General features: G+C 52.2%; 1 protein-coding gene across 3 annotated transcripts; it reads left to right on the forward strand.

Moving 5' to 3' along the window:
• Window positions 1–24734: 24734 nt before the first annotated feature.
• LOC142072625 (integrin alpha-X-like) lies at window positions 24735–58288 on the forward strand. 3 transcript variants are annotated; one of them, XM_075130068.1, is made up of 31 exons: window positions 24735–24813; window positions 30874–31010; window positions 36091–36205; window positions 36350–36453; window positions 36667–36731; window positions 37349–37463; window positions 37908–38038; window positions 38296–38441; window positions 38899–39052; window positions 40627–40777; window positions 41150–41223; window positions 41515–41644; window positions 41800–41948; window positions 43397–43537; window positions 43850–44056; window positions 44654–44784; window positions 49147–49304; window positions 49474–49628; window positions 49793–49924; window positions 50510–50583; window positions 51797–51938; window positions 52223–52336; window positions 53782–53861; window positions 54018–54101; window positions 54253–54331; window positions 54574–54681; window positions 54916–54999; window positions 55173–55286; window positions 55498–55590; window positions 55761–55871; window positions 56064–58288. In XM_075130068.1, exons 2-31 carry the CDS (start codon window positions 30974–30976, stop codon window positions 56184–56186), a joined length of 3501 nt encoding a protein of 1166 aa, XP_074986169.1. In that variant the 5' UTR covers window positions 24735–24813; window positions 30874–30973; the 3' UTR covers window positions 56187–58288. The 3 variants fall into 3 exon arrangements, with proteins under 3 accessions (XP_074986169.1, XP_074986170.1, XP_074986171.1); XM_075130069.1 differs by lacking the exons at window positions 24735–24813; window positions 30874–31010; window positions 36091–36205; window positions 36350–36453; window positions 36667–36731 and adding an exon at window positions 37125–37184; XM_075130070.1 differs by lacking the exons at window positions 24735–24813; window positions 30874–31010; window positions 36091–36205; window positions 36350–36453; window positions 36667–36731 and having other exon boundaries at window positions 37347–37463; window positions 37951–38038.
• Window positions 58289–60948: the final 2660 nt, after the last annotated feature.

Here is a 60948-nt window from a genome sequence, read left to right on the forward strand (position 1 = left end):
TGGGGGTCCCCCCGCTCCTGCCAGAATTAACTATTCCCCCAAGACCATCTTCCTCTGCCTTCCCCTCTGCATTCATTCCCTCCAGAAGTTCCAAGAACCTTTAAAGGCATGCTCAATAGAACAGAGGTTGACCAACCCCTAGTCCCTACTACTCTTAAAGCGGACAGACCTCCCTGTATCTATTCCAAGGCCACTGTGATCATCTCATCTGACCTCCTGCATAACACAGGCCAGAGAATGTCCCCAAAATAATTCCAAGAGCTGAACTTTTGGAAAAACTTCCAATCTTGGTTTAAAAATTGCAAGTGAACAAGACTCCACGATGGCCCTGGATGAGTTGTTCCGACAATTAATTCCCCTCCCTGTTAAAAAATGTGCACCTTATTTCCAGTCCAAATTTGTCTGTCAAGTGATTAAAAAAATTAAAAATTAATTGCACCATTAAAGAATAACAGAATACCATTTATTTACATATTTTGGATGTTTTTCTACATTTTCAAATATACTGATTTCAAATACAACACAGAATACAAAGTGTACACTGCTCACTTTATATTTAGTTTTGATTACAAATATTTGCACTGTAAAAAATAAAAGAAATAGTATTTTTCAATTAACCTCTAGTGCAATCTCTTTATCATGAAAGTTGAACTTATAAATGTAGAATTATGTACAAAAAATAACTGCATTCAAAAATAAAAAATGTAAAATTTTAGCGCCTACAAACCCACTGAGTCCTGCTTCTTGTTCATCCAGTCTCTCAGACAAGCAAGTTTGTTTACATTTACAGGAGATAATGCTGCCCACTTCTTGTTTACAATGTCACCTGAAAGTGAGAACAGACATTCCCATTGCACTGTTGTAACCGGCGTTGCAGGATATTTACGCACCAGATGCGCTAAAGATTCATATGTCCCTTCAAGCTTCAACCACCATTCCAGAGGAAATGCGTCCATGCTGATGATGGGTTCTGCTTGATAATGATCCAAAGCAGTACAGACTAACGCATGTTCATTTTCATCATCCGAGTCAGATACCACCAGCAGAAGGTTGATTTTCTTTTTTCGTAGTTCGGGTTCCGTAGTTTCCGCATCGGAGTGTCGCTCTTTTAAGACTTCTGAAAGCAAGCTCCACACCTTGCCCCTCTCAGATTTTGGAAGGCACTTCAGATTCTTAAATCTTGGGTCGAGTGCTGTAGTTTTCTTTAAAAATCTCACATTGGTACCTTCTTTGTGTTTTGTCAAACCTGCAGTGAAAGTGTTCTTAAAATGAACAACACGCTGGGTCATCATCCGAGAATGCTATAACATGAAACATATGGCAGAATGCGGGTAAAGCAGAGCAGGAGACATACAATTCTCCTCCAAGTTTCAGAGTGGTAGCTGTGTTAGTCTGTATCAGCAAAAACAATGAGGAGTCCTTGTGGCATCTTAGAGACTAAAACATTTATTTGGGCATAAGCTTTCGTGGGCTAAAACCCACTTATCACATGCATGGAATGGAAAATACAGTAGGCAGGTATAAATACACAGCACGTGAAAAGACGGGAGTTGCCTTACCAAGTGGGGGGGTCAGTGCTAACGAACCAATTTAATTAAGGTGGAAGTGGCCTATTCTCAACAGTTGACAAGAAGGGGTGAATACCAAGGGAGGGAAAATCACTTTTGTAGTGCTAATGACACCAATGCAATCAAGGTAGCTCATTTCAAACAGTTGACAAGAAAGTGTGAGTATCAGCAGAAGGAAATTACTTTTTGTAGTGACGCATCCACTCCCAGTCTTTATTCAGGCTTACTTTGATGGTGTCCAGTTTTCAAATTAATTCAAGTTCTGCCGTTTCTTGTTGGAGTCTGTTTTTGAAGTTTTTTATTGAAGAATTGCCACTTTTAAGTCTGTTATTGAGTGTCCAGGGAGACTGAAGTGTTCTCCTACTGGTTTTTGAATGTTACTGTATAATTCTTGATGGCTGATTTGTGTCCATTTATTCTTTTGTGTAGAGACTGTCCGGTTTGGCCAATGTACATGGCAGAGGGGCATTGCTGGCACATGATGGCATAAATCACATTGGTAGATGTGCAGGTGAATGAGCCCCTGATGGCGAGGCTGATGTGGTTAGGTCCTATGATGGTGTCCCTTGAATAGGTATGTGGACAGAGTTGGCAACAGGGTTTGTTGCAGGGATTGTCTCCTGGGTTAGTGTTTTTGTTGTGTGGTGTGTAGTTGCTGGTGAGTATTTGCTTCAGGTTGGGGGGTTCTCTGTAAGCGAGGACTGACCTATCTTCCAAGGTCTGAGAGAGTGAGGGATTGTCCTTCAGGATAGGTTGTAGATCCTTGATGATGCACTGGAGAGGTTTTAGTTGGGTGGTGTAGGTGACAGCTAGTGGCATTCTGTTACTTTCTTTGTTGAGTCTGTCCTGTAGTAGGTGACTTCTGGGTACCCTTCTGTCTCTGTCAATCTGTTTCTTCACTTCACCAAGTGGGTATTTTAGTTTTAAGAACGCTTGATAGAGATCCTATAGGTGTTTGTCTCAGACTGAGGGATTGGAGCAAATGCAGTTGTATCTTAGAGCTTGGCTGTAGACAATGGATCACGTGATATGGTCTGGATGGAAGCTGGAGGCATATAGGTAAGTATAGTGGTCAGCAGGTTTCTGGTATAGGGTGGTGTTTATGTGACCATCGCTTATTAGCACCGTAGTGTCCAGGAAGTGGATCTCTTGTGTGGACTGGTCCAGGCTGAGCTTGATGGTGGGAAGGAGTTCAGTCACAAATTTAATTAACACTTTTTTTTTAAATGAGTGTCATCAGCACAGAAGCATGTCCTCTGGAATGGTGGCCAAAGCATGAAGGGGCATACAAATGTTTAGCATATCTGACACATAAATACTTTGCAATGCCGTCTACAAAAGTGTCATGCAAACATCTGTTCTCACTTTCAGGTGACATTGTAAATAAGAAGTGGGCAGCATTATCTCCCGTAAATGTAAAGAAACTTGTTTCTCTTAGCAATTGGCTGAACAAGAAGTAGGACTGAGTGGCCTTGTAGGCTCTAAAGTTTTTACATTGTTTTGGTTTTGAGTGCAGTTATGTAACAAAATCTACCTTTGTAAGCTTTCACGAGAAAGAGATTGTATGACAGTACATGTATTAGGTGAATTGAAAAATACTATTTCTTTTCTTTATCATTTTTACAGTAAAAATATTTGTAATAAATATAAAATGAGCAGTGTACACTTTGTATTCTGTGTTGTATTTGAAATCAATATATTTGAAAATGTAGAAAAACATCCAAAATATTTAATAAATTTCAGTTGGTATTCTATTGTTTAACAGTGTGATTAAAACTGCGATTAATCACGATTAATTTTTTTAATCGTGATTAATTTTTTGAGTTAATCGCGTGAGTTAACTGTGATTAATCGACAGCCCTAGTTAAAAATAAGCATTGATATTATCCATCAAAATTATTAAAAACAAAAAAAACAAATTCTGAAAAGCTTAGTTTTCGGCTAACTAAGTGAAGCTCTTTCAGTCTCCTCTCATAAACAAGGTACTCCATTCCTCTTGTGGTTAGACATTTGGCTGCGTGTGTGTGTTCTCCCTGTGTGCTGCCCCACCTCTGCACAGACAACCGGCACAGCAGACCTTGAGTGAACCGCCCAATGACCACAAGATCCATTAAGGTATGAAGGCACCAGGCCAGGTTTATTGTTGACAAAGCACGGTAATAGCACCTGGCAGACTTTACAAGGAAGCCAAGACACGTATGCCCGTGACAATGGATGCAGCTCTAATACAAGGGCTTATATCTCAGGCTCTCTTTCTACTACACCTCTGATCATCCTAGCTGCCTTCTCTACACCTGTTCCAGTTTGAATTAATCTTTCTGGACCATGTGACCAGAATTGGGCACAGTATTCCAGATGAGGTTTTACTAGTGCCTTGGTTTCCCTCCAAAATCATTAATCCCTTTTGAAAATCTTGACCACTGTATCTTTGAGAGAAGCCAGCCAGTCCAATTTGGATTGGAGAGTCCACTCCATCCTTTCAGGGAATTGTTCTGATATGGTGTCTGTGACGTTCTGTACCTTGTGGGAACACCCTACACCCACATGTTCATCCTTATAAAATGATTGTGTGGTATCCAATGCAAAGTTTGTCATGTCGGGTGTCTTCGGAAGGATCATGATGTACTGAGCATTATTGTTATGGTAATGTTGTAGTAACTGCTGTTATAGTAATGTGTGACAAAGCTCTGTCCTTGCCTCCGTGGGTCCCGCGTTTCCTGGTGGATTTCGCTAGCCTCACAGGCTCACTGGGACCCTCCATGTAAGCCTTCTTTCTCTAGAGACAAGGGTCACAGTCTACTGAGCCATTTTCATCATAAGGCAGCGAGGGAGGTGAGGAAAAGTTATCCTTCCTTGCACAGTCTCTGTTGTCTCCCAGTCTCAGTGACTAATCAGGGGGCAAAGGTGGGAGGAGCCTGGGCCCACCCTCTACTCCAGGTTCCAGCCCAAGGACCCTAATAGTATCAGCTATGGTAGCTGACCTTTTAGAAACATGACATGTACAATTCCCTGGGCTACTTCCCCCACAGTAGCCCTCACTTCCTCAAGCTCCACTTCACCCTTACCTCAGGGCCTCCTTCCTTGTGCCTGATATAGTGTGTACTACTCAGCCTCTCCAACAGTGCAACTTCCTCCCACAGCTCCTCACATGCACACCCACATGACTGACTGGGAGGCTTTTAACTAGTTTCAGCCAGCCCCTGATTGGCTTCAGGTGTCCCAATCAACCTAGTATTCTCCCTGCCTTCTGGAAAGTTCTTAATTGGCCCCAGGTGTCTCAGGTATGTTAGCAACAAGAAGAAAGTCAAGGAAAGTGTGGGCCCCTTACTGAATGAGGGAGGCAACCTAGTGAGAGAGGATGTGGAAAAAGCTAATGTACTCAATGCTTTTTTTGCCTCTGTCTTCACGAATAAGGTCAGCTCCCAGACTACTGCTCTGGGCAGCACAGCATGGGGAGGAGGTGACCATCCCTCTGTGGAGAAAGAAGTGGTTCGGGACAATTTAGAAAAGCTGGACGTTCACAAGTCCATGGGGCCAGATGCACTGCATCCGAGAGTGCTAAAGGAGTTGGTGGATGTGATTGCAGAGCCATTGGCCATTATCTTTGAAAACTCATGGCGATCGGGGGAAGTCCCGGACGACTGGAAAAAAGCTAATGTAGTGCCCATCTTTAAAAAAGGGAAGAAGGAGGATCCTGGGAACTACAGGCCAGTCAGCCTCACCTCAGTCCCTGGAAAAATCATGGAGCAGGTCCTCAAGGAATCAATTCTGAAGCACTTAGATGAGAGGAAAGTGATCAGGAACAGTCAGCATGGTTCACCAAGGGCAAGTCATGCCTGTCTAATCTAATTGCCTTCTATGATGAGATAACTGGCTGTGTGGATGAGGGGAAAGTGGTGGACGTGTTGTTCCTTGACTTTAGCAAAGCTTTTGACACGGTCTCCCACAGTATTCTTGCCAGCAAGTTAAAGAAGGATGGGCTGGATGAATGGACTATAAGGTGGATAGAAAGCTGGCTAGATTGTCGGGCTCAACAGGTAGTGATCAATGGCTCCATGTCTAGTTGGCAGCCGGTATCAAGTGGAGTGCCCCAAGGGTCGGTCCTGGGGCTGGTTTTGTTCAATATCTTCATAAATGATCTGGAGGATGGTGTGGATTGCACCCTCAGCAAGTTTGCGGATGACACTAAACTGGGAGGAGAGGTAGATACGCTGGAGGGTAGGGATAGGATACAGAGGGACCTAGACAAATTGGAGGATTGGGCCAAAAGAAATCTGATAAGGTTCAACAAGGACAAGTGCAGAGTCCTGCACTTAGGATGGAAGAATCCAATGCACCGCTACAGACTAGGGACCGAATGGCTCAGCAGCAGTTCTGCAGAAAAGGACCTAGGGGTTACAGTGGATGAGAAGCTGGATATGAGTCAACAGTGTGCCCTTGTTGCCAGGAAGGCCAATGGCATTTTGGGATGTATAAGTAGGGGCATTGTCAGCAGATCGAGGGACGTGATCATTCCCCTCTATTCGACATTGGTGAGGCCTCATCTGGAGTACTCTGTCCAGTTTTGGGCCCCACATTACAAGAAGGATGTGGAAAAATTGGAAAGAGTCCAGCGGAGGGCAACAAAAATGATTAGGGGACTGGAACACATGACTTATGAGGAGAGGCTGAGGGAACTGGGATTGTTTAGTCTGCGGAAGAGAAGAATGAGGGGGGATTTGATAGCTGCTTTCAACTACCTGAAAGGGGGTTCCAAAGAGGATGGATCTAGACTGTTCTCAGTGGTAGCTGATGACAGAACAAGGAGTAATGGTCTCAAGTTGCAGTGGGGGAGGTTTAGGTTGGATATTAGGAAAAACTTTTTCACTAGGAGGGTGGTGAAGCCCTGGAATGCGTTACCTAGGGAGGTGGTGGAATCTCCTTCCTTAGATATTTTTAAGGTCAGGCTTGACAAAGCCCTGGCTGGGATGATTTAGTTGGGAATTGGTCCTGCTTCGAGCAGGGGGTTGGACTAGATGACCTCCTGAGGTCCCTTCCAACCCTGATATTCTATGATTCTAATTGACCTGGAGCAGCTTCCATTTCACTTAACCTTGTACCAGGGATTTGTTTAGCCTGGAGCTAATATATCTATCTCCCATTACTTTTCTATAGCCATCTGGCCTTGCCCCGTCACAAATGTTATAGGTTGTAATTTCATGTATATAGTTATGAGGCTGAAAATGTGTCATCATAGCTTAAAGCAAGCCCAGGCAAAAACTCCCCAAGAGCAGAGGGGCAGTTCATGCCTCATCAGGGCATAGATGGGACAAACCCAGCCCAGCCTCACAGGAACAATGGACACTGGCCTAGGCAACAACAAAGGATCTGTTGGAGTCTTGAGGGAGTCACCCCTCTTCCTTTGGTCAGTTTGGGACTGCGATGAGGTAATGCTCACCTGACTCTGAAGGGGGAGGGGGCAAAACCAACAGGGAAGAAAGAACATGATAAAAGGGAGAGACGTTTGAGATGCTCTTCCTCTCTCTTCCACCTCCATCTACAGACATCACCACCAAGCGACTGAAGTGCTGATCTAAGGGGAGAGCCTGGCTGCAGGGCAACCAGCCAGCCTGTGATAAGAAGCATCTAAGTTTGTAAGGCACTGAAAGTGTGAAGATCAGCTTAGGATGCGTTTTGCTTTTATTTCATTTGACCAAATCCTACTTGTTATGCTTTGACTTATAATCTCTTAAAATCTATCTTTACAGTTAACAAATCTGTTTGTTTATTCTACCTGAAGCAGTGCGTTTGGTTTGAAGCATGTCAGCGATGCCCTTGGAATAACAATTTCTTTGTTACATTGACAAACTCATATAAGCTTGCAGCATCCAGCGGGCATAACTGGACACTGCCAGGCGGAAGTTCCTCGCATTGTGTCTGGGACCGGAGATATTGGCTAGTGTCATTAGGTTGCACAATCCAAGGAGCAGCTTACATGCCAGTGGCTGTGCATGAACAGCCCAGGAGTGCGGGTTCTGACAGCAGAGCAGGGTAAGGCTGGCTCCCAGAGTTGAGGATTGGAGTGACCTAGCAGATCACTGGTCCAGATAACACCAGGCAAACGTCACAGTGTCATTTTACCGATCGGCAATAGAGAACCAGGGATCACAGATTTAAGGAGAGGCAAAAGGAGAGAAATCTAGTTATGATCCAGGGTCATGTGAAACTTCATGACCAGGGAGCTGAGAATTTCCATTGTTCTTGAAGCAAGAGCAGCAAAGGGCCCCAGACTGGGATTCAAACCCTTGGATCCCAGCATCACCCTCTTTTTTATATCCCCCACTCAGCCCCTGCTAAGCTGGATCCTTTCATCTCCCCTTGTAAACTGGTCCCTGCAGCCTCTGATCATGTCTGTTGCTCTGCCCTAGGCTCCCTGCAATCTGTCTGTATCTCTCCAGGATTGAGGGACCCAGAGATGAGCCCAGAAGGGGTCTCCCAGGATTATATAGACAGGAACTATCCCCTTTGTTCTCAGGTCCAGGAATGGGACGTGCAGCCTTTCTCCTCTAGGGGCTTCGAGCAGCCTCAGAGCAGGGGAGTGGGTGGCTCAGAGGGTGAGGGGGTTGAGGGGAATGGGATACGGGACCTTCCCCTCTAGGGGGCACTGGCTCTGATCCAGCCCCAGGGCAGGGGACTGGCTGGCTCAGGGGGGCAGGGAATGGGATACAGGCCAGGACCTTAGTGTGTGAATCTCGTTTGCTGTGTTCATTAGGCCTAGTGTGAAATGAGTTGGGTCTCAGCCCAGATAGGAATACAAAGGTGTGTGCTTGACCACAGTCCCCACAAAATGGTGGGCTCAGTGACAGCAGGGGCCTTGAATCCCTGAGACATTTCTGCCTCCTCAGCTCCCCCCAGGGTTTGTGACTGAGGTATTTACCTCACGCCTGTGACCCTCTGTCCACCTCAGGCCCCAGAGACACCAAACCACAACATGCCCAACTGCCATGGAACCTCCAGAGACCAACATTCCACCCAACTGCCACAGAACCTCCAGATCCCAACACTCCCCCCCTCCCCCGACTGCCACAGAACCTCCAGACCCCAGCACCCCCCACCCCACTGCCACAGAACCTGCAGATCCCAATATCCCCCTCCCCCAACTGCCACAGAACCTCCAGACCCCAGCACCCCTGTTAAGGAAAAGTTAGCACATGTGACTCCATTTTGGTTTGGGGCCCACCATTGTTTAAATGCCAGCACATCATACACCAGGAGGAGTAATCCTTAGATACTGAATCCCTGTGAAAATCCTCCTCCTTGTCTCCAGCCTGGCTTGACTCCCAGTATCTGGTTTTTGTCAGTCTCTTGGCCTTGATGTGAGGTCTCCCATCCTGATAATAAAAGTTACTGATGCATGGCTTTAGGACCGTGCTGTGTAATTAACATACTAGTATAGCATGAGGAATGCACCAGGCAGGGATAGGTGGTAGATAAGACAAGGGTTTGTTTATTGGCTAAGGTTTCCGATGCACGAGGGCAACATGCTTTGCTAAAAGGTATATAACCTTTGTATAATCTGCATTCAGGGTCCCCTCCTGGCTAGCAGGGGGGCACCACGCTCGAGCGTAATAAACTTAGTGTCTTTTGGGAACTCTGCAGTTGTGGACTTTATTTCTGTGCCTCAGCCTAGATTTGAACTGTGCGTGTCCTATCAGGTGTAATTCGTAGCACTTGTGTGCATGTCCTACAAGGTGTAATTCGTAACACCCCCCACCCCACTGCCACAGAACCTCCAGATCCCAATATCCCCCTCCCCCGACTGCCACAGAACCTCCAGGCCCCAACATTCAACCCAACTAACACGAAATTCACAGACCCCAACATTCTGCCCAATTGCCATGGTACCTGCAGATCTTAACTGACATGGAATCTTCAGATCCCAGCATTCCAGCCAACTGCCATGGAACCCTCAGACCCCAACAGTCCATCGTAAATGGGCTGTGTAGCAAGGTACCTGGACCTTTAAATCCTGTTCCAGTCCAGGTGCACCGTCCTTTGGTGTAATGAGAAGGGTGGGGCTGGGCTAGGAGCTATAAAAATGAGAGCCCAAAAGCAAGCAACAATCCAGAGAGGGCGGTAGAGTCATGAATGCAGAGCTCAGGAGCAGAGCACGGCTAGGCTGGGAGCCTCAGGAAGGGGGTGTCTGGAAGGAGGGAGAGGTGAGAGGTCCCTGGTGAGCAGGGGAGCCAAATCAGGCTGGAGAAAGCAGAGGGCCTTCAGGGGAGTCACCTACAAACTCCCCCAGGCCAGAGATCTGTGGCCAGAGAGGGCTGAAGGCTGAGAGCAGCAGCAGGAGGCTCAGGACAGTTGAAGCCAGAGGGGCAGAGAGGGCTGAACTCTGGGGAAGGATGGAGGGTTGAGCCCACTGATATCTCCAGCTGGAACCAGACCTGGGAATGAAACAAGGTGGAGAAGCACCCGAGCTAGAAGGGTGCTGGAGCCGTACTGCAGAGCCGTGGTTTTGTTCATAAATCCCTCGATTCCAAGGCCAGAAGAGATCACTGTGATCATCCAGCCTGACCTCCTGTGTAACACAGGCCTTAGAACTTCCTTGAAATAATTCCTAGAGCAAAGCTTTTAGAAAAGCGTCCAATTCTGATTTTAAAACGGTCAGTGATAAAGAATCCAGTATGACCCTTGTTAAGTTGGTCTACCGGGAAATGACTCACATCTTCTTGTTAAAAATGTATGTCTTATTTCCAGTCTGAATTTGTCTAGATTCAGCTTCCAGCCATTGGATCATGTTAAACCTTTGTCTGCTAGATTGAGGAGCCCATTATAGCAGATCAAGTCACCCCTCAACCTTCTCTTTGTTAAACTGAATAGATTGAGCTCCTTGAGTATCATTTCAATCATTCTTGTGGCTTTTTTCTGTCCGCTCTGCAATTGATCAAATCCTTCTTGAATTTTGGCGACCAGAATTAGACACAGGATTCCAGCAGAGGTCGCAGCAGTGCCAAATATAGGGGTAAAATAACCGCTCTACTCCTACTTGAGGTTTTCCTGTTTATACAGTGATGAATTGATATAGGTTCCACCCCAGAGCCATCCCACATGGTCTGATAAGAGTCCAGATGCTATGTGTGATGAGCAGGAACCCTCCAGATGTTCAGCCCATGCAACGCTTCCCAGCCGCTCCAGATGTTCTGCAGGTGGACATTATTCCTCAGCCCTCTCCAGATGTTCTGAACTTGTAATAATATCTCTTCCTCTCCCCCAGACCCTTCAGATGTTCAGGACATGTGGCATTACCCCGAGCCACCCTCTCTTCCCCCTTCTCTGACCATTTTTGGGAATCTTTTTGTTTGCTTTTAACAAAAGTCTGATGTTGAATGATTTTCGGAAGGCTCTGTACAGAGAACACTCCCTGATTTTAGCCCCTGGCCCCGTTCTCTGCTGGGGGCAAGATGGGGAAATGTTCCTGGAGACCCTTTGGGGGCATATGGGCTGCAGACCCTGCAGGGTGGGGGTGAGGGGTATCAGGAGGCAGCGGCCTGGATACCTCACAGAACAATATGAAGCCACTTGTCCATTTTTAACCCTGCAAAAGGGGACAAGTTCTGGAGCTGTCTAGCTCAACCCTCCACCTCCTCTTGTATCAGAAGAGCTCCGTCTAGCCAGGATGGCTGCTGAGGGTCCCCCGTAAACCTTCTCTTCTGAAATACTGTCCCAGTATTGCCTGCAAGATGGGAATCGGCAGAAACAGAAGCCCACAACCTCCTTGATCGTTTACATTCCTCTAATCTCCCAGCAGAGGGCGCCCTGCCCCAAGATTGAAACAATAAAGGACCAATAGTCCTGCTGCAACCACCAGGGAAAATCAACTGCAGGGACTTCCCTGTGCTGCCTGGGAGCTGTCTGGGGAGGGGAGGAGAGGAGAGGGCAGGGGAGAGAAGAACCCTGCTGGGCTCAGTTGCACAGACCCCCTCCTTCGCCCTGTGGTGCAGCAGAGTTAGGAGAGATCAGATCAGATGTATCCAACATAGGCTCCCCCACCAGTGGGATGTGGGCCAGGAGTGGGGTGGTGGAATATAGTCCCTCCTTGGGGACATGGTATTATGTTCTCTAGGTCTTGTCATTTAAAGGCAGGTCTCTCGGAGGCAGCATCCCTTGAGACACACTTCTCCAGCTGGGAGGTGGAAGACACTTATTGCTAGGGCCCTACGAAATTCATGGTCCATTTTCATCAATTTCATGGTCCAAGGGTTTTAAATTTGGTCATTTTCATGTTTTCAGATGTTTACATCTGACATTTCACAGTGCTGTGACCCTGGCAGTCCCAACCCAAAAGGTACCCAGAGATGGGTGTGATCTCCCTCCCTGCCCAAGCAGCCATGCAGGTGAAGAGGAAGTCCTGTCCCTTCCCAGCCCAGCTGGGACTCACAGCTCAGAGCTCCCGGCTGGGGCACTCCCAGAAGTATGGGGAAGATCTCATGGAAGGAGGGTCTCAGCCATGCTGGCGGAGGGCTTTGGGGGCAGCAGTACCTTGTTAGCCAAGAGGGGATCTTGTTAGTGCGCTGAAGCTCTGGACCAGGTTAGGATTTTAGGGCACCTGTCACCCATTGTGTCCTGTAGTCCTGTTTGCTGCCTGTGACTCTCTGCCCTTCGTTACACTAAGAGCAGCTGCCTCTAGAAATGACTCTAGGTGCTGTGTGTCGTGTGGAGCTGTGCACAGGGTGTAACCGGTGCGCTGGGGTGTACTGTTGCTGTGGGAACAGCAGGCTTTGTCAGGGGTGATGGAAGCTCCCTAAAAGTTTGGGGGGGCACCGCTGCTTGAACCGTTAGCCCACTCCCCATGCAGCCTGTTCCCCTGAGGCCCTGCCCCTGCACCGCTCTTTCCCCCAAGCCCCCACCTTTGTGCCACTCCTTCCCCCGAAGCTACCCTCCTCCCCAAGCCCCTGCCCTCGCACCACCCATTCCCCCTCAGACCCCGCCTCTGGACTGCCTCTTTCCCTGAGGCCCCGCTCCTCTGCCACCTCTTCTCACAAAGACCCCGCCCCCGCTCACTCCTCTCCGCCCCCCCACCACTTGCCTTTATGGCTGGTAAAAAGTGATGGGGCCAAGGCCCTCTAGTCCCCCCTCTTCCAGGACCCCTGGACCTGGTAATGCTGTTAGTGTCCAGGGGACCAGGTCTGGGCACTGCCAGGGGGTGCTCAGAGGACTGTTCCTCTCTAAGCTGCAGAGAGACAGCAGAGCCTGCGTGGGCGGAGAGGGGAGGTCGTGTGGTGCCTGTAGATGGGAGTCGGGGAGCTGGCCCCCAGCTGGCAGAGCCACGGCTGCTTCACGCTAATGTAAGCGGGGGAACAGTCCCACTGTTGTGGGGAACTTTCCTGGCTTCTGCACTGCCCTGGTGAAGTGGGCTAGCGAAAGGATCTGAGTCCTCGCTCCCACTTCCTTTACCCAGTGGCCTCCCTGCCCTTGAGGACTCCCCTTCCACTCTCCTGTCTGGCAGAGTCCTCGTAACCCCAACAAGGCTGGGCCCAGGATTCCTGGGGGGCTCGACCCCCAACCCTGCTGCGGTCACCTAGGACAGGGGTGTGGGCGTCCCCACTCTGGGGTACTCTCTCTGCACTGGGCACTTCTCTGACCCACTGACCACTACATACAAGTTAAAGCAAATGCAAGTTATTTAATCAACAATTAATTTTAAAAAGAATGAGGAAAAATGGGAAAGGTTAAAGGAAACACATCACCCCGCTCTGTGGCAGGGAACATCACAAACAGTGTCTCTGGAACGTCAGGGCAGTTCACAGTCTGCTCCTTGTAAGTCCTAGGCCTTCTTCTCAGGCCCTGGCTTTGCTGCAGGGATGCTGTGGGTTGGACACTCGCTCTGGTGGTGGCCACGCGCTCTCAGGCTCTAAGTGGTAGGACGCTTCTTCCAAGTGTCGCTCCACCCTGTTGGGGTTACGATCCAAGCCTGGCCTGTGGAGCCTCTTGGCTGAGGCATCTCCCTGTGCTGGGCCCGCTGCCCAGGGTCCCCCTCGCTCTCCCCAGCTGCTCACCGCACCCAGCTCCAGACTGCTCCAGCCCCAGCTGCACCACTCGGTCTCTGCACTGCTGCTGCTGCTCTGCCTCCAGCTCCCTGGGCTGCTTCTTTGGGCCCTCTGCCTCTGGTTGCTACAGCTCTGCTCCCAGGACAGGTCTGCTCTATCTGGGCTGTGCCTCTGGCTTTGGGGCTGCAGCTCTGCTCCCAGGACAGGTCTGCTCTGCAGGCTGCTTCTGTGACTCTGCTCCCAGCACTGACCTGCTTCCTGGGCTGCTTTTCTGGCCCCTCTGGCTCTGGTTGCTGCAGCTCTGCTCCCAGGGCAAGTCTGCTCTTTCTTTGCTGTGCCTCCGGCTTTGGGGCTGCAGCTCTGCTCCCAGGACAGGGTCTGCTCTCTCTGGGCTGCTTTTCTGGCCCCTCTGGATCTGGCATAGCTCTGCTCCCCAGCTTAGCTTAGGCCCCTGCTTTCTCCTTAGCTCGGACCCACTCTGTCTGACCCAGGCAAATCCAGCTCACATGGAGGACGGGACCTCCCTGGCCTCCTGACTCTCTGATTAGCCTGTCTGCCCTGTCATTCAGGCTGACCTGGAGCATTGGCCTCTCCCCATTGTTCCTGGGGGCTGTCAGTCTCATGGTCCTGATTCCCCATCAACCCTGCCCCCTTTTTAGTACTGGGAGCTAGCCAACCAAAACACCCCCGCTGAATGTTAGTAAGGGGGCAACAGTCCGCTTACATTCCCCCTTGCTAAAATTCTGCTACAGCCACAATATTCACACCAGTACATCCGGGCCCCATAGTAACAACATATACCCACATAGCATCATATCAAAACTCATTAACAATTATCAAAAAAACATTTAACATATTTAACATTTCACATCTACTTCTTCATACTATACATAACAGTATTCATTAAAACACTTCATAGAACCAATAACCTAATCATCTCTAAGTCTAAGAGGAAGTACACCCTTATTAGCCCTCTGGGACCTTCTTAAAACTGGTGGTTCGTTACTCATATTTTCTATTTCCCGTTCTCGGGTAAAACTGGGTGAGTTTGAGGGATCTGGCCATTCCCGTTAGGGTTTGGGTTTACCCCATTTGGTTTTAGTCTCCACTGGAAATGCTGCTCTATGCCTCCTACGAGCCCTAGTAAGACTAAAAGTCCAATGCTTTAGCTGGTCCCTATGTACTACTCTCTCAGGACCTCCTTGTTCAGGCTGGATAGCGTACACTGGCAGTTCTGGATTGTTGTGGGTGACCACAGTGTGGGGATTTGGCTCCCATTTGTCCTGTATTTTATTACGTCTCTGGCATCTGTGGCTGCGAACTGGTACACAGTCACCAGGTCTGATGAGAGCCCCTCTGGACTTGCAATCATAAGTCCTTTTCCTACTTTGGGCTGTGTCTTTAGTTGCACTGAGAGTAACTTCACTGGCTGTCTTTGGCCTGTCATGGACACCTTTGACCCAGTCGTCCAAACTGGTCACCTCATCCTTTGAAAAGGCTTCTTGATGCTTCTCTGGCAACACCCTTAAGTTAGCCACCTGTGCAGGAATCAGCCCTTGGCATGCCGCTTGAACTGGAACTGGCAGTCTCCCACCACATCTTTCCTGAGGAAAGGTAACTTGTTCTCCCCTCTCCCCAAATGTTACCTTCACCTGAGGGATCAGCTCCTCAGGCTGTAACTCCATAGCCTTCACGCTTGAGTTTAGAAGACTCACTGGTACTCTTCCTTTGACAGCACTAGTCAGTACATTGGCTGACTGAAGTCCATTAGGTAGGTTTACCCCAGATGTAGGCTCTACAAGAGCTCGATATCTATTGGTATTTTCTGATACACAGCAGTGTTCGTCAAGGAACTTCCCTCTCCGAGGAGAAGAATAACAGTCTTCTGTTTTCTGCCCACTTTAACATTTCCAGTCTGCCCCGCAGGGTCCAATGAAGGGTTTTGTCTCTGTGCTCGAGCCAGTACTCGACTCAGCACAGCATTCTTCTTAGCGTGCCCATGACGGTTCATCCTCCTGGTTCCTTCTTCTGGCAACGCTAGCTCCTTCAGCTCACTAATGATGTTCATCCCTAGAATCCCTGGGACTCCTTTTCCTATATGGCTCCCTTCAGAGTCTTTGTCTTTCAAAGACTGCATTTCCCTGGCAGTGTCTGGCCCCTGTAGTCTATGTCTGCTTCGAGGCATCCCACCACTGGGATTGCCAGTCCATTAACTGCTGTTAGACGTACAAACTGTGTGCTGTGCATGGTCAGCTCCTTGTCTTTCAAATATTTTTGAAAATGTGACTCAGTAATGGTGGAGACTTCTGAGCCAGTATCTAACAAACATCTGGTCTTCACCCCTCCTATACATACTTCAGCAGTTAGACATTCTCCAAATGCTCGCTTACAGAAGTCACTAGATATGCTGGCATTGCCCACATTCCTTTCAACACTGTATGCAGAGTGATTTTCCACCAAGGAGATGCCTAGGAATCCTTCTGCCACAGCTTGCCCTATTACTGTAGATGGACCACTTGCTCCTGGTGCCCCATGGGTTTTCAGTGCCTGGGATTCTGTTCTCCTTCTCAGTGGACATTCCCAGCTAATATGCCCTGACTTTTCACAAGTGTAACAGATGTACCTTCCCATCTCATCCTTTAGTGGGGCTCTTCGGGATCCCGGTGCCCTTGGATACTTTGATATACTAATGGGTTTTTTTTCTTTCATTAACTCAGTCACCACTTTTATTATCTCCTCCTGTTGGACCGCCAGTTTTTGGACAGCCTCACTTAAACTTTCCAGTGTTAACTGTGTTTGGGGCAGGGCCTTTTCCCCAGCAGCTGAAGTGGGAGCCTAGTGAATGTGTGTATGGCGGATAGGCTTGGCTTCGTGTACAGGGGACAGAAACTTCCTCTTCTTCTGACCACATATTGGCAGCCTGCATGAGTTCATGAAACTTCTTACTGGGCTCTTCCTTAAACCTCCTTTTCATTTCGCAGTGCAGGGAATCATTCTGGACCCCAGCACTAACTGCTCTTTCAGAACCGTATTTGGGTCTGGAACTCGTTGAGGGTCTCGCCGCGCCACTTTGCTCATTCTCTCCTGGAGGTCATACGCATATGCCCGGATAGTTTCACCGGGCTCCTGCTTTCGCTCAAAGAACTCCTTTGGGGTTCCAATAGGTACCTTATCTCCATACACTTCCAGGAGGAGTTCAAACACCTTTTCCACATCTTGTTTGTCTGCCACTGCCATGAACTTTACTGTGGCCTTGGCCTGGCCCTTGAGGTGCTCCTCTACGAAGTCCACATGATCTTCTTCGGTTACTCTTAGCACATGCAGAGCCACCTTCACAGACTTGACCCACTCCTCTACCGTAATGTCTCCTGATCTTGCCGGAAGCCACCAAACTCTGTGACCTTCTGTTCCCGTGGGACATAAATAGTAGGGGGGTTCTTAGCTTCTGCTGCCTGTTGGTCTATTACCGCCTTAGCCCGTGATAAGGCTTCTCTCTGTTCTGTTCTAGCTTGTTGTAATGCCTCAGCTCGGCCTGACAATCTACGCTGAAGTTCAGCAAACTGGGCCCGTACTTCTTCAATTCCAGCCATGGCAGGGTTCTGGACGAGGCCCAGACAGTGTTACCAGAACTCAACCAGTAAACCAATGGGGTGGACCCTGTGGATAGGATCCTGTTCATAATGCCAGTTATGTAAGCGGGGGGAATAGTCACGCTATTGTGCGGAACTTTCCTGGCTTCTGCACTACCCTGGTGAAGTGGGCTAGCGAAATGATCTGAGTCCTCGCTCCCACTTCCTTTACACAGTGGCCTCCCTGCCTGCCCTTGAGGACTCCCCTTCCCCTCTCCTGTCTGGCAGAGTCCTCATAACCCCAACAAGGCTGGGGAGCTTGACCCCCAACCCTGCTGTGGTCACCTAGGACAGGGGCAGGGGCGTCCCCACTCCGGGGTACTCTCTCTGCACTGGGCACTTCTCTGACCCACTGACCATTACATACAAGTTAAAGCAAATGCAAGTTATTTAATCAATAATTAATTTTAAAAAGAATGAGGAAAAATGGGAAGGTTAAAGGAAACACATCACCCCGCTCTGTGGCAGGGAACATCACAAATAGAGCCTCTGGAATGTCAGGGCAGTTCACAGTCTGCTCCTTGTAAGTCCCAGGCCGCCTTCTCAGGCCCTGGCTGTGCTGCAGGGATGCTGTGGGTTGGACACTTGCTCTGGTGGTGGCCACACGCTCTCAGGCTCTAAGTGGTAGGACCCTTCTTCCCAGTGTCGCCCCACCCTGTTGGGGTTACGATCCAAGCCTGGTCTGCAGAGCCTCTTGGCTGAGGCGTCTCCCTGTGCTGGGCCCGCTGCCCAGGGTCCCCCTCGCTCTCCCCAGCTGCTCACCGCACCCAGCTCCGGACAGCTCCAGCCCCAGCTCCACCACTCGGTCTCTGCACTGCTGCTGCTCTGCCTCCAGCTCCCTGGGCTGCTTTTCTGGCCCCTCTGGCTCTGGTTGCTGCAGTTCTGCTCCCAGGGCAAGTCTGCTCTATCTGGGCTGTGCCTCTGGCTTTGGGGCTGCAGCTCTGCTCCCAGGACAGGGTCTGCTCTCTCTGGGCTGCTTTTCTGGTTCCTCTGGATCTGGCACAGCTCTGCTCCCCAGCTTAGCTTAGGCCCCTGCTTTCTCCTTAGCTCGGCCCCACTCTGTCTGACCCAGGCAAATCCAGCTCACATGGAGGATGGGACCTCCCTGGCCTCCTGACTCTCTGATTCGCCTGCCCACCCCGTCATTCAGGCTAACCTGGAGCATTGGCCTCTCCCCATTGTTCCTGGGGGCTGTCAGTCTCATGGTCCTGATTCCCCATCGACCCTTCCCCCTTTTTAGTACTGGGAGCTAGCCAACCAAAACACCCCCGGTGAATGTTAGTAAGGGGGCAACAGTCCCCTTACACTAAGGGCAGGTGCCTCACAACCCTGGATCTTCCCAGGGAGTGTCCCACATGGGGAGTGGGACACTGACTTTGCAGGCAGAGGTGGATTGAGATCTATTCAACTGTGTGTGTCATAGACCCTCTACAGCGCTTACAATAAGGATTCCCCTTCAACTTGTGAGCCTGGGGCTGGGGCTTTGGCATGAGGAAGGGATGGGATCTCCTCCTGCTGTTGAGAGCCACAGCAGCCCTTCCTTTCCGCCAGGGCACTGAGCTGGCACAGAGAGAACAAAGGGTCTAGGATAGAGCCAGGAGTCAAACCCAAATCTCTTGACTCAGAGCCACATCTTAGTCCCCAGACCAGTTGGAGTCCTTCCCTCTGGGGTGATAGTGACATTCCCCTCTGGTGTTATCTGGACCGGTGATCTGATAGGCCTCTCCAATCCTTGACTCTGGGAGCCAGCCTTCCCCTGCTCTGCTGTGAGAACCCCCATTCCTGGGCTGTCCACGCACAGCCTCTGGCATGTAAGCTGCTCCCCGCTACTTGCAAGCGAATGACACTAGCCAATAACTCCGGTCCCAGACACAACCCTGGGAACCTCCATCTTGCAGTGTCCAGTTATGCCTGCTGGCTGCTGCAAGCTTATATAAGTTTGTCAATATAACAAAGAAATTGCTATGTACCAAGCTTGTTATCCCAAGGGGAGTCTCTGACACACTGTAAACCAAATGCATTGCTTCAGGTAGAATAAACAAACAGATTTATTAACTATAAAGGTAGATTTAAGTGATTATAAGTCAAAGCATAACAAGTCAGATTTGTTTAAATGAAATAAAAGCAAAACGCATTCTAAGCTGATCTTAACACTTTCAATGTCCTTACAAACATAGATGCTTCTCACCATAGGCTGGCTGGTTGCTCTTTATCCAGGTTCTCCTCTTTGATCAGCGCTTCAGTCACTTGGTGGTGGTGGTGTCTGTAGATGGAGGTGGAAGAGAGAGAGCATGGCAAAATGTCTCTCCCTTTTATCATGTCCTTTCTCTCTTCTTTGCCTGCCCCCCCTCTCCCCCCGCCCGTTCAGAGTCAGGTGAGCATTACCTCACCGCAGTCCCAAACTGCCAAAGGAAGGGGGTGACTCCCACGAGGGTCTAACAGATTCTTTTGTTGCTGCCTAAGCCAGTGTCCATTGTTCCTGTGAGGCTGGGCTGGGTTTGTCCCATCCATGCCCTGACGGGGTGTGAACTGCCCCTCTGTTCTTGGAGAGTTTTTGCATGGGCTTGCTTTAAGCCATGAGGATACATTTTCAGCCTCATAACTACATACAGTACATGAAATTATAACCTATAACCTTACTATAACATGACTGTAACAATTACTATAACATCACTATAACAACCATGTTCAGTGCATTATGAGCCTTCCAATATGACAAACTTTGCACTGGATACCACACAATCATTTTATAGAGATGAACATGGGGGAGCAGGGTGTTCCCCCCAAGGTACAGAACGTCACAGTGGTGCTCAGCCAGTCTGGGGCACTTTGACCTCCCTGAACAGCTCCCTACATTGGGCAGTTCCCAGGATGCTGTGGACAGCTGTGTTTGTTCCAAGATCTAGTCCCCACCTCGGATCCATTCTCCGGGGAGAGAGGGAAAGCGGAACCCGCAGAAAAGAATCACGGTCACCGTGAAGATGTGGAGAGCTCTGCTGCATCACAGTGACTCTCATCTCAAATGAAACCCCACCCAGAATCAAACCATCGGTGTTTAGGAAACACCCTCTCCAGCTCTTCCCCCTGGGCCTCCCCTCTGCATCATGTTGGACAGTCTCTCACAAAAATGTCTCAGGCACAAATGAAAATCAAGGCATCCATGAGAGTTTTAATGCCATGACATGCCCAGAGCCCTAACCACACCCCCTACGAGCTTTTCAGAGTCACTGCTTTCCAGGGTACAGGCCCCCATCGAGTAAATGGGAAAGATATTCTCTTTGGTCATGGATGTACAGCTTTGCATTTGGCTGCGCTAAAACACATCAGTTTGAAAAATGTGTATAGCCTTCAGGGTTTAGACTTTATGAAATGCTTGTGTAAGTTGCTACAGGCATTGATCTCACTGGAATATCTGTACCCCACGTTATGAGGTTATATTGTGGACACAGACCACGGGAAGTTCCACCTCATGGGTTTGACAGGCAGCTGCCCCATGGCTCCTGATTGGCTCCCTGTCCCATAAAAACCCAAAAAGTGGTCCAGGAAGTGTCCAGGCAGCAGCATGGCTCTTCGGTAGCTGCTACGACTGTTCCTGTTCTACGCTCTGGAACTCCTGGCTTGACCTCAGCTTGATTTGGACTCAACAGGCTCAACCACCGCCCCCTCCAGTACAGGTCTGAGGACAGAATGAGTACAAGGTGCACGAGATACTGGACTCAAAAATCAGACACGGCTCCTTATCGGCTGGGAGGGTTCTGGCCTGGAAGAGCAATCCTGGGTTCCTGCATCCCGAGATCACACACCCAACTTCATGGCAGCCTTCCATGATTTGAGGTCCACAGTTTGTGTGGTGGTTTTGGCACAAAATCCTACAAACCTGCCAAACCGAGGCCAGAAGAAGGCACCCCTTGTGGGGTGGGGGGGCGGGCAGCAGTAAACGTAAGGCTCCCTGAGTCTAGAGCCAGGCCAGTAGTATTACCAGGCAGCTGATAGCTCCAGGCTGATACCCAGTAGTAGCTATAACCAGCCTCTGCTCCACCTCCCGTGACCCGCTGTGGACACAGACCATGGGCTGTTCTACCTCAAGGGTTTGACAGGCAGCAGCCCCAAGGCTCCTGATTGGCTCCCTGCCCTATAGAAACCCAAGGGGCATTTTGGTCTCTGTCCAGGCAGTAGTGTGTGTTGTCTGTAGCAGCCATGAGTGCCCCTGGCCCATGCTCTTCAGCTCCTGGCTTGATTTGGTCTTTGCCTCCTGACTCAGATCCTGAAACCCAACTTGAACCCTGACCCTCCATATTGACCCTGGTCCGGACCTGACTACGGACTCCTCGGCTACTCCTAGCCTCAGGTTTGCCCCTGCTCTGAGCCCTGGCCCTGACTGCTCTTGTTGGGATCCTGTCGGAGAGACCCTACACATGTCCCCAGCATGAGAGAGGGTTCACCCAGCCTGCTGTCCTGAGCAGACAGCAGAAGACCCACCAGTGTGCTCACAGTGGTGTCACAGGCTGAAAGGCTCGCCCTTTAAGGGGAGTTGGGCTCAGCCCTGGTCAGCTGCTCCTGATCAACCAGTTCAAGTCAATGATCAGCTCCAGCTGGGGAGGAGATGGGGGATCTCTATAAAGGGGAGAGCAGCCCTGCTGGGGATACACCTCCACCAGCTGTATTCCCAGTCGTGGGGTCCCCCAAGACCCCCTGCCCCAAGGAGAGCTCCCCCTGCTGGAAAAACATCTGTGTCTCCTGCACACCCAACCCTGGGGGACCTGAGTTAGGGAGAGGGTGGCAGGAGACAAGGAGACTCCAGGGGCAAGCCCTGGAGAGGCAGATAGCTTGGAGGCAGGCTGGGAATAAGGATCTAGCTTAGGGAAGAGCCTCCAGGCTTGGGTAGGAGCCAGGCCTCCAGGGAGACAATCTGGAGGGTCAGCACTCTGTGTGAGAGAGAGGGGCTGGAAGCAGTGCCTGGGAAGGACGGCAGACCCTTGGTGCTACTGCTTAGGGTATTTATCAGTGTCCCAATGGGGGGATGGTGGGGCATTGTGGAGGACAACCCTGCCACAGTAAGGATGAAGCCAGCTTGAATGGAGAGTTTATTAACTGCCAGAGGATCAACCCAAGGGGGAAGCCCCAGGCTGGAGAGGGCTCCTAGCTACAGCTTATGGCGCATTGGGGTAGCCACAAAGGGGGGAAATCTCAGCGGGGATCCCATTGCAATCAGAGCTCGGTGCTGGCTGCAAGGACCGCACCCAGGGCAGCGGTCCTATAAATGCCCTGACTAGAGAAGGTGCTGCAGTCAGCAGGGGGAAGCCTATGAGGAACAGTCCCTGTTGGCTTTACTGCCCAAAGCTTTGGTGCTTAGGAACAGCTGGTACGGAACGCTGCAGTGCGGGATATTGGGCGTGCATCAGACCTGTCCACTCCCTCCACCGGCTTCCCTTTGGAGCAACTCCTGACTGATGCCATGTGCGGATGTGCCGATTCCAGAAAAGGAGGGTCTGCTTCCTGTTGGTTTTCACCCACGTTGAAAGTGGAACACTGCACCTTAAATTCATGCCCACCTGAATCTGGCTTAGTTTCCATACCCTGAGAATACTGAATCTGGTTCTCAGGCTTGGTCCTTAGCTTCAAGGCTTGGTCCCAGGGAATCGAGAAACATCTCAAGCTTCAGGATAAGGATCAGGGTTGGCAAGTCTGCCCCTCTGAGTCTTCTTGCTCTGCCTCTGTACAATGCCTAAAACCATGGGGATGTGGTGGCCTAGGTGCTACCGTAATACACCTAATAAATGTCCAGTACCTAACACAGAGGGGTCCTGGTCCATGGGAAGGTAGCCTACATGCTTCCGTAATTCACCCAGTAAATAATCTTCAGTGCTTAGAACAGCTGTATCCTGGTCAATGACTGGGGCTCCTAAGTGCTACCATAATACACCTAATAAATACTATACCGTGCCCAGTGCAGCGGGGGCCTGGACCATGCCTGGGGCTGTCCTAATTGCTACTATCATTGAGGTAGACCATCTGTGCTGGACACAGAACTTTCTCAGGGCCTGATCCCCGGCTGGAACAAACTCCCCAGTGACTACAGACCATTCCAAACCTCCCCACCCTTCATTCCAAGCATCAGGGGCATTTCTTTGATCTTGCCTTCTCAAGCATAGAGCTGTTTGTGTGTGTGTGTGTGTGTGTGTACACACATACAAGAGGGTCTCTCACCTTTGTTGCTCCTGCAAGCAGAGCTCACAGCACATACCATGGGTTCCTTGCATCTGTTCACTCCCCACCCCACAAGCTCCCTATGTATCTATCCCATCCCTCTCTCTTCGTCCCATTGCAGAATACGTGAGTGGAAGGTGCTCAGATACTCCAGTGATGAGCGCTGTCTAAGACCCAATGTTGAACAGGGAGCACTTCACCCTCAGATGCCACATCTCTGCGTTTCTTTGGGGCAAGTCATCTGCAAGGACTGAACTTTAGCAAAAAGCCTCTCTCTGCTTTCTGAGCTAGAGGGCCAGGTTCGGGGAGTTTAAATGGTCCAAAGCCCATTGCAGGGCTCTGCTTCTATTGCAGAAGATTTGTCTGTGCCTGTGTCAGGGTTGCAAACCCATGCGTAGGCTGGGTGAGACGTTCCTCTGGCCAGCAGAATGTGACGTAGCCTTCTCAGAGTTGGACAAAGGATCCTGTGACTGCTCCTGTCTGGGCCTACCCAGGTTTCAGACCCCCTTTCTTATTGGACACAGATGGCTCGGGGGCAATATTGACACAAGAACACAAAGCACCGGGGAGGGCCAGAGCTTATTACAGCCGAAGTCCAAAGTCCAGTGGTATGATTTCACAATATCGAGATGGCCTTGCTGAGATGCGAACGACAAGCACGTCCCAAAGCAGAGAGCAAAGAATTAGTGCTCAATGGGGACGGGTGTGATTAGGAAGAAGTGGCTGTCTCCTCTCTCTCCCCATAACTTGCAGATATGAAAATGTTCCTGGCTAACCTGTTGGACCAGTGAATGGGGGGTGTGGGGGTTTACAGGAATGGACTCCAGAACATCGAAAAGCTTCCCAAATAGAGGACCTCGATATCAACGTAGACTGGAAAATCATTTGGCAAACACAGCCACCGTGGAAGATAGCTTTTACTGTAGTATGGGGAGGGGATGTTGTCTGCTCACAGCAGGAACACTCCCGTCTCCGATGCAATATTTTGTAAGATCAAATCTGAGTTGGTGTGAAAACATCCTGACAGAAAGATGCTGTGTCAATATAGAAATACTTAAGACCGTATCATTGGTAATTTGCTAAATTATGTCTTCTCTGAGAGGGGAGGGTAATTTTCTGGGCTGGATCAACCCTAATTCAAACTGCCCTTCGTTCAGGATACATGTAAGAAACAAACCATCAAGCTCCTTTATGAAATGGCTAGCGGAAACCATGGGAGCCGCTGCTCAATATGCAGGTCATGAAAGACCCAGTCAGAAACTGAGCTGTGGGCGGGGGAGGGGTTTTCTGGGTGCTCCGAGTGTGAACAGAAGGAAAGAGAAGTCAGCAAGGAAACACTAGCTACAGAAGCAGTGAAAGCCTGACACTGACTAAAAGGTGAGAGAGGTTTTGGAAAGAGTGCTAGCAAGAAAGGGGGTTGGGGGTGGGAGCAAAGAAACTGTCTCCTGCTATTTGATTCCTGCAGTGTTCAGGGAAACAGGATTTTGTATGTTCTTTACAAACAAACAGGACTGCATCCAAGGAATACCTGACTCCATCATTAATGTAACCTTCTAACTGAAAGGCCCTGAATATTGCAGAATATAGGCCACGAGGCCCTGAATATTGATGAACCACTCAATGCAAAAGGGACAAAGCCATTTAGAAATGTGCCCTAAGGAAGAGGCTGATAGCTGCCATGAGATGGGTCTTTGATTTATTGACAAAGCTGATAGGAGTGTTAAGCACCTTTCTTTCAGACTAAATTGAAGGAGTAATTAAATGTCCCTTTATGTAGTGAGAGCTGGAAATGGGAAGCCATTGCCCAAGCCAGAAAGGGACAAGGGAAGGCCACTCAGAAGTTTAAACCATAAGGAATGAGGGACTTTGATACCCAGAAAGATACAGGAGTCCCAGAAGGATCAATTCTGTCTAGTCCTTTTCAATATCTACATGCAACTGCGAGGTGAACTGGTCAGATGGATTCAAGTGCAAGCAATATGCAGATGAGACACAGCTCTACAAACCCTTGCCCACACACCAACACACCACTACCACCAAAAATGGCCAGTGCTTGGATGAGATCAACTCATGGTTAAGAACAGCTGGCTGAAGCTGAACCCAAGCAAGACAAGGGGTGTTGCTGGTGGGCAGAGGAAAGTCCTTTCAAGAGTTCACAGCCCTGGCACAGTCTCCTGCAGTTGAACAAGCACCCACACAATCAGTCAGTTCCGTCCATAGTCTAGGAGTACTCTTGGATTCCCTGTTGACGCTGATCTCTCACATAGCAGCATTTGTGGGTAACCTTTCTGACCATCTGTGGCAGTCTAGAACACTCTATCCCACCCTGGTGGACAAAGACCTGGCCTCAGTTATACACCTATTCACCACCTCTCAGCTGGACTACAGTAATGTGATGGACCATCACCTGGGCATGAAGCCATCGGTGTATAGGAAACTCCAACTAGTCCAGAATACTGCAGAACATCATTCCCCAGTATGGGATACCACATGGGAATCTAACCCATCCTGTGCTCTCTACACTGTCTTCCCTGAGAGTAGACTCAAGTTTGAGACCTCAGGTTTTTACCTTCAGGATGCTCCATTGCCTATGTCAAGGGTAGCCATGAGAAATGGGTGCAATCACGGTCAAGTGGCCACTCATTAGCATATCTGAGTCTGTGGGGAACGGATCAATCCACTTTGCATTGTGGAAAGCTCCAGCAGGGAAGAGACCAGGCTGGAAAGTTCTCCATCAGACTTCCTGGCACCTTCCCCCACAGCTGGGGCATCATTTTCTCAGGAGGATACATCTCAAAACTGCCCTAGACTATAAAGGAGAGGGGAAAAGTCCCGCAAGGGATTTTTCACCTAAGATGCCAAAGGAGTTGAGCACGTTGGACTTTGTGGGAGATCCTGAGTAGGGGGTGGGCAGCCGTCTAGCTGGAAGGATGTGTGGTAAGAATCTTACTTTGAACCAAGACTGTAGTTTTGTTAAACCTGAGTCACTAGAAAGGGGTTTTCACTTCATTTACTTGTAACCATTTCTGACTTTATCCCTGACCCCTGAACTCACTTAAAGGCTCTCTCATTTTGATGAAATAAACTTCTTTTGCTTTTATTCTAAATCAGCCACGTGCTGTGTTTTCCTAGAAGTGAATATTCACTCCAGTTAAAGGAACAAACTGTTAGGCTTTTGTCTCTTTAAAGAAGCCATTGTCTGTATCAAAAAGAAAAAAGTGGGTGATCAGCACCCACCCGCCAATCAGCTGTTTGGTGGGAGGCGCTGGGGGAGAGGGCGAAGCAGGGGTGGGAGGAGGCGGAGCGAGGGAGGGGCGGGCTTGAGGGAGGGCATGGGAAGAAGTGGGGTGGGGTGGGGTGAAGCACCCACCTAGGAAGAAGAAAGTCGGCACCTGTGGTCTGTATTACTCCTCTGACTGTCCCGGACAGGGCTGGACATTTCAAGGCAGAAGGTTTTGGGGAAATTTGGGACTGGGGGTATGTTGGGGTCACTTGTCTAGCAGTAACCAAGGCTGGCGGAGACCAGAGTAAGGCTGTAACGCACAGGCGGCTGGAGTCAGAGTCGCTGGCTGGGAGCATCCAGACAGGGAGCTACAGCAGTTGAGCATTTTAAAGCTCTCAAGGTTACAGGACAAGCGATGCCACAACTTCTAGCTGGTCTGAATTGCAGCCCAGAAGGTGACCATAGCCTTATGCTTATTGACAAGTTACTTTCCCATGGGATACGGTAGCTCTTGCCCTCTGGTTAGCTCTTGCAGCTCTTGTCCAGTTCAAAAAGCTGAGATCCAACTGCCATGAGACTGATCGAGTCTCTCCTCCATATTGGACAACCACTTGGGCCATTTCTTCTGCTTTTATGCAGTCACGGTCTCAGTCTCTTAGTCGGGGGGCCTCTCTTCTGAGTGCTTGCCCGGTGTGTGTGTGTGTGTTTGTCTTTGGAATTCTCCAGCTTGCATCTAGTCCAGATTGTAAACGCCGTCTGTTGCCACAGGTGTCCATTGTTCTCATATTGATTGGCTCCGTTCTCATCCTCTCCCTTCTCCGGTGGTGGGTTTTGCTCCAGGTAGATTGGGGACACAATAGCCAAGCTGTCACATAGCTCTAAAATTGCTTCCTATACAAACATCTCACAACAATTGGCGACTTCTTACCTTTTGTCAGAGACCTCCACGACCCGCTTCAGTGAGGTGTTCTGACCTGGAACATCAGGGGCTTTGTCTTATATACGCAACTATACCCCTCCCCCCCAAAAAAAAACTTTCCTGATTTTTCACACTTGTTATCTGGTCACCCTAGGGGTAATATACATGCCTGGGGGGTCTCTGTGTTACAGCTGTTCTGGAATTCCTGTAGGTCCCAGACCAGGTGGCTCCTTTCTCTTCCTGGCTGCAGAGTGTCCTCTGGGCCGAGCAGGGTCTTTTCTGAGGCTGCTGCAGCTGGGACCTTGCAGGGAAATGCAGGGCCAGAGCCACCAGGAACCATTTTCCTCCCAGCAACCCCACTACCCTAGCTTCTTTCCCAGGGCCTCCCCCTACCTGGTGTTCCAGCATATCTTTCTTTAGGATTCCAGCACTGGCTAGATGGACCTCAGTGTGCTCCGGTCTGGGGAGTCCTGTGTTTCTATCTCTTTCTATGGCACTGCCTTTATCCCAGCTGGGTCAGTAGCCATGTGATCCCTTAACCTGAAAACCCTTTCCGGGCCTGTGCCTGCTTTACAGAGCTGTCTCAACCAAACACCAGCTTTGTGTAAACGGGGCACCATGTACACATACATTTTTCAATCTGTCAGGGTGTAGGGGTGGGGGGAATTGATCTCAGAAAGGTGTCAGTAGTGCACATCTTGCAAATCTACAGCCTAAAAAGGATGTGAAATTGATGTGTGAATTTCTCAGCTCGGCCCCCTCACTCTGACTCAAAGGCTGGGCATGAAGAAGCTAGGTTTTTAATTAGATTGAGGACGGATATGACTCCTGTGTGAGAGAAAGATGGAGAGAGCTAGAGATACCCCAGTCAGCATTAGGTCTCTGTGGGTCCTCACTATAAACCTTATTTATCCTCCCCCACCCCGCTCCAAGTTGTCTCCTGCTCTGTCTTGAAACCACTTTGTGCCTCTCTCCCTGGTCAAAGTGGCCCCCTGTCATGCCAGGCAGTGCACGGAGCCCGGCCGAGAGCTGGGGACCCCCGTTGGGCTGGGATGCTGCATCGAGCCCGACTAAGGTCCAAACTGTGCTGGGTGCTGCACAGACGCACAGTGAGAGACGACCACTTCCCTAAAGAATTCAGTCTAAGTAGACAAAGGAAGGCTTATTATCCTTAGTTGGGGAAAACAGAGTCCCAGAGAGATTCAGTAACTTGTGCAATATCATACAAGGAGACTGCAGCAGAGTCAGGAGCAGGACCTAGGTTCCTGAGTCCAGTTTAATTCCTGAACCACAAGCCCAGCCTGTCTCTGTAGTGGGCTCCCTGGTCTGTCAAATTTAATCGAGAGACAAGCAATAGAAATATGCAGCCTACAGTGGTCAGTAGGGGATGATGCCTTTTCTATCGGGGTATCTGGAAACACCATATAGGATTCTGGTGCAGGAAGAGAATTCTCTGTTGCTCTAGGATGGACCCCAAAACGGCCATAGGACTGTGACCCTTTCCCATTCAGGCCTGCATGATCTGTGTCCTTCTCTTCAAACACCATGCGCCCAGGGTTTAGATTGTGTCTTTGACAGATGCTCTGAGACAATGTAGACAGCCCCGTGCGCAGGAAAAGATGGGTTTGAATAGTGGCTGAGCTAGATGTTTTCCCTGCACATTTCCTGCTTTGGGGATTTCCCCCAATACTGGGTCCTACCCCAAAGGCAGCTGAACAAGCTCCAGAGGAGGGATCCCTGTACAAATGCTCAGCCTAGAAAGCATGCTGTTGTTGTTGTTGGTTGTTGTTGTGCGGGTTTAGGGGCACTGGGAAATGCATGAAGGTCCCGTTGTGTGTTTTTTGAATGGGGAACAGGGTCCTGGCTCTGGGTGTGGCTTTTCCACTTTCTCTTTTGCCGCAGCTGGTCCTGGATCACATGTCACAGGCTGGGGGGCCAAATGGCCTCTGGGGCTGGGTTCCAGATAAGCAGGGTTGGCTTCAGGCAAAATGGCGCCCTGGACGAACTCGTCCTTGAGTGCAGTTGGAGAACAGCAGCGTGGGGCGCAAGGCGCGAGAGCCAGCTTCTGGCCCCAGATCCGAGCCCGGCTGCACACGGAGGAGTTTCTGAGCCTGGGGGTTCCCCCGGCCATTCGCCCCGACCATCTAGCTGGAGGAGAGCGGTTGTGTGGCATCACCCGTCCCTGCAGGAAAGGGGGACACGGGCCGGCCCGCTTGCTCCGCAGGGGCCAGCTCTGTTGCCTGTGACTTCCTGCCAGGCTGGCAGCTCCACCCACGCTCCGCCTGTGTGTCCAGGGGCTTCAGCCCCGGGCTCGCCCGCACTCATCTCCTCTCTGGCAGCCCAGGCCTGCCAGCTTGTGGCACTCAGATGGCACCCACCCTCCCCAACCACGGCACCCTGGGCGGTCACCCAACCACAAGGCCGGCCCTGCAGGTAATAATTGGAGAAATTAGAAGCCTCGCTGACTCCCCTGTCTGCTTTCCTCTGGAGCACAGAGTGAATGGCCATCAGCCGCGTCTGGAGTGGTGCCCGGGGGCTGTTTATACAGGATCACTAGCCCGGTGCTGAGATGCAGCTGCCTCTGGGGTGGGTCACAGGGGCTGTTTATACAGGGATTCCTTGCCTGGCACTGAGATGAGCCACCTCCCGGGTGAGTACAGGGGCTGGTTAGCCGTCATCCAGCAACGCAACTTAGAAGTGAATCCGACATCAGTGTAAACCCATCCCACTCCCTGAGTTTCCTCCATCATGGCCCTGGCCTAGCAGAGCCCTGCTTCACTCCTGTGAGCTGCCACAGGGTGCAGCAGCCACGGGGCTGGGGTACCAGCTCCCCACCCATGCAGATCAGGTGGGAGCCCTCTGCCCTTCTCACGCCGAGCGGCTCACACAGCCAAAGGGGAGGCACCAGCCCAGGGGGGTTCGCTCCTGCGGGAACGGCTGGGAGGGCAGCGTTTGTTGGGTGTAAGAAAAGTGTGTGTGGTTGTCTCAGTGCAGGGATGTGTGAGGGGTGTTGAATTTACAAAGGGCAGTGGGTGGGGGTGGAAAATGACTAAATTAACAACACTGCGTGTAACTAGTTGACCACTCTCAGGGGTGGGGGAGGGTATGGGGGAGTTCAGGGTGTATGTGGTTGATCGTTTTTATTTGTTTTTTCATCTGTCTCCATGTAGCTGCGTGTGTGTCTGACTAGTTGGGTGTCTCAGTGTAGTTGACTTTTTCTTTTCTCCATTCTGCTCCCTCCCTATAACACTCCTGAGTCCGTCCCCCCTCGCCCCATCAGTGTTTCTCTTTTCAGGTATCACTTCTCTTTCCTCTGCACTCCGCTGCCTCCTCTCCAGGCAGCGCCCTTGAACCTCTCACTCCCCGCTCCACACACACCCCTCACCCAGCACAGGATGGACCCCCTGCCTCTGCTCCTCTATCTGTGCGCAGGTAAGTGCCAGCCAGAGGGACTGGGAAATGCTGGGCTCCTCCACATGGGTGCCCGGCGAGTACCCCTCTGGCAGGGGGATGGGAGCATCTGGACCGTCGGGACTCCTGGTCCTATCCCTGGCTGGCTCTGGGCGGGTGGGAGGGAGTGGGGTCTGGTGGGTTACAGCGGGGGACCTGTGCATCAGGAGTCCTAGGTTCTCTCCCCAAATATGGGCGGGGAATGGGGCTCTAGTGGCTTAGAGGAGGGATGGGGGGCGCCGATAACCAGTATTCCTGGGTGCAGTTCCCTCTGTGTTCTGTTCCCCCAGACTCTCTGGGATGGGAGTGGGTCAGAGGTGCGACTCCCCTTCTCTGTGGGCGTGTGTGCTTGGTAGGATGTGGGGCGAGGGTCCAGCGGATGCGAAGTGGATGCAGTGTTCGCAATTGCGCAATCCTGCTGTTAAACCACAGCCACTTCCCGCTGCTTCAACGTCACATCTCTCTTCTCTTTGAGTCCTGGACCCATCAGGGAATGGAGGGGGCTGACTTTGGGGTGGCTGAGAGTGAGGGGGATGGGCTGGGTAGGGGGGACAGACTGGGAGATGGGGTCTGAAAAGGGATGAAGGGAAGAATGGGGGAGGCCACCTCAGCTCCTCCCCCACCCTCAGCTCCCTTGTCCCCAGGCCCCACCCACCCAGCTCCATAATTCTGCATCCCGCTTTGCCCCATATCTGCTCCTCCTACAGCTCTGGGGGGTCTTTACTACCTCCCAGGCCTGGAGGGGGCAGCTCCCAGGGGATTCTTGCAGAGGGATGGCCACGCTGTGTGTTAGGGATTCACTCTTGCCACTGATGGGCTGTTTGGTGTATCTTGTGTGACATGAGTTTGGTGGGTCTCAGCTCGGGCTCCCATGGCACAAGCTTACCAGGCCACCCTGCATTAGCTGACAGACTCGGTCGAGAGACCGAGAACTGCCTGGGCCAAGGAGCTCCCACTGCGATGCTGCGGCCAATCCTTGGAGGCAGAAGAAGGGGAAACTCGAGTAAGAGCAGAAAGGTTATTTTACCTCTGTATTTGCTCGTGATGTGAGTGCTGCTGGAATCCTGTTCTGCCACTTCTCGTGCCCACAGTTGAAGAAGGATGTTGATAAATTGGGGAGGGCTCAGAGAACAGCCATGAGAATGATCAAAGCATTAGGAAATCTGCCTGATGGATTGAGCTCCTTGAGTCTATCGCTATTTAGATTAACAAAGCAAAGACCAAGGGGTGATGATCTCAGTCTATAAGTACCTGCGTGGGGAACAAATATTTGATGATGGGCTCTTCAATCTAGCAGAGGAGGGTGTAACATGATCCATGGCTGGAAGCTGAAGCTAGACAACTTCAGACTGGAAATGAGACGTAACATTTCTAACACTGAGAGGAATTAACCACTGGAACAATTTACCAGGGGTCGTGGTGGATTCCCCGTCACTGGCAATTTTACATCAAGATTGGATCTTTTTCTAAATGTTCCAATCTAGTTCAAACAGGGATTAATTCAGAGAAGCTCTCTGGCTCCTGTTACACAGGAAGTCAGGGCAGATGAACACAGCAGTTCCTTCTGGCGTTCTATTCTGTAATTCTGTGAAGGTTGATCTGCCCCTGCAACCCTACAGAAAGTCCCCCTCCCCCCGTGAATCCAGGTCGGCAAGAGATAAATCAAGGGCTTCATTCACCAGTGCTAAACACACTCCTTAGATTTCTTCTTCACATGGAAGTTTCTGCTGCTATGCAAATGAATGCATGGGCAATTTGCATAAAATGGCCATCCAGGGCTAGACACAAAGGAAACTTGAATGAACTGGTGGGGAGGAGCTGGTTGTCAGGACTCCTGGGTTCTATCCCCAGCTCTAAGAGGGGAGTGGGGTCTGGTGCTCAGTTTCAGAAAGGTTTTGGAATGAACTTGCTAAGGGTACAGCTAATGATGAGATTTTACATAGGGTAATTAACACTATTACCATCAGGTGGGCAGGACATTCCTGATCAACTCCACATTTTCAGTTCAAAGCAGAACTGTCTGTTAGTGATGGCATCTTGTTTAGAGGGAATAGAATAGTGGCGCCGAAGATGTTACAAGCTGACATGCTCACAAGAGGACATGAAAGACGCTTGGAACTGGAGAAATATCAATGCAGAGCCAGAGAGAGAATGTACTGGCCACAAATGAGCAATGAGCTAGCGAAATTGTTAAAATGTGTGAAACAGGCCCCCAGTGCCAACCTAAACAGAGTAAAAGAGGCTATGTTGGTAAGCAATGAACAGTGAAGGGCATGATCTGAAGTTGGTGTGGATCTATTTGCATATGCAGGTGGGGACTCTGTTTTGACACTGGATTATAATTCTCATTCTCTGGAGGTGGTTTTATTTGAAAATAACACACCAAAAAACATATTATAATGTACATGAAATCCGTATTTTGCAGGCATGGAATCCCTGAAGTTATTTGCCCGGCGCTGAGATGCAGCCACCTATGGGGTGGGGCCTGGGGGCTGTTTGTACAAGGATTCCCTCACCCAGCACTGAGATGTGGCCACTTGTTGGGTCTCTCTGGGAGGGGATGGGGGGAGGTGTGACTCTCACTCTCCATGGGGCACGTGTGCTTGGTAAGATGTGGGCTGGGGTTGGTGGGCAGGAAATGGATGTGGTTGGCATGGTCCTGCTGTAAAGCGACCACAGCTTCTTCCTCATTCAAGGTCATGTCTCCTCTGTCTGTGAAGCTGGGACCTCTCAGGGCATGGGGGGAGGTCACACATTGTGTTGGCTGAGAATGAGAATGAGAGATTTGAGGCTGGGACTGGGGACTTTGAGGCACATTGGGAGATGTGTCCTAAAAAGGGAAGAAGGGAAGACTGGGGGAGCCTGCCCACGCCCTCTCAGCACCCCTTTTGTCCAACCAGCCCCACAATTTCTCAACCTCACCCCCCAGCCCCACAATTCTGCACCCCACCTTGCCCCACATCTGCTCCTCCTGCAAATCTGGACAGTCTTTATAGTCTCCCACCCTGGAGGGGGCAGCTCCAAGGCGACTCTCCTTCCCAGGTCTGGGCTTGCAGGGATGGAGAGGGCAGAAGGGCCAGGGGAGAGGAGAGAAGAGCCAACTGGAGAGATTCTTACACTCCCTACTTCTCTCCCACAATTCCTTTCACCTCTGCTTGCCTCCTGCAGCAGCCCTGATTGGCTATCAGGAGGTGGGGATGTGGGGAAGATCAGCCAGTTGGAAAGGGGTTTCCCCACTCACCCACTTCCCCCAGCCAGTCCCACAGAGGATGGCGGGGAGTTAGTTAGCTACCCAAATGCATTAGGGATTCAGTGTTGCCATCCACTGCCTGTTTCTTGTGTGACATGAGTTTAGTGGGTCTTAGCTTCAGCTCCCACAACACAAATTTTAAATTTTGCCACAGTGTGATGCTGTGGCCAAAAGGGCTATTGCGATCCGTGTATGCATGAACTGGGGAATCTCGAGCAGGAAGAGAACCTCAGAGTTATGAACACCAGAGTTAGGAACTGACCAGCCAACCCCACACTTCATTTGAACCAGAAGTACGCACCCAGGCAGAAGCAGAGCCCGCCCCGCCCCCAAAGCAATACAGTATGGTGCTGTGTTAGATGTAAACTACTAAAAATATAAAGGGGAAGCTGCATTTTTCTTCTGCATAGTAAAGTTTCAAAGCTGTATTAAGTCAATGTTCAGTTGTAAACTTTTGAAAGAACTGTAATGTTTTGTTCAAGTTACGAACATTTCAGAGTTAGGAACAACCTCCATTCCCGGGGTGTTCATAACTCTGAGGTTCTATTGCATTTTACCTCTGTATTTGACCCTGGTGCTACCCCCTTCTGGACTAGTGAGTCCAGTTCTGGTGACCATAGTTCATGAGGGATGTTGATAAATTGGAGAGGGGTCAGAGAAGTGCTATGAGACTAATGAAAGGATTGGAAAACCTGCCTCATAGTGATAGACTCAAGGAGATCAATCTAGTTAAGGGAAGGTTAAGGGGTGGCTTGACCCAAGTCTAGGAGTACTTATGAGAAGAACAAATATTTAATATTGGTCTCTTCAACCTAGCAGATAAAGGGTAACACGATCCAGTGGCTGAACGTTGATGACAGGCAAACAATGGCCATGCCTACCCTAGCGATCGTACAGCGGCACAGCTGTACCCATGCAGCTGCATCGATGTAAGATCGCTCGTGTAGCTACTCTGTGCCGACAGGAAAGAGCTCTCCGGTCAACGTAATTAAACGACCACAGTGAGTGCTGGTAGCTCTGTTGGTGGGAGAAGCTCTCCTGCCGCCACAGGGTTCTGCACACTGCCACTTATGCCAGCGAAACTTATGTCGCTCAGAGGTGTGGTTGTCTCAGACCCCTGAGAAACACAAGTTTTGCCGCCGTAAGTGGTAGTGCAGACTTGGCTCGTGACTGCAAATAAAGCCGACATTTTTAACAGGAAGCGTAATTCACCCTTGGAACAGTTTGCCATGAGTTGTGGTGGATTCTCCATCACTGGACATTTAAAATCATGGTTGGACGTTTTTCTGACAGACCTGCCGTAGTTCAATCAGGAATTAATGCAGGGAAGTTCTCTGGCCTGTGTTATCCGGGAGGTCAGACTAGACGATCACAATGGTCCCTTCCGGCCTTGGAATCTATCAGTCTGTGAAGTCTCTGATCTGACCCTGGAACCCCGACAGGAAGTGCACCCGCTATGGATCAGCGTCAGGGAAGCTGATGGAGACAAATCTAGGGCTCCCTTCACCAGCATTAGCTCCACTCTTGATATTTATTTTTAAGCGGGAGTGACTGGCACGATGCAAATAAATGCAGGGAATGATTTGCATAATATGGCCCTTGAGGACTAGGGAGCAGGTGGTGAGGAGCTGGGAGTCAGGACACCTGGGTTCTATCCCTGGCTTGGGAGAGGAGTGGGATTTGTTGAGTTAGAGCTGGGTGTGTGTGTGTGGAATTCAGTCCCGTAGCCAGAAGGAGCCGGCCCCTCAGCCCCAAACACTGGCCCGTTCTCCATAGGGGAAGCTCTAACTGGTGACTGTTTAACCCCTGCAGTGCTGGCCCAAAGCCGTGAATTCAGTGTGGACGTGGAGGGACCCATCACCTTCCAGGAGGCAGCAGCGGGGTTTGGGCAGAGCGTGGTGCAGTTCGGGAGTGCCAGCACTCAGGGGTAAGGGCCTAACCTGGGCTCAGGGCCCCACATGACTCATGCCCAATGCTAAGGGGCTTGTCTGGCTGGGCTGCCCCTCGTGGGACCCACTCCCCTGGGAGTGATGGGGCATCTCCCTAACCCCCCTCTGCTCTCTCCCAGCAGGCTGATCGTCGGGGCCCCACAGCAGATAGGAGGCGTGAATGAAACTGGCAAAGTCTACAAGTGCGACCTGGGTTCCAGACGCTGCCAGGAGATCCTCATCCAGAGTAGGGGGCACCCTGTGCTGTGGGGTGCAGCAAGAGGATTGGAGTGGGAGTCAGGACTCCTGGGTTCTGTCCCCAGCTCTGGGAGGGAGTGGGGTGGGGTCTAGTGGTTAGAGTGGGGGGAGCTGGGAGTCAGGAATCCTTGGTTCTGTACTCTGCTCTGGGACAGGAATGGAGTTTATTTTCTCACCCAGGTGTGCTTCTCTCCCCTGTCAGGACCCCCCGATGCCATGAACATGTCCCTCGGTTTGTCGCTGGCTTCCCGAGGCTCCCAGTTCCTGGTAGGTACCACACCCAGGGGAAATGGGTGCTGGGACTGGGGTCCGACATTTACTCCCTCATCATTCCAGGGGACAGCTCCCTCCCCAAAACCCCACTACTCATGGACGGTAGTATCTGGGCTGTGTCAGCGTGACTGGAGCAATGACGCAGAGGTGACAATTGGGTGACATCACCATGACTACATGATAACTGTGCGAGGGCTGTTGGTAACTCCTGTATCTGGAGGGGGGGCACAAGGATGCAGTGGGAAATGGCGGTGGCCAGGTATCCTTGGTTTGGCAACAGTGACCCCGTGAGATGATGTTGTGAGGGATGGAGGCAACTGGCTTATGTTGCCATGGTGACAGTGACTAGAAGGAAGCAGGAAGCTGATGTAGCAGGAAGCATTGTAACTGGGTTGTCGCCATGGCGACAGTGACTGTGCGTGAACTAGCAGAAAGCGTTGGAACCAGGTGATCCCTCGTGTGGGTCCCGTCTGCCCCAGCAGGGGCTTTCCCTGCATACCCATAGGGTTGGGGAGCAGACCCCTGGCTCCCCCACCAGACTTCTGGCTCCCCCACCCTCAGTGCTCTGTTCAGAGGGGCACCTACTGATCCCGTGCATTCTCGTGCCCCAGGTGTGCGGCCCCACGGTGCACCGGGCCTGCGGGGAGAACATGTACGTCAACGGCTACTGCTTCCTCCTGGACCAGAGCCTCCGGCAGGTCCAGCGCATCCCAGACACCCACCCAGGTGAAGGGTGACACAGGGGTGTGGGGGGGGGACCTATGCTCTGGGGTCACGGGTGGGTTCAAGGGACATGGGAAGTTGGAGGGGAGATGGGTCTAGATGGGTCTGATATGGGTTGGGATACCAGGCTAGGTGGGCCCATTGGTTTGATTTAGGATGTCAGTAGAAGCTGGGAGTCAGGACTCCTGGGTTCTGTCCCAGCTCTGGGAGGGGGAGGGGTGTATTTTTTTCATCCCAGTGCATGTCATGCTCTATGCTCAGGACCCGTCCATGGCAGGGACGGGATGATATTGCGACAGAGGGGCCCATTGGTCTGATCCGGGGTTGCAGGGCGGGGGCAGGATACCAAGTTAGATGGACCCATTGGTCTGATCTAGCTCTTTCTACTGGGTTTTCTGCATGTTTGTGGAGTTGAGTCAGGACGTATTTCTTTCCTGTCCCTCTCAGAGTGCCCCAGACATGTCACAGACATAGTGCTCCTCGTCGACAGCTCGGGCAGCATCGCACCTGAGGACTTTGGAAAAATGAAGACGTTTCTCGCTGAGATCATGAAGCGTTTCCGCAGCACCGACACGCAGGTAATGGGCAGAAGCTGAACCCTGACTACGTGCCCTGCCCCTCGCAGTCAGTGCTGACCCCAATACGCCAGTGCGGTGCTAGGGGGCGCTGTGCTGCAGGGGGAGCAGTAAAGGATTTTGCATCCAAAACCAGGAAAAAATTCCAACAGAACCACTACGTCCCGACTGCCTCAGCCCTTAACTGAGTCTGATGCCTGCTTTTCTTACCCTCCACCCCTGGGGTTGTTTTTCTCTCTTCTCCCCGCCTCCCCTTGCAGTTCGCCCTCATGCAGTACTCCAATAAATTTCAATTGCACTTCGACTTCATGGAGTACAGGAGAAGTCATGACCCCGATCACCTTGTCTGGAGGATTGAGCAGCTTCATGGAACAACGTACACGGCCACAGCCATCCGGAAAGTGGTGTAGGTATTGCCCTCCTCCCAGTACTGACTCCACAGGGAATGGGCTGTAAGGACATTTGAGCTACGAGGAAGGACTCAGGACCACTGGGTTCTATCTCCAGCTGTGGGAAGGGACTGGGGACAAGTGGTTAGAGCAGGGGGGCTGGGCATCAGGATTCCTGGGCTCTGTCCCCACTCCGGGAGGTGGGTGGGCATTAGTAGGTTAGAGCGGGGAGGGAGATGCTGCGAGCAAGGGCTCCAGGGATCTATTGCCAGCTCTGAGCTTCTGTTGCTGAGTGACTTTAAGCAAGTCACAGCCCCGCCGTGTGCCTCAGTTTCTCCATTGGTTAAATGGAGGCAATGACAGTGGCCTCCTTTGTAAAGGACTTTGAGATCTGCAATGCCAAAGCAGTGGACAAGCGCTAGGTGTTATTACGTATCAATAACCCTCCCAGGCGTTCCCCCGCCCCTTTTCCAGGCTGGAGCTGTTCACCTCTGGGAGAGGCACTCGGGATGAGGCCACCAAGGTTCTCATTGTGATCACAGATGGGCAGAAATACAACGACCCGCTTTCTTATTCAGACACCGTCCCTGAGGCTGAGAGAGCTGGCATCATCCGCTACGCCATCGGGGTGAGCTGCGGCCGTGTGGAGAACTAGTAGGGATCTGAACCCATGTCCAGGTTCCCATTAGATAAGGGAGAAGAACTGACCCAGGGTTGTAACTGGGTCAACGTGTGACGTTATAGGAGAGCTGGAGCTCCTCTCTTGTTCAGGTTGAGCAGAGCTGTCTAGTTACAGGTTGGGTTTTCTGCCTGCCCTACAGTCCACGTGCTGACTCAGATTGCCATGAAATTTTGAATTCCTCATGGGGACACAGGTTAGGATTTGGGGTCACTTGAACTAGGGGCTCCTGACATACAGCCCCCCAGTTAAACAGCAAAATCACCCGGTTCTAATATTTTTTTCTGCACACACCTGGGGCTCAAACAACGGCTCTGATCCTCCCCAAACTGGTGTCAGTCACTTGACATTTATCTCCATGAAACTGCTGAGCCAAAGAGATTGAAATGAGCATCAGCAGCAAGATAAAGGGCAAGTCTACGCAACAAATTAAGTCGACTTAAGTTACCTTGTCACACAGCCACCTCAGTAATTCAATCATTTGTTCATGTCCACATTATCCTCCTTCTGTTGGTGGTGTGCGTCCTTACCAGGAGCGCTTGTATCGACTTAACTGTCAGCGTGGGGCATGGTGGGGCCCTGACAGCCAGCGCCCGCAGGCGATATAAGCAATGTGGTGCCTATGCGGACACTGCACCGACCTGACTACATTGAGCTCAGTGCACCGGCTCTTGCGGAAGTGGAGTTATGAAGTCGGTGTGGTGGATGAGTTACAGGGGTGGGAGCTACATTTTAGCGAGGCCGCTTACAGAGTTAGGTCAACGTAAGTCCTACATCAACAAACTCGGGTTTAGAATCATAGATTCCCAGGCCAGAAGTGACTTTTTGCAGTCATCTAGTCTGAGCTCCCGTGGAGCACAGGCCAGAGAACTGCCCCAAATAATCCCTGCTGAAACCAGAGCAGATCTCTTAGAAAACCAGCCAGTCTTGAGATAAAAATTGCCAGGGATAGAGAATCCACCACGGCCCGTGGTGAGCTGCTCCAAGGGTTAATTCCCCTCACAGTTAAACCTGACACCTTCTTTCCAATCTGAATGGGTGTAAATTCTGTTTCCAGCCATTGGATCTTGTTCGACCTTTGTCTGCTGCTTACGGGGAGGTGCCTGACTCCACCTCTGAACTGACTGCACACAACCCACCCGGACTAGCGCAGTGGTCCCGGCCCTTCACCCCTTGCCCTGAGGTGTCCCTCAGAGACATTGCCCGCACTCACCCCTCACTACGCCCTGGAGAATGAGTCATGCTGGGCCCCAGAGCGCTGACAATCCCCATGGCAAGGAGACCCCTGTGCCCTGCTGCTGGTACAACCGACACAACTCGGTGCTGAAATGGGGCAGGCTCCATAACTCCAGGCTCCAGCGACCCGCAACCCCCCACTCACCAGAGCGGCACATGGCGCTGGCTGAGCCATGCCTCTCTAGGGCCCAGCAGGGCTCGGGGCGGGTGGGTGTTGGCCCAGGGCTCTGGGCTGTGAGTGACGCCCATGCCCTGGTCTCTCCTGTACCTCCCTCTACTCCGTGAAGGTTGGTGAGGCCTTCTCCAGTGACACTGCCCAACGGGAGCTCCAGGAGATCGCCTCTGAGCCCACCAAGGAGCACGTCTTCCGGGTGGACAATTTCGATGCCCTCCAGGGCATCCAGAACCAGCTGCAGGAGAAGATATTCGGTATCGAAGGTACCAAAGCCAGGGGAGCGGCCGCACTGGACCTGGGGCTCTAGAAATCGGTTTTCAAGGCCAAGATGGGATGGGGAGCTGCTGGAAATCCAGAGCCCAAATAGGCCCCAAATATTCTCTCTTTCCCCATTCAACATGTATCCAGTAATCTTCCTCCCTAAATGCCCCTGATGCCTTTCTCATCCAGGGCCCCCGGGCAGGGGACTGGGTGGCTCAAGGGGCTGATACGGGATACGGGGCCTTTTCTCTAGGGGGCGCTGGATCCAATCCAGCCTCGAGGTGGGGAGAAGGGCTGGCTCAGGGAATGGGACACGGCGCATTTACTGTCTATGATGATCTCTCCTGTGTCTGTCTGTCTATCTCTCCCCGCAGGCACCCAGTCCCAGAGCGGCAGCTCTTTCCAGCTGGAGATGTCCCAGGAAGGATTCAGCTCCCTGCTGTCCCCTGTGAGTGACGCCTGGCCCCAGGGTGTGTCCCTGGAGCCCAGAGTCCTGTGGGAGCAGTGCAGGGGGCACCCCCCCTCTCACTAAGGGCAGACACTAGTGGGCTCTATGCTGCAGCGAGTGGTGTGGGGGCCCAGTAGGGGGTGCTCACTCCCCTGGCCATCAGCACTGACCCCAGTGTCCCAGCACGATGCTAGGGGGCGCTGTGCTGCAGGTGGAGGCTGTGTCTAGTAAATACATGCTGTGCTGTCTGTTCCCTGTAATCGGTCCCCTTTGCCGTCCCTGTCGGTTTAGGATGGGCCTGTGCTGGGAGCAGTGGGAGCCTATGACTGGTCCGGTGGGGTATACCTATATGGGCACAGCGGGAAGCCGAGCTTCATCAACATGTCCAGAACCTCCACTGACATGAATGATGCTTACCTCGGTAAGAACAAACCCACCGAGCTTCCCTTACCTATTTAAACAGCCCCCGCGCCCCACCCCAGAGGTGGCTGCATCTCAGTTCTGGGAAAGTTCTGTGCAGCACTGTTGTAGGGCTGTTTCCCATCTCACCTCCCCACGTCCCTCTCTTCCTTTGAGGTTATTCGTCTCAGGTCATCACAGCCAATGGGCAGAGCAGCTATGTGGTCGGGGCCCCTCGCTACCAACACGCTGGCAAAGTCGTCCTGTTCTTCCGAGATACCAAGGGTGGGGAATGGACACCCACATCAGAGGTGCGGGGAGAGCAGGTATGGAGAGTGTTACTGGTAATATGGAGTGTGGGTGTGAGAGAGAGAGGGCTGGAGGAAGCCTGTAAGATTTTGACATGGTGTAATATTTGTGTTTGGATTCACCTTCAGGAACGATTCAGTCAGAGAGCCTCAGGCAGGGGATAAACTTGACTGGTTTAGGGAATTGCACCGCAGCTGACATTCAGCCTCTCTCCAATATCCCACTGCTGTTACCTTCACTTACAGTCTAGAGAGAGCTCATGAGACCGATACAGACAGAGGTCCAGATATACCAAGGGACTTAGGCGTTGTGATGCTGCAGGGAGGCACCTACCCCTGCCAGTGATCCATGAATGGGGGGAAGATAGGCGCTCTTCCACCTAGCTCAAAGGTCGGGCCTCATCCAGTAGGCAGGCTCAGAGCCACCACGATCTTCACAAACCAGCCGGAGGAGAAGAGGGAGGGCCTCCCTTATAGATGGTGGTTAGATTTCTCACCTAGGACGTGAACAACCCCTGGTTTGAGTCCCTGCTTTGCCTGATGAGGAAGAAGGCTTTAACCAGGGCTCTGCTGTCTCTCAGGGAGTGCCCTCACCACTGGGCCTTAGGGTGGTTGTGATTTGTACACGTTGTGCAGCCCAACTGATATTTAATTAGTCAATTAAAATGGAATAACTTTATCAGGCAAGACCGAGGGAGCCCACAGCTCAGGGGTTAGGGCATTGACTTAAGAAATAGCAGACCCCTGTTCAAGTCCTTCTCCTCTGACCACACGTACCAGATGGTGCCCTACAGGTGGAGGAGCGTTTGTCTTCCCCCAGTTTGTGGATCCTGCTTGATTGTGGTGGGAAATGGGCAACTGGCTGCCTAGAGTAAGACAGGTGTGCACATGCCCTGCCCTTGAGGCAGCAACATAAGGAGCTCCTACTGCAAAAACATAGGCACCAAGTCAGGTTAGGCACCTAAAGGGGTCAGCAGCAGCCATGCAGAGGTTTTATGAATCACAGTGCACCTAAGTCTGGGGGTTAGGCACATAAGTACCTTTGTGGATCTGGGCTAGAGAGACTCAGGCAAGGAAAATTACATTACTAGTGATATTAGCAGTGTTCGAAAAGGATCACACTACACGAACGAAGTGAATTTCTCCAAGATCTAACTGCCTATACGTTCCAGCGGAACAGAACTTACAAGAGTGACTCAGTCAGTGAATAAACTTTTCTCGTGCTAGAACAGCCGCTAGAAAGAATTGCACCACAACTAGCATTCAGCGTCTCTCCAAGATCTAGCTGCCTCGTTGTGCAAGAACACTTTCAGCAACAGCACCACCCGCTGTGCAGCGAGAGGGTGCGACTGAGGATGGAATGAGGATTGGGACTGAATCCTCATCCCCAGAGGGTGAGAAGGGTCCCAGTGGGAGAAGAAGGAGGAGGTGACTAAATGAAAGGGGTGACTTATCTGCCTCTCCAGATTGGCTCATATTTTGGGGGTACACTGTGCGCTGTGGACCTCGACAGAGATGGGAACACGGACCTGGTTCTAATCGGAGCCCCCATGTACCATACACCTCTGAATGGAGGACGGGTCTATAACTGCCTGATTAACTGGCCGGTAAGAAAGAGGATGGAGCCAGGGGGAAGATGGATGGCCTGGGGTTCTTCTTTGCCTGCACTGCCATGGGGTTGTGATGCTGGGACAATTAGCATGGCAGTAGCAGGCGCGGTGCTCCAGGAAGTAGGATGGGGGGGATCATTCAGGGAAGCTTTTCCCTGCCAGTCAGTTCTGGCCCCGATGCCCCAGAGCAGTGCCAAGGAGCGCTTTGCTGCAGAGAGAGGGAAAGACGGTCAGTAGGGGCCGGGGTACTCTCTGCTGGAAGTCAGTGCTGATCCTTTCCCCATGTGTTTCCTTTGATGGGGCCTGCAGAGGATGGCATTGATCTGCACCAAGACACTGCAGGGGCAGATGGGGCAGGCGTTCGGGCGCTTTGGGGCCAGCATGTCAGAAATCGGGGACATCAGCGGGGACGGACAGACGGATGTGGCCATCGGGGCCCCCATGGAGAGCGACAATAGCGGGGCCTTGTACATCTTCCATGGGGAAAAGGGAGGCCTCAATCCCCAGTATAGACAGGTGAGCCCAGCCCGTGTGAGAAGGGGTCACCAGAAAGCCCCGAAGAGACATGATGGGGCCCCACAGCCCCCTAGTGCCTATTAGCCTGTAGCTGCTGCTTTCCCATCCCTCAACCTCCGCTGCCCCCTAGTGCCCATTGTATAGTACAGCCGCCCCTTTCCCACCCCTCACCCTCCACTGCCCCCTAGTGCCCATTATACAGAACAGCCGCCCCTTTCCCACCCCTCACCCTCCGCTGCCCCCTAGTGCCCATTGTACAGTACAGCCGCCCCTTCCCCAGCCCTCACCCTCTGCTGCCTCCTAGTGCCCATAATACAGTACAGCTGCCCCTTTCCCACCCCTCACCCTCCACTGCCCCCTAGTGCCCATTGTACAGTACAGCCTCCCCTTCCCCAGCCCTCACCCTCCGCTGCCTCCTAGTGCCCATTGTAGAGTACAGCCGCCCCTTTTCCCACCCCTCACCCTCCACTGCCCCCTAGTGCCCATTGTACAGTACAGCCACCCCTTTCCTACCTCTCACCCTCCGCTGCCCCCTAGTGCCCATTGTACAGAACAGATGCCCCTTTCCCACCCCTTGCTGCTCTCTCTGCCCCACAGCGCATCGAGGGGTCACAGTTTCCCAGCAGGCTGCACTACTTTGGCCAGGCCGCCAGTGGAGGGAGAGACCTGACGAGGGACGGACTGCCAGACATCGCGGTGGGGGCACAAGGGCAGGTCCTGCTGCTGAGGTGAGTTACTCTGTGTCGTTGCGCTGCTCCACATGGCAGTCTCAGGCCTTGTCTATGCTACAGAGTTTTTTTGATAGAAGTTCTGTCCGCGATTAAGAAGCGTGATAATTTCACCGCTATTGCATGTTCACACTACGCTCATTGTGTCGGCAGAGCGCATCCACACTTGGTGGTCTGGCACTGACAGTGAGAGCAGGGCTCTGGGTGGGTACCTATCCCAGGGTGCGACTCGCCACATTCTGCAGCTAGGAATTGAGGGAAGGCGGAGTGGATCACAGCGCCTCATGGGTGCTCGCTCAGCGTCCCATGATGCATTGTTTTCTGTCCCAGCATTCCATGGGCTTCTGAACAATTTTAGCGGCATTTTTAACACCCCCTGTTTACTGTGCGCCCGCCATCTCTGTGTGAAAGGATGGACCCCGCAATGCTCTCTACTGTTGTGGTCACTGCTTTGAACACACCGGAGCTGGTCAGGCAGTACATCGTGAGCACCCAATCTGTACAGCAATAGGAAGGGGTACTTCTCTGAGGTATGGCAGGCGCTTCTTGATCACTGCAGGCATTTCACTGACATCAGCACAGGGTGGTCCAGGAAGGTGCATGACGCACGCATCTTAAAGAACTCTGGTCTGTACAGAAAGGTGTAAGCAAGGACTTTCTTTCCACACCAGAAGATTCCAGTGGGGGATTTTGAAATGCCCACAGTGTTCCTGGGAGACCCAGCCTACCCCTTACACCCATGGCTCATGAAGCCTTACTCGGGAAAACCTGGACCACAGCAAGGAGCGCTTCAACAATAGGTTGAGCAGGTGCAGAATTCTCCTGGAATGTGCTTTGGCAGGTTAAGAGCGCGCTAGCGATGCCTTTATGGCAGGTTAGATCTAAGTGAGAAAAAGAATTCAATGGTCATAGCTGACTGCTGACTGAGGCAAGATTTTGAGATTGCGAACCAGTAATGTGTATTTCTATACAGCAATCTGCCATGCTTCATTAAACTCAATTATCTTATTTGACCTAGCACTTGCGTTGATTCCTGACTGGGATTTCTAGTAAGCAAATGATTAGAATGCATGTAAATATTACTAGCAGCAACAATCACTATGTGTAGGCATGGGCGGTCAGTGAACCAGGGCCTTGGGGGTGCTATCCCCTGTCCTAGCCCACCCATTCTACTCAGGGCTCTACCCCTCCCGCCCCACCCTTCCCTGCCAGAGCCCAGAGCCCCCCTCCCCACCCTACCCCCATGCACACACACAAGCCCTGAGCGCTGGGCGGGTGATGCAAGCACTGGCTCCAGCTGCCTGGCATCCCTGGCTGCAGGCCGGCCCCCACTAGCACCAGCCCCAGGGCTCCTCTGTTACTTTTATCATCCTCCCATGGGCCTTTAGAGTGCACTCCTCACACCCCTTTCTGTCCCATCTTTCCATTTCTCTCAGCACCATGCGTTCTTTTTTTTCTGACTCAGAGGATTGGAGCACCTCTCTGAACACGTCCTCCTTGCTCCACCTTGGTTGCTTCCTTATCTGGAGTAGGTGCTCTGCTGGTGTGTAGTGAGGTCCCCTGAATGGCACATCTGCAGATGCACAAGAAACAATGCACAGAAGCATGACAGTTAGTTCATGCACAGCATTGATTCATTACAGTAAAATACACCTCTTGTAACATACCAATCACTTTCTCAATGTCCCTTGGCAAGCACACATCTCAACGAACACCGTAAACATGGTGAGTATGGCCTAGGTGCGGGGTGGACATTCAAAATGGGGCAAAGGGTGTTGATGATGCTTTCAGAGGATCAGTGAAGGGGACTGGGGACAATATTGTAAATTCTGCCACCATTTTCCACAGGCGGATGTCAGTGAAGCTGATAGCTCATTCCTGAGGGTAAGCAAGGGCACATCTACTGCCTGCATCCAGGTTCAGACCAGGTCCCTAGGCTGCTCACCTGGGTGCCTCTTTGGTCCCTGCACAAGTGATTGCCAAGTGGAGAGGGAAAATTTCCTACAATGGGGAAGGAACAAAGCAGCTCTGCCAAGGAACCTTTGGCAGAGGATTGGCAAGAACCTCCAGGGTAGTTTCCTAGAGATCTCTCTGGAGGATTCCCATGAAATCTAGGTGTGCATCAGCACCCTCTTCTGCTGCACTGCTAAGCTGCACAGGGAAAGCTGGTCTTGCACATTTCTATCTCTTCCTTCACCCACCACTACAGTATTCAGAGCAAAGGACAGCTGTCCGCCATGTAATCGAGCAGTATCTGCTCAAAAAGATCACTCACCAGGGGTCTCCTCTCCTGCATCGTGCTTGCCGGAGACAGACTGCTGGGACTGGCTCCACCCCTCTGGAGTGGAAAAGAGTTCCTGACTCACCATGGTACCGGACGACCCTGCCATGGGGTCCAAAACGTCCTCCAACTTGACCTCCTCATCCACCACTTCGTCCTCAGGGTTAGGTCCACTTTCCATTCCCTCCCGCCCCATCAAAGTGTCCACGGGGCTCTTGGTGGTGGAGATGGGGTTGCCACCTAGGATGGTGTCCAACTGCTTGTAGAAGCGGCCGCTCTTTGTTGCAACACCGGAGCGAGGGTTTGCCTCCCTTGCCTTCTGGTCCGCCTGCCTCAGCTCCTTTATCTTCGCTCTGCACTGCACCGTGTCCCGATTTGTAGCTCTTCTCACATATGCCATGAGAAATCTGCCTGTAGGTCTTGAAGTTGTGGCTGCAGAGCAGCAGGGTTTGAACCGCTGATTAGAGCGGTCAGGTCGTAGATTTGCCAAATTTCTAGTCACACAGAACCGAATGCCTGCCCCTTCCCTGAGGCCCTATCCCTGCCCTCCCCCTTCCCCAAAGCCCCGCCCCCGCTCACTACATTCCCCCTCCATCGGTGGCTCGCTCTCCCCCACCCTCACTCACTCTCACTGGGATGGGGCAGCAGTTGGGGTGTGAGAGGGGGTGAGGGCTCTAACTGGGGGTATGGACTCCACGGTGGGGCCAATAATGAGGGGTTCAGGATGCGGGAGGGGGCTCGGCCTGGGGCAGGGAGTTGGGGTGTGTGAGGGCTCCGGCTGTGGTGCAGGATCTGGGGTTCGGCTGGGGATGAGGGGTTTGGGGTGTAGGGGGGGCTCCAGGCTGGGATGTGGGGTTGAGGGATTTGGAGTGAGGGAGGCATCTGTGGGTTGAGGCAGAGGGTTGGGGTGCAGGAGGGGGTGAGGGCTGTGGGCTGGGGGTGCTGTCTATGGGGTGGGGACGGGGTGAGGAGTTCAAGGTGTGGGAGGGAGCTCTGGGCTGGGGCAAGGGGTTGGGGTGCAGAGGGGGTGAGGGCTCTGGGCTGGGGTTGCTGGCTCTGGGGTGGGGCTACGGATGAGGGGTTTGGAGTACAAGAGGGGACTCTGGGTGGGGGGGCTCAGGGCTGGGGCACGGGGTTGGGAATCAGGATTGGGGCATGGACTGACCTCTGGCGGCTCCTGCTCAGCAGTGCAGTGGGGGCAGGGGCGGGGGGTTAAGGCAGGCTCTCCTACTGCCATTCGCACCCCAGAAACAGCCAGCAGGTCTGGATCCTAGGTGGGGGGGCAGGAGGCTCCACACACCACTCTTGCTTCCGGCACCCCCGCCCTCCGGCCCCAGCTCTCATTGGCCGGGGAGTGCAGAGCCAGCACTCAGAGAACGTGCCCCCCTGCCCCAGAGGCAAGACATTCTGGCCAATTCTGGGGCGCAGCCCGGTTCCAGCCAGGACAGGAAGGGACTAGCCGGCCTTAGAGCCGCAGCACCCCCAACCGGACTTTTAACGGCCACCTGGTCAGCAGTGCTGAACGGAGCCGCCAGGGTCCCTTTTCGACCGGTTGTTCCATTTTAAAATCGGACACCTGGTCACCCTCTCAGGAAGGGCATTGTGGGACACCTCCTGGGGGCCAATCACAGCAACATGACCAAGCGCAGTCTTTACACTGGCACTTTGTCGACAAAGCTTTGCCGCAAAAAGCTCGAAGTCTCTCGTCGAGGTGGTTTTACGTTGTCGGCAAAACAGGAGAGTTTTGTCGCCATAAGTCACATTGCCGTGTGTAAACCTCCAGTGTTTTGTGGACAAATGCTGCCTTTTGTAGAAAAAATCTCTACAGTGTAGACAAGGCCGTAGTATTCTGAGTGTGAGTGTCTGTGACTGCTGCCCCCAGCTGGAGAATGGCACAAGGACAGCTCTGCTGCTCCCTTCTCTGCCCCCCACCATCTCCTCTAGCAGAGCTGCGTGTCCATAACCCATCTCCCTGGGGTGCTGTGAGCACATCCAGGTTGGATGGGAGGCTCAGGGGAGGGAGGGGGCCTGGCCCCATTGCAGAGAGCAGCTGCGTGACGGTTCTGTTCCTCCCATGGCAGGTCCCGGCCGGTGCTCAGAGTTGGGGTCTCCATCAGCTTCCAGCCCCACACGATCCCAACCCCAGCCTTCAACTGCCAGGGGCAGGAGCAGCTCAACACGGAGGCCAGCAGGGCAGAGGTCTGCTTCACTGTCACTAAGAGCACCAGGGACAGCCTAGGTCAGACCAAACCCCCACCCGCCATTCCCCTCCCCTCTGAGTGAGCCAGTCCCCTGTCCTGGGGATGGATCGGAACCAGCACCCCCTAGAAGGGCAAAGCCCCGTGTCCCATTTCCCCTTGAAGTTCCTGCTCTCAACTTCTCTGTCCCTCGTTTCCCCTTCCCCATAGGTGACAGGATCGCCAGCACCATCCAGTACAGCCTGGCTCTGGACCCCGGGCGGACAAAGATCCGAGCCACCTTCAACTCCACCGGCCCTGTCCTGAGCAGGGAACTGCGGCTTGGCATCGAGACGAGATGTGAGATATACCGGATAACGTTTCTTGTGAGTGTGGGGGGTCCTAACCCCTTCCCCTCCGACTGTGTCTGCCTCTTCCACCCTGCCCCTTGCTCCCAAATCACCCAGAGAACAAACCTCTCTCCTGGTCCCACCCAGCCCCCAGCCCCCCTTTCCCTTCAGAAGCCCGACATCTCTTTCTGTCTCCCCAGCTCTGCCCAGAGGACACCCTGACCCCCGTAACCCTGCGTCTCAACTACACCCTGATGGGGGAGCCCATCCCTACCGCAAGCAACCTCAAACCCATCCTGAACGAGGACTCCGCGACGGTGTCTGCAGGCTTGGTAAGCTGCCAGAGCCAGGCCCCGCGGTGGGTCTGCTGCAGGGATTGAACCAGTGACCGCGGGGTTTGAATGCAAGAGTCTGGAAAATTCAGAGGCAGCAGCAGCCTCCTAATCCCCTTTACACAGCGCAGCCACTCGAGGGTGACAGATGGATGCTGAGTTTGCCTTGGCATCTCCCCTCCATGGGAACATTCCAACTTCTCCTCAAAGCTCCCAAAATTTCTGTCCAAAAACCCAAATATTTTGGCTAAAAAAAATGATTTTTACGAGACAATTGTCAATATTTATTTTGGCCAGGGCCCCCTAAAGGGGAAAGATCCCATGTCCTGTTCCCCATCCCCCTGAGCCGGCCAGTCCTCCAGTCGCGGCACTCCTAGAAGTGTGAAACTGCCCCTGGGCAGTGGGTGAGATTGAAGGACGGGGTGCGGGGGGCTGCTGATGGGTTTATCTGTCCCCCAGTGCAGGGGGCTGGGAGGTGCTGGGGTAACAGGAGGGTCCCTGGGTCCCCGCAGTGTCACTCCGGCAGGTGGTGCTGCAGACCCCTCCCCACCCACTCTGATCCTGCTCTCCTGGGTCTCCAACCAGCTCCCGTTTCAGAAGGACTGTGGCACAGATGACCGCTGCGATGACCAGTTAGAAATCTCCTTCAATTTCTCTGGGTAAATCACTGAATCCTCCCTCCAAAAACACCTACCATGGTGGGACACATTTGGTTTGATCACACTTCGGATCTTCAACATCCAGCTGGAGATCTTGTTAGATTTCCAGTGCTGATGGATGGGGGTTTGAGAAGGGTTGCCCCCTCCCACTCCGGGGTGCCCCCTGATGTACTGGGGATAGCAGTGAGCCCGCCGGTTCCACCATCCTGGTCTCCCTTACACTGTTCTGCTGAGCCAGGCCCTCAAGCCTCCTCTAGCACACACCCAGGTAGGGACACACCCAGCTGCAGAAAGACACAGACACTGAAATCAGCTCTGCATGGGAAGAATCAGCTCGGGAATTGTCCGGCACGCAAGTACACACAAGAGTGTAAACCCAAAATTGTATTGTCTTGCACCACACAGAAAACTGTACAGCGTAAGCTCATGAAAAGCACCCCTCCCTCAATGTGGAGGAAGATATGCACAGCTTTTTGCCCCCCAGTTATGACTTGCACAAACTGGTTGAGAGAAAACAAACACACGTTTAATAACTACAAAGGATAGATTTTAAGTGATTATAAGGGATAGAAAACAGATCAAAGCAGATTACTGAGCAAATAAAACAAACATGCAAACTAAGGTTAATACACTAAAGAAACTGGCTATGAGTAGTAATTTCTCACCCTAAATGTTGTTTTAAGCAGGTTGCAGTGTTTCTTGTAGACAAACCGCTCTTGCTTGCAGCTTCGAACCCCAGATATTCCTTTCACCGGCCAGACACCTTCTAGCCTGGGTCCAGTCCTTTCTTCCCCAGATCAATCTTAGGTATTTTCAGCAGTCATCTTGGGCAGGGATTTAGTGAAGAACCAGCCCTGATAAACTCACTTCCCTGCCTTATATAGCATTTACATGTGGCAGGAATCCTTTGTTTCCCTGTTTGAGCCCCATCCCCAAACAAATAGGACAATCACATTCAGTAAATCATCACCTTTCCAGTGGTACCGCACATGACCCATCTTGCATAAAATACAAATTAGTTATGCCATATTCATATCACAACAGTAGCTCTATGAAGAATATCGGGCGTAGTGTCACAGGGTGCACTGCTGTGGGGAAGATGCACCGCTGGAAGCTCACAGCGCTGAGGTCCCCGGGTGGACACTGATAGAAGAAGTTCACAGAGCATCCAGGGCACTGCCCTGAGGAAGCTCACCCCTTTCTCCCGCCTTAGCTTGAGCACCCTGGTGGTGGGCGTCACCCCCGAACTCAACACCACCGTCTCCATCCAGAATCACGGGGAGAATTCCTACAGCACCACGGTGCAGTTCTTCTACCCAGCCGCGCTGTCCTACCGCCGGGTCCTGCTGCTCCAGGTACCCCAACGAACACCAGGCATGAGGGGCAGGCTCTGCAGTGGGGAGCCATGCTGCAGGGAGTGGACAGGGAGCTCAGCAGGGGTTGCTGAGCTGCAGGGAGCAGGTGGGGGGCTCGATAGAGGAGCTAAGTTGTGGGGAGCGGGGGGCTCAGCGGGGGGCGCCAAGCTGCAGGGAGCAGGCCGGGGGGGCTCGGCAGGGGTGCTGAGTTGCAGGGAGTGTGCAGGGGGCTTGTCAGGGGTGCTGTGGTCTACGTCTCTCACTGGCTGGTCTCTCATGGTCAGTCTAACAGGAGGGCCATGGCCGTTAAGTGCAGCTCGGCCGTGGGCTCCGAGGAACAGACTCAGAGGAACAGCACCTGCCACATCAACTACCCCATCTTCCGGAGTGGAGCTGAGGTAGGGACGGGCCCTGGCCTCAGCCCTGGCATGTGAACTCCCCAGGTGTGAGCGAGGGTTGCCAGGCATCCAGTTTTTGACTGGAATGACCGGTCGAAAAGGGACCCTGGCAGCGCCGATAAGCACCGCTGACCGGGCTGTTAAAAGTACGGTTGGCGGTGCAGCGAGGCGAAGCCAGGCTCCCTGCCTGCCCTGGCTGCACGGGGCTCCTGGAGGTGGCCGGCATGTCTCTGAAGCCCTCTGAGGCAGGGGAGATCAGGGAAGCTCTGTGCGCTGACCCCCCACCCCCTGGCCCGCGCCTCTGCCTAGTGACCCGGGAACCACAGCGAATGGGAGCTGTGGGGGCGGTGCCTACCGGGCGTTGGTAGTGTGCACTGCACAGAGCTGCCTGCCCGCGCCTCTGCCTAGTGGCCCGGAGCTTTCGGGAGCAGCATGGAGCCAGGGCAGGCAGGGAGCCCACAGTAATCCCACTGCACTGGTAACTGGGGGCTGCTTGAGGTTAGCGCCACCCGGCCAGAGCCCGCACCCCAACCCCCCTCCTGCAGCCCAGCTCCCTACTCCAGGTCAGAACCCCCTCCCACACCCTAACTCCCTCCCAGACCCCACACTCCATGCTCCTGCCACAGCCCTGAGACCCCTTCAGCACCCAAGCTCCCTCCAAGAGCCCATACCTTGAACCTCCTCCCGCACCCGAACACCCTGCCCCAGCCCCGAGCCCTCTCCCACACCCTGAACTCCTCATTTCTGACCCCACCCCAGACCCCGCATCCCCAGCTGAAGCCCTCACCCCCTTCCACACCCCAATTCCCTGCCCCAGCCCAGTGAAAGTGAGTGAGGGTAGGGAACGGTGAGCAACTGAGGAGGGGAGGGCTGGAGTGAGTAGGGGCGGGGCCTCAGAAAAGGAGTGGGGCAGGAGAGGGGGAAGGGTGTTCAGTTTTGTGCAATTAGAAAGTTGGCAACCCTCGTGTGAGCCCAGCTGGGAGCAGAGAGGGGCAGTTCCCTGGGGTCAGCCCAGCCCGTGACAAGCGATGTGCTGGGGAAAGACCCCGGGGAGCCTGGCGAGTCATTGCAAACAGAGCCCTGAGGTCACTCCGGGGCTGGAGTCAGGCCCTGCCAGGGCTGCAAACCAAGAGCCAGACTTTGGGGGGCTGGAAATCAGGCCTTACTGGGGGAGAGAAGGGGAGGGGCTGTTCCCTCCCCCCTTTGGGGTCCTAAAAAGGATAGTTAATGGTGTGTTGCCATGGCATGGAGTGGGTTGAGGTCTCTGGATCCCAAACCAGATTAGCGCTCTCTGTGGACAGGGACAGGGTCATGTTAACACCTTTGCCTCCATCTAAGTTCATACAACAGTCCCCCTGGTCCCCCGCCCCCACCGCCCATCCCGCGGTCTCTGGCAGTTCCCCAGGCCCTGAGCCCAGCAGCTCTCACCCCAGTGTGTTTTCCAGGCCGTCTTCGTCGCCACCTTCGACGTCTCCTCTGAGGCTGACCTGGGGGACAGGCTGCAGATCACAGCCAAGACCAGCAGGTGAGGGGGCCGTGCAGGGCCAGGGGTCAGGGTGGGGGCAGTGGGAGGGGGCCATGCAGGGAACAGGACAGGGCAGTGGCTTGTCATGCAGCCTCCCTGCCAGTTATCTGCCTGTGTCTCCTCACGTCTCTGCCCTTTGCCCTCCCCTCCCCCCAGTGACAATGGCGGTCCCATCACCCAGCGCATGATTCACCGGGCGGAGCTGCCGGTCAAGTACGGCATCTTCGTCATCCTCACCAGGTAGGTCCGTGCGGAGACAGAGGGGAGAGCGCCCCCTGCTGGGGCCCCCTCCCCACTCCCTGCAGCACAGCGTCCCCACCCACCGCCACTCTCCAGCCCCATCCAGCACACTCCCGTCTCTCTCCTTCCTTCCGTCCTTTTCCTCCCCCAGCCTCGAGGAGTCGACCAAGTACGTCAACTTCTCCTCCAAGGAGGCAGGGACAAGTGTGCCAGTGACACATGGGTACGAGGTGAGGCCGGCGGCACAGAGTGCGAGGGGGGAGACCGGGCAAGAGGGAGGGAGTGGAAGTGGTTTAATGGGATCTAGTGGGTTAGAGCACAGAGGGGTGGGGGTGAGCAGGGAGCTAGGACTCCTGGGTTCTATCCCCAGCTCTGGCAGGGGAGTGGAGTCTGAGGGTCAGAGCGGGGGCTGGGGATCAGAGCTCCTGGGTTCTCTTCCTGCAGTGCCCTGTAGCGAGTCTGTTTCTTTCAGGTCAAGAACCTGCGGCAGCGAAGCGTCCCCATCTCGGTCACGTTCCAGTTCCCCGTGGAGCTGAGCGGGGTCCGGGTGTGGGACGCCTCTGAGGTCGTCCCCTCCAAGGTACCTGCCTCTCCCTGCCCTTGTGTGTGTGAGATGGGCCCAGTGACGCCGGCTCTGCCCTACAGCGCCCCCTGCTGGGACAGGCTGCTTACGGGGGAAACACCCCCTGTCCCCACCCCCTAAACCAGCCAGTCCCCTGTCCTAGGGCCGGATTAGAGCCAGTGCCCCATAGAGGGGAAAGGCCCTGGGTCCCCTTCCCGCCCCCATTAACACCGTGTCTCTCTCCCTCCCCAGCCCCAGCTGGTTCAGTGCACCAGTGAGGTGCGAACGACCAGTTCAAAGGACCTTGTGAAGCAGATGAGCGAGCGCCCCCTGCTGGTGAGTGCAGGCCAGTGCGGGTCCCAGCAGCCCCTTCCCTTGGCACTAATACAGACAGTGAGTTGGGGGCTAGGCTGTGGGAGGGACCCCTGCTGTAGACAGACTGAGACCCTTATGCCCAGGTAGAACCCTGCACGCCCACTGCCTCACCCGGCGATATCCTTCCGCCCCAGGACTGCTCCGTGGCCACCTGTAAGAAGATCCGGTGCCGAATCCCCTCCCTGGAATTGCAGCAGCCGCTGGAGTTCATGATCAAAGGGAACGTCAGCTTCCAGTGGGTCTCCCAGGTAGGAGAGCTGCCACTGCCTCCTGGCCCCAGGCAAGAGATCCCCCCGTGTGAACAGCCCCTGAGCCCCTCCCGAGAGGTGGCTGCATCTCAGTGCCGGGCAAGGGATCCCTGTGTGAACGGCCTGTAAATTTCTCTGGGTCTCTCTGGGATGACGCTCCTGCCTGGTTTGTGTCATTTCCAGTCAGGGACGATAAATTTCTCTGTTCCAGACTCAGCAGCAGAAAGTGAGTCTGGTGAGCGAGGCCCAGATTGAATACGAGGAGAAGAAATACACCCAGAAGGAGGGATTCATCCAGCGCCAGGTACCAGACTCACACCAGAGTGACTGTGCCTGGGATAGAGAGAGCATCGGGTAGTGGTTAGAGCTGGGAGCCAGGACTCCTAGGTCCTGTCCCTGCTCTGGGGGGAAGTGGGGTCTGGTGTGATAGTGTCAGGACTCCTGGGTCCCCATCTCACAGCTCCTCTCCCCCAGGTGCAGACGGTGGTGGAGCGCTTCGCAGTCTATAACTACCTGCCCATTATCGTGGGCAGCAGCATGGGGGGCCTGGTCCTGCTGGCTCTCATCACAGCAGCCCTCTACAAGGTGAGTGGGGCAGGGCTCTAACCCCTCCCTACAGCCCATTACCTTCGGGGAGGGGCCTGTGGCTCTCCCAGCTGGTGGCGGAGGTATAAGGATTTTTCCTTCATAGGTTCCCACGGCCCATCCCTCCTGCTCCTCCACCATGAGCCTGTCTCTGTCTGCCTCTCACCATCTCCCCTCTTTGTCTCCTTCCAGCTCGGCTTCTTCAAGCGCCAGTACAAGCAGATGATGGAGGACGCTGTGGAGGGCGAGGGGCCTGGCCCGACCCAGAGCTCCTCTGCTGGCAAACCCCCTGCTTCCGATGTCCCCAAACAATAGCCCCCCATGCGCCAACGCCCCCAGCTTGTCCTCCCTCTGGGCTGCTCCAGATTCACCCCTGCCCGCTTATGTTGGTCACTGGACACCCTCCCACCAACAAAATGCGTCCTAGTGCCAACTAGAGCCAATCGTTACTGAAATTAGGCTGGGCCGAATTCTCTTTCTCTTTTTATAATTTTGATGGAAAATGTTGAAATTTATTTTCGGCCTTTTTTTAAACTTCCATCGATTTTAAATTTTGATGTGGAAAATTATGGGTATTACACATCTTTTTTTTCTATTTTTATCTATTCAGATTATCCCAGTTGTGGGAATTTATGTGTATGGGGGGGGGGGGGGGGGGCCGGGCAGTATGTGGAGGTCAGACAATTATTTAATGGCAGTAGAGGTTGAGATTCAAAAAGTTAAAGCTTTATAACTGTGCTTGGAAGGACTGGATTTTTATCGGGAAATGTTGTATTCACCACACGCACATAAACTGCTGGCAAAATATTTCTATTGCTAATAATCAAAATTTGCAGATAAGCAAAGTAAGAATAATGCTGCCTGAGAACTTTTTAGAGTTGGATTTGAGGCTATTGACTTAGCCCAGGTCTACGCTGGGGGGGGATCAATCTAAGATACGCAACTTCAGCTACGAAAATAGCGTAGCTGAAGTCGGCGTACTTAGATCGACTTACCGCGGTGTCTTCACGGCAATGAGTCGCCTGCTGCCACTCCCCATCGACTCTGCTTGCACCTCTCTTGGCGGTGGAGTACCGGAGTCGACGGGAGAGCGCTCAGGGATCGATTTATCGCATCTAGACTAGACACGGTTGTAATGATGCTGGTTCAGGCGGGACCCAGCTGAGAGTATCAGTTCAGGACAAATTGCTTCAAGCAGGGCAGTTACAGCCCAAGGCTGGGGTTTCTATGCACACCAAGGCAAACCAAACCAGCCAGACAGAGAAGACTTTCGTTTTACCCCACTGGCTAACCACAAGTCACACAAGCAATTCCCTTAGACACCCCAGTTTCCCAGTATCACCACCATTGCCCCTCGATATGGGGACAAATGGTTATGAAAACCAATACCCTAGTAAAAGAAAAAAGGTTCTCTCGCTCCCAAAGGACGAAGCCCCAGACCCAGGTCAAGATACAAATCAGATCTTACCCACAAATCACGCTGTTGCCAATCCTTTAGAATCTAAAATCTAAAGGTTTATTAATAAAGGGGAAAAGATATAGATGAGAGATAGAATTGGTTAAATGGAATCAATTGCATACAGCAATGGCAAAGTTCTTGGTTCAGGCTTGTAGCAGAGATGGAATAAACTGCAGGTTCAAATCAAGTCTCTGGAGAACATCCACAGCTGGGATGGGTCTTTCAGTCCTTCGTTCAAAGCTTCAGTGTAGCCAAGTCCCTCCAGAGGTAAGAAGCAGGATTGAAGATCAGATGGAGAAGCTGCAGCAGCTTTTTATATTCTCTTGCCATGTGGTCTTTCTTCCTTTGTCCCAAAGACAAGCTGTCCACCACATGGCCTGGAAAAACCTCAGAGTTCTGTCCATAGGCATGTCCGTGCATACCTTGCTGAGTCACAAGGCGTGTCTGCCTTCTCTCAATGGGTCAGTTGTATCGCTGATGGTCCTTAATGGTCCATCAAGCAGGATAGGCAGAGCTGACACCAACTTGTCTGGAGTGTTCCTGTCATAAATATAAAGGGAAGGGTAAACCCCTTTAAAATCCCTTCTGGCCAGAAGAAAAATCCTCTCACCTGTGAAGGGTTAAGAAGCTAAAGGTAACCTCGCTGGCACCTGACCAAAATGACCAATGAGGAGACAAGATACTTTCAAAAGCTGGGAGGAGAGAGAAAAACAAAGGGTCTGTGGCTGTCTGTGTGATGCTTTTGCTGGAGATAGATCAGGAATGGAGTCTTAGAATTTAGTAAGTAATCTAGCTAGGTATGTGTTAGATTATGATTTCTTGAAATGGCTGAGAAAATAGCTGTGCTGAATAGAATGAATATTCTTGTCTGTGTGTCTTTTTTGTAACTTAAGGTTTTGCCTAGAGGGATTCTCTATGTTTTGAATCTAATTACCCTGTAAGGTATTTACCATCCTGATTTTACAGAGATGATTCTTTTTTACTTCTATTAAAAGTCTTCTTGTAAGGAAACTGAATGCTTTTTCATTCTTCTAAGATCCAAGGGTTTGGGTCTGTGGTCACCTATGCAAATTGGTGAGGATTTTTACCAAACCTTCCCCAGAAAGTGGGGTGCAAGGGTTGGGAGGATTTTGGGGGGAAAGACGTGTCTAAGCTACGTTTTCTGAGGAACCCAGATAAAGTTTGGTGGTGGCAGTGGAAGTCCAAGGGTAAAATAGTTTGTACCTTGGGGAAGTTTTAACCTAAGTTGGTAAAAGTAAGCTTAGGGAGTTTTTATGCAGGTCCTCACATCTGTACCCTAGAGTTCAGAGTGGGGAAGGAACCTTGACAGTTCCCCAGAAGCATAGCATAAGTTTGAAACACAGACAGTATAGAGCCAATATTCATCACTTCAACTTCCAAAATGATACACACATATAGACAGCATAATCGTAACCAGCAAACCATAACCTTGTCTTAGACACCTTATTTGACCCTCTTTATACAAGATTTGGTGCCACTACAGGACCTTGGTTGCAACAATGATCTATACGGTCCCAGTTCAAGTCAATAACATCACAGCGATAAATCAATCCCCGATAGATCGATTGCTACCCGCTGATCCGGCGGGTAGTGTAGACCTGCCCTAAGTATATTTTGACATGTGATGTTAATAATTTGTGTTTGAATAGTTATAAAGCTTGACCTTTTTAAAATCAACGCCTGTTGTCATTACAGAATTAGGTTTTGATCCCCACAGTAATTTTCCACAACTGAAAATTTAAATCAATAAAAAATAAAACAAAACAAAAAAAAATGGTTAGAAATAAACATCAGTACTGTCTGTGGAAGTTATTTAAAAAAAATAGCATTCTGCCAAGCCTATTTATAACCTTTGAAACCGCAAATTGTCAACTTCACATGTCAAAATGTACAAAGTAATTATCCTGCAAGCCGCCCCAGGGACACTGGCATGGCCACAAGTTTTCTACACAGTAAGGTGGGACTCTAGTAAGCTCACCAGGAGCACCGTTCGTTCTTTGTCTAGGGGCACATTTGGATTGTTATCACCAGAAACGTTGTGCCATTGGCTGGATGCCTGTGCGGTGAGACTGATGGTTGCTGACAATTACGGCTAAAAATCTCATCGTCCAAAGCCTACTTAAAACGCGGTTTGAGCGGGCAACAAAAATGACTCCCAAAACCACCAGCCCCTCTCTGTGTATTTCTGTGTTCTGTTAGGGAATGACAGATTCTCCGAGCTGCCTGTTCTCCTACCCCGCTGAGCAACAAACAAATACGTTTGGGGACTAGAAGAGATGTTCAGTGGTGAACAGGGGTGAGGCCGCTAGCAAACACTGTGCCCTTCCTCTAGTTATCTTATACCTCTGGCCGCTTTCCCCACACCTGTGGCCACAGCCCTTCTGTCTTGCCAGGTAACACAGGAGCCCTTGCCTCACCCACCATGAGCTCCCACACCCAGCACCTCCCAGGAGCCTCAACACAGGAAGGAGCCTTCCCCCAGCGTCCGCTCCCAGCAGCCTCTGCCTCTCCCATATTGCTCCTTACCCCTCCCTACTGGAGAGCCATGGGCCCAGCTCACTTCCTGGTGCTGAGGGGAGCTGCCGCGGTTCGGCAGGCTGAGCAGGGCCCGGCGTGCTGCTGTCAGTGTGCTCCCAGCGATGGGTCGTCCGTGGTTGTTACAAGTTCACTGCATGTGTGGCTGCCCATGCTCATGTCTGGCAGAGGGACATAAAACCCCAATACATTCAATCTTTTCACTGGCAACAGGCAAGGCAGGACAATAACCGGGCAGGCCAATTAAAAATCATCCAGGTGGCAACACTATGTGGGACCCTCCGCATCCACATCCTGATGCCCCTTGCTAAGCTTGAAACATCACACTCCGAGCGTCCCTGGCAGGGCTGGGAGCCAGGACTCCTGGCTTCTAACCCAGCTGTGGATGGGAGTGGGGTCTAGTGGTTAGAGTAGGAGGCACTGGACTGCTGGTTCTACTCCTGTATCTGGGGGAGAGAAAGGTCTGGTGGATTACAGCAGAGGGGGCTGAATCTCACTGAGGCACTGTTTGCATTTTGGGAGAATAATCTTCTCTTTATACTGTGAACTCTTTTGAGGAGGGAGAGACTGTGAATCTGTGCAGCACCAGGCACAACGGGAGCCCTGATCTCAGTTGGGGCCTTGAGGTGCTTCTGGGTTACTTCCAATAAAACCAAGCTCTCAGAGTCATTCGCCTGCCTTGTCTGAAGTCTCAGGTCACTTCAAACTGTCTCTAAATACTGTGTGTGTGTGTTTGTGGGAGTGAAAGGGGCTGTGCTGTCACTATGTGCTTCCACACCACACAAGGAAATGAAATCACGTTTAAAACTGATTGAAAAGGGCAAAATCAATGTCTCTGTCCTGCAGGTTTAGCCTGTGGAACTCCCTGCCACATGTGGCAATGAGGCTGTGACAGAATACGCTCTTGTATTCACACCCTACATCATAGACGCCAACTTCCCCTCTGCCCAGTGGGTGCTCGACCCCGCCTCGCCCCTGGACCCGCCCCTGCACCACCCTTGACCCACCTCCATTCCACCCCCTTCCCTCAAATCCCTGTCCCTGCCCTGCCTTTTCTCCGCT

The sequence above is a fragment of the Caretta caretta genome, chromosome 6 (genome assembly GCF_965140235.1).
Source record: "Caretta caretta isolate rCarCar2 chromosome 6, rCarCar1.hap1, whole genome shotgun sequence".
NCBI classification, from domain to species: Eukaryota; Metazoa; Chordata; order Testudines; family Cheloniidae; genus Caretta; species Caretta caretta.

Excerpts from the sequence above, each read along its gene's own strand:
- LOC142072625 (XM_075130068.1), top strand. The coding sequence starts at position 30,974 with ATGGACCCCCTGCCTCTGCTCCTCTATCTGTGCGCAG. Across the intron at positions 37,464-37,907 it reads CATCCCAGACACCCACCCAG|AGTGCCCCAGACATGTCACA; the intron begins GTGAAGGGTGAC and ends TGTCCCTCTCAG. Across the intron at positions 49,925-50,509 it reads CGACGGTGTCTGCAGGCTTG|CTCCCGTTTCAGAAGGACTG; the intron begins GTAAGCTGCCAG and ends GTCTCCAACCAG.